Source organism: Hirsutella rhossiliensis, assembly GCF_020360975.1.
Source record: "Hirsutella rhossiliensis strain HR02 chromosome Unknown scaffold00002, whole genome shotgun sequence".
In the NCBI taxonomy this organism is placed as follows: domain Eukaryota; kingdom Fungi; phylum Ascomycota; class Sordariomycetes; order Hypocreales; family Ophiocordycipitaceae; genus Hirsutella; species Hirsutella rhossiliensis.
The window spans coordinates 125837-196903 of NW_025408668.1; the positions used below are offsets into that span (position 1 = coordinate 125837).

At 43.8% G+C, this 71067-nt stretch overlaps 9 protein-coding genes across 9 annotated transcripts; 5 read left to right on the forward strand and 4 right to left on the reverse strand.

The window, feature by feature from the left end:
• Window positions 1–16019: 16019 nt before the first annotated feature.
• On the reverse strand, window positions 16020–17972 carry HRG_01572 (amino acid permease domain-containing protein; the record flags this gene model as incomplete). Its single annotated transcript, XM_044860043.1, has 6 exons — window positions 16020–16460; window positions 16514–16863; window positions 16913–17293; window positions 17351–17547; window positions 17621–17691; window positions 17754–17972. 6 exons carry the CDS (start codon window positions 17970–17972, stop codon window positions 16020–16022), a joined length of 1659 nt encoding a protein of 552 aa, XP_044723676.1.
• A 583-nt stretch (window positions 17973–18555) lies between these two features.
• HRG_01573 (MFS transporter) lies at window positions 18556–19869 on the forward strand (the record flags this gene model as incomplete). Its single annotated transcript, XM_044860044.1, has 4 exons — window positions 18556–18741; window positions 18814–18918; window positions 18977–19204; window positions 19258–19869. The coding sequence occupies 4 exons, from the start codon at window positions 18556–18558 to the stop codon at window positions 19867–19869; spliced, it is 1131 nt and encodes a 376-aa protein (XP_044723677.1).
• A 1629-nt stretch (window positions 19870–21498) lies between these two features.
• On the reverse strand, window positions 21499–22287 carry HRG_01574 (enoyl-(Acyl carrier protein) reductase domain-containing protein; the record flags this gene model as incomplete). The annotated part of the gene is made up of 1 exon (XM_044860045.1): window positions 21499–22287. The coding sequence occupies one exon, from the start codon at window positions 22285–22287 to the stop codon at window positions 21499–21501; it is 789 nt and encodes a 262-aa protein (XP_044723678.1).
• A 2104-nt stretch (window positions 22288–24391) lies between these two features.
• Window positions 24392–24885, forward strand: HRG_01575 (6-O-methylguanine DNA methyltransferase, DNA binding domain-containing protein; the record flags this gene model as incomplete). The annotated part of the gene is made up of 2 exons (XM_044860046.1): window positions 24392–24506; window positions 24584–24885. 2 exons carry the CDS (start codon window positions 24392–24394, stop codon window positions 24883–24885), a joined length of 417 nt encoding a protein of 138 aa, XP_044723679.1.
• Window positions 24886–25683: 798 nt separating this feature from the next.
• On the reverse strand, window positions 25684–31112 carry HRG_01576 (kinesin motor domain-containing protein; the record flags this gene model as incomplete). Its single annotated transcript, XM_044860047.1, has 9 exons — window positions 25684–26256; window positions 26336–27621; window positions 27682–28295; window positions 28341–29785; window positions 29864–29974; window positions 30029–30343; window positions 30422–30501; window positions 30567–30890; window positions 30950–31112. 9 exons carry the CDS (start codon window positions 31110–31112, stop codon window positions 25684–25686), a joined length of 4911 nt encoding a protein of 1636 aa, XP_044723680.1.
• Window positions 31113–33672: 2560 nt separating this feature from the next.
• Window positions 33673–35649, forward strand: HRG_01577 (ERCC4 domain-containing protein; the record flags this gene model as incomplete). The annotated part of the gene is made up of 2 exons (XM_044860048.1): window positions 33673–34438; window positions 34517–35649. 2 exons carry the CDS (start codon window positions 33673–33675, stop codon window positions 35647–35649), a joined length of 1899 nt encoding a protein of 632 aa, XP_044723681.1.
• A 332-nt stretch (window positions 35650–35981) lies between these two features.
• On the reverse strand, window positions 35982–36803 carry HRG_01578 (histidine phosphatase superfamily (branch 1) domain-containing protein; the record flags this gene model as incomplete). The annotated part of the gene is made up of 1 exon (XM_044860049.1): window positions 35982–36803. One exon carries the CDS (start codon window positions 36801–36803, stop codon window positions 35982–35984), a length of 822 nt encoding a protein of 273 aa, XP_044723682.1.
• A 2940-nt stretch (window positions 36804–39743) lies between these two features.
• HRG_01579 (uncharacterized protein) lies at window positions 39744–40972 on the forward strand (the record flags this gene model as incomplete). Its single annotated transcript, XM_044860050.1, has 2 exons — window positions 39744–40018; window positions 40072–40972. 2 exons carry the CDS (start codon window positions 39744–39746, stop codon window positions 40970–40972), a joined length of 1176 nt encoding a protein of 391 aa, XP_044723683.1.
• A 27374-nt stretch (window positions 40973–68346) lies between these two features.
• On the forward strand, window positions 68347–69560 carry HRG_01580 (DDE superfamily endonuclease domain-containing protein; the record flags this gene model as incomplete). Its single annotated transcript, XM_044860051.1, has 4 exons — window positions 68347–68360; window positions 68513–68875; window positions 68940–69018; window positions 69066–69560. 4 exons carry the CDS (start codon window positions 68347–68349, stop codon window positions 69558–69560), a joined length of 951 nt encoding a protein of 316 aa, XP_044723684.1.
• Between the last annotated feature and the right edge of the window lie 1507 nt (window positions 69561–71067).

The window sequence follows — 71067 nt, forward strand, 5'->3', positions numbered from 1 at the left end:
CTCTTAAGCCCTAGTACTACTTTAGTAGGACTTTAACCGGTCTACGTTAGTTAAAGCGGACTATAGCGGCTAGGCACTTAAAGGAACGCTCTCTTAGGAGGTAGATAGGCGGAAGTAACCGATAGCGTTCTACTCCTATAAGCTAACCCTAGTAGAGCGGAATTACGCTATTTATAATAAGGAGATACTAGCGATTATTAGCTACCTTAAGTAATAGTAAGCGGAGCTCTAGAGCTATAAGAGCTTTAAGGTTCTTATAGACTATAAGAACCTTAAGTATTTTATAACTTACTAGTACCTCTTAGAGCGGTAAGCCTATTAGGTAAAGTATCTCTTATACTTTAACTTCTTAATTAAGTACTAGCTAAGGCGGGACTCCGTAGTCCTAGATACGCTTTCTTAGAAGGATTAGGACCGGCTAATAAGAGCGGATATTAAGGCCTAGGATCTATAGCTTATCTTATAAGAAGCGCTATTAACTTATATAGGAGCTTCCCTAGTAGAGGAAGGCGCGGCGCTAACGGATAAGCCTTCCCTTATACCTTTACCTTAGCCCGGCGAGGAGGGATAGACCGGCCTAGGGGCGCGTATAGCGCGGGTGTTCTAAGATAAGGTCCTTTAGCGCTTATAGGATAGGATATCGTCTCTAGACTATACCTACGAGAGCGTACGCCGCGCCGTTAAGTCCGGCGCTTAACGCCTTAATCTAAAGCTAAAGCTAAAAGTATAAGTAGCCGACTATTATATTAACCTATAGGGGCACCTACGTTAGCGGGGGAGACTATAGGTGCCGGGCGCGCTATATACTATAGAAGCTAAGGAGAAAGATAGACCGCTAAAGCTAAACGAACGGAACGAGCTCTAAGGGAAGCTAGTTTAGCTCGTCTATAACTCTAGTATCGTAGGCTACCTAGGTAGGCAGGGCATAGTAGTAGGCCTCGCGAGGGATTTCTACTAGCCCCTCCTATAGTACTACGTTCGCCGCTTCCTTTATAACTACGATATCTATAGCTATACTAAGATTTAAAGGGCGTAGCTTAAGGGGCTACTTAAGTAGCTTCTAGTACCTAACTAGTTTTATATATATATATAGATAGACTTTATAACGGACCTCCTACTTATAGAGGGCAGTAACCGCTATATATAAGTAATTAAGGACCGACTTAGTAAGTTTATAGTATTAAAGCTAATACTATTTATAGATATAGAGTCTTACGTAGAGCGCTTCTTATAGTACTAGGCCTACTTATATAGCTAGCTAGCCTTTATTATAAGCGATAAGGGATTAAATTAAACTAGCCGCTTTTAATAGTACCTATACTAGCTACTTTAGATTATATAGCTACTTAGCACGGTATATTACCTATAGACTAATAGAGGGCCTAAGAGGGTTAACTAAGAGGTATAGGCTTACCTATAGGCTATCGTAGCCCGTAACTAAGTAAACTAAGACTATTAGCTCCCCGCGGCCTAACTTACGTTAAATAGTAGACTATATACTTCTATTAAAATAGCCCCTTTCTTTATAATATATAGCTTTAAACTACCCTTATTAGTTCCTTTTACTATAGATATAGTAGCGGAGTAGTATAGTAATTTATTACTAAAGGGCTACGCTTCCGCGTTTATATAAAAGCTATAAGAGACTATAGATTATTACTAATCCGCGATAGCCGCCGCGGCGTAAGATTAAGAGCAGCACGCTAATAAGACTAAGGCCCTAGTAGATAGGTTTATAGTAGGAGATAAGGTATAGCTAGACCTCTATAACTATAGGTCGGCATAGCTAAAGAAAAAGCTTAACTAGCTATATATAAAGTTTATAGTATAGAGGGTTATTAGCCTATAGGTTATAGAGCTTAATAGTCTCTTAATAAGGGTCTATAATAAGATTAATATAGACCTCTTTTATAGAGCCTCCTTTAACCCGCTGCCTAGATAAGAAGTAGCGGACGCTTAACCGCTTATAATTAAGGTAAAGGGAGAGGATAAGTTTAAGGTTAAAGAGATATAAGCCGCGCGCTAGAAAAAGGTTAGTAGGGGGAAACGCTAGGAGGTCCTCGTTAAGTAGCGCGGGTATCTCGACCTTATATAAGAACCTATATATAAGTTTATAGGAACTATAGCCCTCGATAAGTTTAAAGCTTTATTCGGAATAGTAAATAAGAATAATAAACTAGCGGACTACTAATAGTAGCTTAGGCTAAGACTATAAAGTAAGTATAGCGGAGGGGGTAGTTATAATAATATAGGTAATATAAGTATAATAGTATAAGCGGAAATAAAAATAGCGTTTATTATAAAGCAGAGCCCTTAAACTACCTAGGCTTATTCTTTATTATTATTATTATTATTATCCTCGTTATTATTATCCTTATCGGCCTCCTCCTTCTTATTAGCGGCAGCGGCGGTCTTTAAGGCGCTAAGGTGGCCCTCTAAGCTTATAAGCTAGTTAGCGGCGGCGGCGGCTCTAGGGGTAGAGGGGCGGCGGCTAGCGGCGGCGGTAGGGGCAGCGGCGGTAGTAGAGGCGGGCACGGCTAAGGGGACCGCCGATAGGGCGATAAAGGCAGTATCCCTAGCGCCGGGTGCGTTAGAGGCGGAAATAGGGGAGTAGAGGAGTAGGACTTACTTAGGTATAAGGCCCTATCGCTTAAGAGCGCGGAGGTTACGGTAGGCGGCGGCGGCGGCGGTAAGGCGCTTCTTAGTAGCCCCCCGCGCTTACCTATACGAGCCGGCCTTCTAAGCCGACGCTATAGCGAGTAGGATAGGAGGCGCCGCCTTATAGGCGCGGCCGGCTCGCGCGCACTAGTAGTAGCTGCCGCCGCGGCGGCGCCTAGCTTAGTCGGAGTAGTCGAGCTCCTACGACGTATAACGTATATAAAGGGCCGAGCGAGCGGCGCCGGCCTATACTTAGCGCTTATACTATAAGAGGTTAGCGGATAACGTCTATTATACTTACTTAACTACGGACTTATAGGGGTAGCGGAGATAGAGGCGGGGGCCGAGGGGCCGGGCGTTATAGGTAGCGGCGGGGACGGCGTCGTTACCCTAAGGGGCGATATAAGAGCGAATAGCGTAGTAGAGGCGGCGGCGGCGGCGGTAGGAGCGGTGGTAGCGGCGCGGGTAGGAGCGGCGGTAGCGGCGGAGTCGTCGTTAGCCGCGGCTAGTATAGCGTCGACGAACGACTCTATATACTCCGAGAAAGAGGAGGTAGGAAAGGGAGAGGCGGATATATCTATCGCGGAAGTTAGTACGATAGAATACGGCCTCCTACTTTATAGGGCGCGGAACTTATTAATTAAAGTTATTATTATTATTAAGGCTATTATTACTACTACTACTATTACTATAAGTATATATTAATAAAGCGGCCTATATAGCTAGGAATAGACTAATGCCTTAAGTAAAGCGGAACTTACCTATTAATACTACTACTATAGTTAAAGAAAGGAGAGAAGGAAGGGAAGGGGGAAAGGGGGGATACCGCCTTATATACCCCTAGGTAGAGGATACTACCTAAGGTAGAGGGGACGGGTAACCTAAGGCTTACGTAGGTCCGGACTAGCCGCCGGCTACCTAGGGGCGTATATAATAGGTTACGCCCTTATTTAAACGGCTAGCCGGCGGACGAGTATAGAGCTAGGTCCCGGCTACTTAGGCTAACGGGCGCGGGGATAATAGGGCTAGTAGGGCCGGCCTTATTAACGGGAAAGGATAGGGAAGAGCCCGTAGTATAGGCCTAATTATATAAGAGCCGTTAATAGGGCAGCGCTGCGCCGCGCTTAAGGGAGGGCATTATATAAGAGTCTTTAACTATTATAAGTAATAGGCTTAGGCCGCGGCCTAAGCCGCGTAGTTATATATAAAGGGCCGGATCCTATAAGTATAAGGGCGGGCTAGCCGCGTATAGAAGAGCTCTATATAGCTTATTAATATTATCTTATAGACGGTACCTATATATACGCCTCTACCTACTCTATAATAGCGGGATAGTATATTAAGTACTACTACTAGCCTTCTTAGCCGAAACTTTAGTATAAAGTTATTGGATATAAGCTCTATCGCTTATTAGCTTTATCTCTTATTTAACTTCTTCTTTATTATAAAGTACCTTAGGTTATTATAGTCGGTTAATACTATAAAGGTAAGTATATTTTAGAGTTTTACTCCTTAAAAGTTTAAGTACTATATAATTATAAGTATCTCTTTATTATAGATTAAGTAGTTATACTCCCTTAAGTTTAGTCTCTTTAAAAAGAATCCTATTAAGTATTATATACTATCTAGCCCTACTTATATTAGCGCCCCCCTTATTATATATCTAAAATAGTCTACCTCTAAGTATATTTCTCTTTTTAGGTTATAGAGTTATAATACTAGGGCGTTATAAAAGGCGTTCTAGATAAACTTAAACGCTACTTAGTACTTATCTATTTACTTAAAGATCGCGCCTTTTTTATAAAGGCCGTCTAAGTATACTAATACCTTCATATAGAATAGTATAAAGGCTTAGTAGTAGTTTATAAAGCTAAGGAAGCTCTAGACTCCTTTTACGTTCTAGGGTACCTACTATATCTATATTACCTAGATCTTCTCTAAGTTATATTAAACCTTACCCCTTCCTATATAATAAAGCCTAGGTACTTAACCTCCTTAATTATAAAGTTATACTTCCTTAAGTTTAATATTAGGCCTGCCTTTTATAGCTTTTAAAGTACCCTTACTACCTTTTCTTAGTAGTCTTAAAGAGACCTTAATAAGTAAATTAAGACGTTATCTATATACGCTATAATAAACTTATATAGGTATTCCCTTAGTACCTTATTAATATATTATTAAAAGGTAGCTAGCGTCCTTATTAAGCTAAATAAGTATACCTACTACTTAAATAATCTAAACCTTATTTAAAAAGCTATCTTAAACTTATAGCCCTTAACTATCTAAATCTTATAGAACGCCGCTATAATATCGAGCTTTATAAACTACTTTACCTTTATAAGTATCTATAGTATCTTTATAATTAAGGGTAGCGTATACCTATCCCTTTTTATAACCGCGTTTAAGGCTTAGTAGTTATAGTAAAATTATAAGCGACTATCTAACTTTAAAGTAAAGAGTACTAAGGCTATAGCTAAGGAGCTACTTAAGCGGATTAAGTTTACCTTTATTAGCTTACTTAGGGTCTTCCTTAGTACTAAGAGTTCCTTCCTTAATATATTATAGAGGGGTCCTTATAATAGAGGGGGCTCTACCTTATCTTTATTTAGTATTAGGTTAATCTTATAGTTTACCCCTAGCTTATATAAGGGTATCTTTAAAGCCTTTTTTAGTATAAAGAGGTCTAGGTATATATCTAGCGCTTACTTTAGGATATAGTTTACTAAGTCTACCGCTATCTTTAGTTAAAGTGCTTTCTTTATATCCTTTATTATAATTACCTAGATATTAACTATCCTTTGCTTTCTTTTATTATCCCTTACCGCTCTCTCCCTTTAATATTCCGCTATAAATACTACTACGCTAACGATCTTTACCCCTTAGATTTATTCTACCCTCTTTATTACTTCCGATCCTTATAAGCCTATTTAAATCTTAGCCTTACTATACTAAATCTAATCCCTTACTATATTATATATTACTTAGTTCTTCTTTATTTATAGCCTTCCTAGGAATATATTATAGCTTAGCCTAAGGACTATATATATAAAGGTTTACTTTATATAGCCGTTAATATTTATCTTAAATACTATAATTCCTTTTATTTATAGGGCTAAAGTATCTTTAAAGAATAGCCTTAGTTATCTTCTCCTCCTATTAGCGAGAGGCATCTATAGCTTCTTTACTACCCTCTCGCTTACTATAGTATAGTAATTATAGCTGGCTTTTATAAGCGTATTAAGTCCCTTCTTTTTATTAATACTTACCCTTAGCGTTACTAAGCCTAGCGTAAGATAGTCCCTCGTTAACTTCTAAGCTTCTTACTATTTCTCTTTTACCCTTAGCGCCTAACTTTATACTAAGGTTCCCTTTTTTCTAAGTCGTTATTATCCTTAGTATCCCTCTCTTTTTTTATTACGCCCGCCCTCTAAGGTTCCTATCTCCTCTTTTTATAATAAAGCGCGATATATCCTTTAACTCTATAGTTAAAGTACGTTTAGTTCTCTAGCTAGCTTTACCCCTTCTTTTATCTATCTAAGGTATTAATATTAATTATTAAGGTATCCCTATCTTTATCTTTCCTTTCCTAGGGGTATATATCTATTAGTCTCCTTTAGTTTAAGGGGGGTTATCTTATTTACTAGACCTTCTTTAACTTAGCCGCTATTTACGCTACCTAATTAATATAGGCGGCGAAGCTTAATATAGGGAGGTCGACTATAGCTAACGCCTCGTAGAGCTAGATTCTTAAAGCCCCCTTTAAGAAGACGATCTAAACGTTATATAGCTAGGACCCGCCTCTAGCCTTAAAGAGTCTCTACTTAAACTTTAGGAGGAACGCTATAAACGTTTAACTTTCCCCTTATTTTATTATCTAAATCGCCGCCGCCGCGTATAACTAGATATCTATATTAAGGTAGATTAAGTTAAGGTACTTTAGGAATTCCTTTTTAAAATTATAGCCCTTCTCTGCCTTTATTCTATAGTATATAGCGACCGTTTATTATAGCCTAGCGTTTAAGTAGTTATAGATAAAGTAAAAGATTTCCCTTAAGCTTAAGAAGAATTCTTTATTAATCTTATACTTCTCCTATATATATTATGCCTATAAGGTATAGTGCCGTTATTATCTATTAAATTTTCCTAGGCTTAGAAGAGGCTTCCTATAGCTATTCTTCCTTTACTACCTCCCCCTTAGTTATAGGCGTCGCTGCCCCCCCCGTTGCCCCTAAGGGCGGTATTAAACTACCTACTCTACCCCTAGCCCCCTTTTATATACCCGTCTATATATAACGACTAGTATTATTCCTAAGGGATAAACCTATCGATAGGTTTATATTAGTAGATATAATAAGGCGTAGTCTAAGTAATAATAAGTATATTACGTTAGTAATAAGTTAGAGGTTATAGACTATAAACTATAACTAAGTAATTAGAATTAAAGATAGAATTATAATAAAGATCTATAATATATTAAAAGCTATTAAGCTATCTATTTAAAGGAGTATTCCGTTCCTTCCTTATATATCTTAAGAGCTTCCTTAGATTGCCGAGAGCACTAGGTAATCCCGTCGCCTAGGAGCGCTAGGGCGCTAGAGCAATCCTATAATCCTAGCTATAAAGCGTTAGAGCGCTAGAGTAACCTATCGCTTTAAACTTAATTAGCCCGTCGGTCCGTTTAATATTCCTTGCTCCCAATATTATATATCCTCGTAATATATACTAGTCCCCGCGGTTTACTAGACTATAGTTATAATAGGGTGCCTCCCCTCCTTTTAGTCTTACCCTTAAGACCTACTACCTTAGCCGCCGTATATAAATATACCCTTATTGCGTTATACGTAAGTATATTATTCCTTATTCCTTTATCCTTTTAAGATATACTACTAATAGTATATTTAGTTATATTTAAAAATCCCGTTCTTATAATTCTAATAAATCGCGTTAACGATCGGAGCTAGTATCCTAGACCGAGATCTATAGTATTAAAATTATACCTTACTCCTATTATTTTCGGTTAGGCCTAACTTATAAGGTTAGGGAGCGTTTTAATTAGTATTCTAAATATACCTTTATAGGCCGTTCTTATAATAGGTATAATATAGCGTCCGCTTATTTATTTTATCCCTTTCCTTCCTTATTATTCTTTTTCGCTAATATTCCTTCTTTTTCTAGTTCGTTATATTATAAATTAATAGTAAAAGATTAATTTAGACGAACGGAAAGTAAAAGAAGCGTTAAAAGAAGTAATAGCTCGCTTAGCTCGGATTAGGAAATAGAAGCGTTTCTTAAAGGACCGAGGTAGTAAGTTATTTTAGTAGGGTATATAAGCTATTAATAAAGAAGATAGTATAACGCGTTCTTCTTAAGATAAATCGGTTTATTTATTAAATAAGGAAACTATTACTATTAGCGAGGTTTAATCGTTTAATACCTTAGACGTATTAAACTAAGATATTATTCTTAGTAACCTTATATTTCTAAGTAAGGGTTCGCTTAGTAAAACTATTAAAGTAGAGAACTATAGTAGGTTAAGTACTTAAGTAGTTCCTAGGTATTTTCCTCTAGTCTATATCCCTTTTACTTAATAAGGTATTCTTATTACTAACTTTATTTTCTTATATCTAGTATTTATTTTACTTTATATTCTTAATCGTCGTTAACTTCGATTTTTTCCTATAGTTTAGCGTTTTATAGCGCTAGTTTTAATAATAAGATATAAAATATTAGGTATATCCGTATTATTATTAGTAGCGAAAGTTTATAGTTAACTTTTAAAATAGTTTTCTTAACTTTAAACGGTCTAAGTTTCTTAAAATCTAATTTATTACTTAGTTATTTTATTTTAATATTTCGTTTTATAAGGTAGACTATATCTCCCTCTTAAAAGATTAGTCCCTATAATCTTTTCCGATTATAGTAAGTAGATATTCGTTCTCTAATAAATTAAAGTTCTTATTATATTTCTTTATATAATTTTTATAGCTAATCTACTTATAATATCGCTTATTCTACTTATAATCCTTATCGAGTAACCTTAAATACTTCTAGGTTATATCTATAATTAGTATATACTAGTAAGAGCTTAGTTATTTTTATAACTAAGCTATTATAAGCTAGTTATACTATTAGTAGCTATTTAACTTAATCGTTTTATTTATAGCTAATATAGTATTATAAATATTATTTAAGCGTTTAATTAAGTTATTTTATTTATCTATTTATTTATAGGTAATAAGCTATACTAAGCTTATATTTCGTCCCTAATTATACTATAAGAGCTTACTAAAACTTAGCTATAAATATACTCCCTCTATTAAAGATAATCTTATTTAGTAGTCTATAATTACTAATAATTATTTATAAGAATATATATACTAGCTCTTTTATATTACTTACTTCTTTATACGGTAAAAAGTATCTATACTTTATTAATCTATTAGTAATAATAAATATACTATTATACTTAATATTAGTTATAGGTTCTTTTAATAGTAGTAGCTTTATAATATAGTTAAAAGCTATCGAATCCTATAGTTTCTCTAGTACTAGTAGCGGTTATAATTCTTTATATAGTTTATATCGTTTAGCTTTACTTTATATATAAAGTTTATATTCTTTAATAACTTATTATATTACTTCTTTAAGCTATAAGAAGTTATATTATTATTTAATCTATTTTATTATTCTTTAGATTCCCTAGTATCTATATATTAGATATTTATATATATCTTATATAACTTTATCTTATAATTCTAGTAGTATCTAGATTTTATTTTTATATATTAGAACTTCTAAATATTATATATTATATCCGTTTAGTACTTTATATTCTTTTATCTATTTTAAGATCTTTTAGTAAGTTAAGTTATTAGGTTATACTTTAAATATTATATTTAGCTATCGTTACTAGTAGTTCTTATTTTAGTTAATTTCTAAGAGCTATCCTTTTACTATAGGTGCCCTTATATCGTAGTTATTTCGTCGACTAAAGGTATTAGCTCGACTATTTTTTATTCCTTTTTTATAGATTATTTTATAGTTAAATTCTAATAAATATTTAGCTTATTAGATTTATTGTCTATTTAACTATTATATTATTATAAAGTATAAGATATTCTTATAATCTATATAGACCTTAACTTTATACTTACTTTTAAGAAGGTAGTATCGAAATTCTTTAAAAGCTTAAATAATTATAGGGAATTCTTTATCGTAGATAGGGTAATTAAGTTCTATAGTATATAGCTTCTTTAAGTAGAATATAATTAGTTATAGTCTTCCTTTATTATCCTTTTATCCGATTTATACTCTTAAAGTAAAGTTTAATATATCGGTTTTAAGTTTAATTTATTGTTTTAGATTAAAGGTAGTTAAGACTAGTTCTTATATAATTATAGTTTTAATATATTTAAAAGCTTCGTTAGCTTTATCGTCTTATATAAATTCTTTTTCTTTCTTTATTAAGTTATATAATAGTACTATAATCTTTTTAAAATCTTTAATAAATCGTTAGTAGTAATTTATAAATCCTAGGAAACTTTATATATCCTTAACGTTCTTTAGCGTTAGCTATTCTTTAACTAAGTTAATCTTATCTTATTATATTTATATCTCTCTTAGTAAGACTATATATCTAAGGAAGTTTACTTCTTATATATAGAACTTACTTTTCTTTAGTTTAACTAATAACTTTATATTTTAAAGTACGCGGAGTACCTTATAAATATATTCCTTATATTCTTCTAGGGTATTTAAGAAGATTAGGATATTATCTAGGTATACTACTATAAAGATATTTAAGTATTCGTATAGGATATTATTAATTATCTATTAAAAGGTAGCTAGTATATTTATAAGTCTAAATAGTATTACTAGATATTTAAATAGTCTAAATTTCGTTCTAAAGGCTATTATTTATTTATACCCCTTTTTTATACGTATTAAGTTATAAGCGCCTTTAAGGTTAAGGGCTATAAACTACTTTTTACTATATAGTTAATCTTATAGTTCTAATATAAGCGGTAATAGTATTTAGTCCTTTATTATAATATTATTTAAGCGTTTATAGTTAATAACTAATTATAGCTTACTAATTTTCTTTAAAATAAATATAACTAAATAGCTTACTTTAGATATTAATATTTATATATATCTTTTTCGTAGATTCTTATTAAAGTAGTTATATAGCGTTTATAGTTATTTTTTATTTAAGTTATAGATCTTATAGAACGTCGGCGTTATTCTATCCTTAAGATAAATTTTATAGTCCTATTAGCTATATTTAAGTAACCCTATCTTAAGTTCTTTCTTAAAGAGTTTATTATATTTCTAGTATTCTTAGGGGATATTCTTTATTCTATCTTATAGGCTTTATTCTTTTTTTAAGAGCTAGTTTCTCTTAACTTAAGCTCTTTATTAATTTATTTAAGGTCTTTCCTTAAAGTAGTAATAACTCTTTAGATCTTTATATTATATCCTTTATTTTATTTATATTAAATACTAGGTTATATAGCTATATTAGTTAGTATATAGGTCTTATTAGTCGATTTTATTATATCCGCCGGTTTAGTTACTATTTTTATTTATATTGCTAAAGCCTATAATAATTTACTTAAACGGTTATCACTTTCATCTTATTTAGTAGCTAAATTATTATAAAATTTTACTTTCTCTTAAATCTACTAGTCTTAGAAACTTATATCTTTATTCTAATATAGCTAGCTAGTTTTCTAGTTAATTAGTAGGTTACTCTCCTATAGCTATAGAAGTCTTAATATAAGGTCGTATTCTTTAATATCTATAATATTAAAGTTAACTTATTTATTATAGCCCTAGATATTAATATTAAGGTAATTAATCTCTATATTAATAATTCCGTTATTATAGTTAAAGGCCTCTCCTTTAATATTCGTAAGTTTATATAAATCTTTCTTATATCTCTATATAAGTCGGTAATAATTAATAACTTTAGGTAAAACGTAATTACCTATCGCGCTATAGTTTAAAAGTATATATACGTAATATCCTACGATTTAAATATTTAATACTATTTAGTCGCTATAGCTTACTATTACTATATATAAGGTCCTTAGATCTTATTATATCGTGCTAGTCTATAGCCCTTTTATAGATAGTATACCTTGTTTTTTACTTAGTCCTTATTTATTTTATTTAGGTATTCTTCTTTAATTTATTATTAATATTATTTCTTTATATTTTCGTTATATAGTATTATATCGGGGCTTAGGAGACTAATTTCTTATAGCTAATTAAAGATTTCTTATTTCTTAATACTATATCGTTTATATTATACTACTTTATAGTTAATTATATACTATACTTTATAATTCTATTTATTTTCGTACTAAAGGTTAAGTTTTTATTTAGCGTCTTTCTATTTTTTATATAGTACTTTTATATCGATTCTTCCTTAGTTAAATATAGCTTATAGCCTTTATATATATTACTAATAATCTTTTAATATACTATTATATTATTTATACTATACTTATACTTTTTTATATTTATAAACTCTATAGTTTAAGTATACGTATTTATTATAATCTTCTTTATTATATTTTATTTATTATATAAGTCTTTAAAAGATTAATAGTTTAGATACCTTAAAGCGAGTAGCGTTATACTATTCCTTTATTTTAGCGTATTTATAGATTTTATATATCTTTAAAAGATATCTCGTTAATAAACTATAATTATCGTAGTATTTAAGTAGCGTACTATAATTAGGTTCTAATAATATAACTTAGTCGTTTAAGTAGCGTTAATTAATTTTCTAGTAGTTTAGTTCTATATTTAAGTAAGGTTTCGAAAGTACTTATCCTTTAAACCTAACTAAGAAGGCGTTATATTATATCTTTATCTAAAAGTATATTATATAATCTAGGTAAACGTATAATATCTATAAGATATACTTATAGTACTTATAAGTAAGTAGTATTTATAAATTATCTTTAAATTCTCCTTATAGTTACTATTCTTATTATAGAGCTATAAGGGTATCGACTATAGTAATAGCTATAGTATAGTCTCCTTTATATAATACCGGTTAATATCGAATTAATATAGCTTATTAGTTTTCTATAAGAATTTAAGGTATTTATTAGGTTCTAATTTTAAGTATTTCTTTAAATTCTTTAAAGTATAAAGCGTGTTCTCTAATCGTAGTATTTTCCCTTAGTAGCAAGGGTAGTAGTATAAGTTCGTTCTTATCTTTTATTTCTCTAGGTATTTCTTATTCTTTAAAGCTTATATCGTCGATACTTCGTTATTCCTCTTTAAGTTATTATCTAAGTTTTATAAGTATAAGGGCTATATTTATATCTTCTTTATTATATTATTTATAGACTACCTATTATTATTATCGATTTTTATTTTATATATCCTCTTAGAATCGTTTACTATTCTTCTTAATCTAGTCTTAAGAGACTCCTTTAAGATAGGGGTATTTTAATTTTATAAACTTAACTTATTTTTATATTTTAGGATCCCTTTATTATATTATTATAAGGGTCTTCTTTAATAGCTTTAAGAACTATTTAATATTATTCTTATCGCTTAAGTATATTATATATTTATCGTTATAGTATATAGTCTAACTAAGGAGTTTATACTTTAGTTCCTATCTATTAATATCGTTTAAGTATTTCTTACCTTCTAAGGCTAGTACTTAGTAAGTTTTCTTCTCCTTATAAGGTTATCTATATTCTTTAAAGTAATATCTAAGTTTCCTATAGTTAAAATACTTTCTTTTACTTTTCTATATTATATCTAAATCTATCTTACTTAGGTTAGTTATATAGGTATAAGTAATAGGAGTTTCGCGCTTTTTTTTATAGTTAGCGCGTTAATTAAAGTTATTTTTATAAAAAGGGTTCTAGTTTCCTCTTCCTTATTTCTTTTCTTAGTATTACGTATACTACTTATCGTCGATTTATACTACTATAGTAATATAGTCTAAGAGGTTATTAGGTCGATTTTCCTTATAGAGCTCGTCCTTAACTTCTTCTTTAAGCCTATTATAGAATCGTAATATAAAAGGTTTATTATCCTAATTAAGCTTTAAGGTAACTTAATAGAACTTTATAGTATAATCTAATACTAAGATCCTTTATTAAAGTTCTTAAAGTTTCTATTTAGCTTCTTATTCCTCGTTAGTTATTCTAAATACCTTTATAATAGCTTCTTTAAATCCTTAGAAACTAATAAAGACTTTATCTATCTTATTATCTTATCGCGCTAGTTAGTTATTAAGAAAATCCCTTATAATAGGTCTAAACTAAGCGAGTACCGTTCTAGATAAATAATTTCCTATATAAAGTACCTTTTTAACTAGGTCTAAGAGTTTAATAAGGTAAAACCGATAGTAGGCCTTAAGTTAAGTAAGAAAGTCTCGAAGTATACTATAAGTACTATTAAATAGTCCTAGCTATTTTAGTTTAATTACTTTTCTAAGGTCCCTAACTTATTTATTACCTCTTTTATTCCTAAGTAACTATACCTTATATCGAAGGGTAATAATCTCGCGTATTATATCCTAAGGCGATATAGTAGCTCTAGAGTTAGTTAATCTAGCTTACTATATAAGTATATTAATAGTTACGATATTACTTAAAGTAACGTAGTATTATACTAAATAAGAGCTTTTAACGTATAACGACTAGTATTATTCTTAAGGGATAAACCTATCGAGGGGTTTATATTAATAGATATAATAGGGCGTAGTCTAAGTAATAATAAGTATATTATATTAGTAATAAGTTAAAGGTTATAGACTATAGACTATAACTAAGTAATTAGAATTAAAGATAGAATCGTAATAAAGATCTATATTAAAAGCTAAAGAGCTATCTATCTAAAGGAGTAAAAGTAGGTAGCTATATATACCTATAGAGACTATCCTTAGATTATAGTCCTAGCCGTAATCCCCTTTATAGCTTACTATAGCTTACTTATAAGCTATACTCCTAAGTAGTAATCTATCTATATAAGGCTTACTTAGCTTATATACGCTCTAGGTAAGCTAAGCCTAAGTAACTTCTCGTCCTAACTATTATTCCGAGCCGCCTTATTATATAAACGTAGCTGGCTCTCCTATAGCCCGCTAACCGTAGTCGTAATATATATCTATAGTTAGCTTTATATTACTTAATACCTATCTCTACCTCTCTTACCTATAGCGAGAGTATCGCTTACTCTATTATTAGCTAGGTATCTAGCCCTCCTATTACTGCTCCCTACTATCCTTAGGCCTATTCTCCCTCCTCTAGGTTATCGGGATATCTATATTATATCCTTTTAGTCTAATCTCTCTCTAGGCTTTATAGCCTTATCTAAAAAGAGCTTTATATATATTAAGGGCCGGTATATACTTCGTATAGTAGTATAGGGCTAAATAATTATTTATCTAAAGCTAAGGAGAAAGAAGGAAAACTCTATCTTAGTCGCGACGGTTATCTATCTTCCTTAGTCCCTAGCTCGACCTATATTCGGGTGCTATTCGGCCTAAGTTCGGGTCGAGCTCTGCCTATACGTAGGTCTACTTCGGCCCGACTTCGGTGCGGTCGCTATAGTATAACCTTAGCCTTCTACGGGCGTAGCCCGTAATAATTATATAAAAGCCGTTAATAAAGTAGCGCTACGCCGTACTAAAGGGAGGGTATTATATAAGAGTTTTTAACTATTATAGGTTATAGGCTTAGGCTATAGCTTAAGCTATATAGTTATATATAAAGGGCCGGATCCTATATATATATATATAGGCTAGCCGCGTATAAAAGAGCTCTATATAGCTTATTAATATTATCTTATAGACGGTACCTATATATATACCTCTACTTACTCTATAATAAAGAGCTCTTAAAGATATAAAGCTACTATAAAAAGGAAGCTATATATATAGGCCCCCCTTAGCTAAGGGGTCTAGTCTTATAGCCTATATAGCTGACCCCTATAAATAAGGGCTAGGGCTGCGCCTAGGGTTTACGTAGTAAATTAGCTGCGCACCCCTAGCGTCGGTCCTGCCCTCTGTTTGCAATAAATAGGCGGGACGGGCTGGCTTTTATGCTATTATATAAATAGCAATACTCTATTAATAACTTAAGACACACCTCCGTTAAGATGGCTCCAGTCTTTATAGAGAGGCCGGGCCCCAATAGACTGCTCTCTCTTTCTGAGCCATGGCACTCCGAGCAGAGTACTAAGCTCAAAAGCAAACTAGCAGCAATAAGGGTTCGAGCAAAGACGCCATGCATCCAGTATGTTCATCTCGGTATCATCTTTTTGACACTATGTGTAATCAGTAATCCCTTTGACACACCCCGTTTCCAGCCATCACTTTTTCAGCTTGACTTGTGTCCTTCCACCTTGACCACCGGGCCCTCGTAAACGTGCCTTGCCTGACAAAAGTACAGGACTGCCGACAGGCTCATCAACCCGAGGAACAGCACGCACGCCCAATTAAAGTTCTCCGCCGTAATGTTGTGGCTGTTTGGCCAGAAGCTCCAGAAGAATGACCAGCAAGAGTACAGCAGGGCCAGGATGTTAATGCCAAGGCCGTAGCGGCCGAGGCTCCAGCGAGAGTACGGGAGCTGCTCTCCGCGAATGCGCTTCAGAGTAATGCACCCGATGGTAATTACATACGTGGCCATGAGCGCCACCGTCGACAGGGAAAGCATGGCATTAAAGGCAACGTTGGAGCCAATGTTGATGAGGGCGAGCGCCATGGAGAAGACGCAGGTGAAGAGAACCGCGTTGACAGGAACGTGCCATGTGGGATGGACCTGGCCCACGAGTTAGAGCCGGCTGCCGTGCCCATCAACATGGGGCAACTCACCGCCCCAAGCCAGTTGGAAAAGGGGAGTCCGTTGTCTCGGGCAAAGGCAAAGGTCTGGCGCGACGTGGAGGCGAGGGAGCTGATTGTAATCATGATGAGCAGTGCCAGCACCACAATTGTGAGGCCCGTCGCTGCCCGGACAGAGCCAGTGGCATTTAGAAAGACGTAGATGAACGGATAGCCCGTGGGAGAGGCCAGGGCCTCGGCAACGTCTCCGATGCAGAACAGATAAGTGAGCAGAAGACCGAACGAAAAGGGCAGGTTGATGAGAAAGGACCAGATCATGCTCTTGGGAACAATGATGCTGGCGTCCTTGATCTCCTCGGACATGTGCGCAACCGAATCAGAGCCTGTGCCAAGAGTCAGCCACCACACGAGCCCTCAGTCAAGGGCGCATACCGAGAACGACAAACATGCTCGAGACCTGGCCCACCATGACGGTCAAGGCAATCGAGGGCCATCCCGCCCCGTTATCCGTAAACTGCGTAAATACGGCACTTGCCGACTGCTTCGGGGCGAGCACCAGTAACGTGATGATGACGGGGAAGAAGGCGAAGATGTGGATCGTCACAAAGATTCCCTCGGCTAGCGGGAGATGCTTGGCGGCAAAGACGTTGAAAAGCGAGATGCCAATGACTGAGGCAAAGACGAGTAGCGTTCCTTGCCACCTTTCGGGAGTATACGAGACGTCATTGAGCGTAATGAGACCCTGGATGATGTTGCCGATGAGGAACGCATCGAGCGCGACGATGCTCTGCCAGGATACAGCCGACAACCAGCCTGAGGCTCAGTCAGAAGTCAATCGAGAAATGAACTATCTATACGCATGCGACATACCGGAAAGGTAGCTTAGGATCTTTTGGTATTGAGGCGGTGCAAACTCCGAGACCCAGTGGTACTGCCCCCCCGCCGTAGGAGCCATTGAGGCCATGTCGGCCAGCGAGAGGACGATGAAGAATTGGCCCGTGTAGGACCAGCATAGTGACCAGAACAGGCCCGACAGGCCACCGGCGGTGAGGCCTTGTGTATTGGATCTGCGTCGTCATGGGTGTGGTGAGCAAGTGCGTGTTGATAGTCAAACGACAAAGAGGCATAGTGACCACTCACGCAAGTAAGATCTCCCAAGTCCCCATAACACACGTCGTGAAGCCAATCGTCGAGATGAGACGAAAGTTTCTCTGGGGTGCCGTCAGTCAAGAGCTGGCGCGGCAAATGTGAGTACTGGTAGGTAGATGCGCACTCGGAATTCTTGCTTCTTGCCCATGCGCTGCATGTCGCGCCGGTCGTTGGCCGTGTAGCCGTCGCGGAGGTCTTCAGCCAAGTCTCCCGAGCCGCGGGGCGAGAGCTCCCATGCCGGGCCCGTCTCGACCTCGCCCGTTGAGTCTTGGGCGAGCTTCTCCGGCCGGTTCCGGCCCATGCTGGTCATCTCAAGGCCGTCGAAAGCCTTGGGGGCCGCCATATCGACACGGAGGAGCAGCCAAGTTGGCGAGGGAGAGAGAGACGACGAGCGGATGGGGAGGGAAATACAGGGCGACGCAACCTTAAACCAAAGCAGCCGTTTGAAGATTGTCCAGCAGCGAAGAGAGGGGATATTGTAATGTACATTGGAAATAGGGCCTTGAGCAAACTCTATCTAGCATGCAAAATGAGGCCAAGAGCCTGGGCCGGAGCGGGGCCATGAGAAGGAGCCCGAGGGAAAACCGGGGCTTGCATACATGCAGCGGGACCCTTGGCCGGCGCGATGAAACGCTGGCCGTTTGGTCTGCTTTTCTCGGTGAAGCTTAAATCCTGTTGCCCCAGCCCGGAGCTGGTTGCCGCGTTGAGTGGAAACTGACGATGCAAGCTCAGGAGCGTTTCAACCTTGGGTCGTGTCGTCGTCACATTACAGTCCCGACAATGATATACCCCATAGCGGCCCGCCAATTTGTATGCTTCCTCTCGTTTTCCTGTCCCCCTTGATTTCCCACCGAGCCGGGTTTCCTTTGACAGCGTGCCCCGACCGTCCTGGAGAGCCGGCCAGCCCACAGTGCTCCTCTAACGCCATGTCCTTCACTCCCATCTCGGCCGGCAACATGGTGGTCACCACCAGCGACCATGGAGCATACATTGTCATTGCCGCCGTCCTGGGCGTCACATGGTCCGTCCTCGTCTTGGCTATCAGGCTATACATCAGGCTCCATCTCAACGGCCCCTTTGGACCAGACGACGCGGCGGCCTCTTTCGGAACCGTAAGTATGTGCAAGCAGGCGTTTGGGGACGACAGTCACGTTGACTGACCGCTCATGATCCATCTGTCTCAGGTCGCCGGCATCTGTCAAACGTCTTTGACACTGACTGCGGTACACTACGGCCTGGGCAAGCGGCAAGAGTTGCTGTCCCCTGACCAGCTCGACACGGCCATGAAGGTGCCTCCATCCCCACGCGCCACGGTGCAAGTGTCGTCGTGCTGAACGGGACCCTCAGTACAACTACACAGCCAACCTCGTCTACATCATCGCCATATGCAGCGCAAAGTGCTCCATGTCCCTGCTCATGGCGCGCCTCACCCGCTACACGCACTCGCGCATCGCCAGCCACGCCATCAGCTGCCTCGCCATTGCGTGGGCCATCACGGCCCTCTTCGTCCTGGGCTTCCAATGCCCCGGGCCCCGACCGTGGAACACGCAGGACCTCTCGCGTTGTCCGTCCTTTGTACGACTCCTCGTCCGCCGTGCTCGCGGGCAAGCATGCTGACTCGTCCGCAGTTCACTCGATGGGTCGCCATCGAAGCCTTTAGCGTCCTCATCGAGGTTCTCATCTCCAGCATGGCCGTCGTCCTGGTCTGGAACCTCTCCATGGCCACCAAGACAAAGGTCATGGTCGTCTGCGCTTTTTCCGCTCAGCTCCTCATCGTCATCCCGATTGCCTTTCGCCTTGACTTTCTCCGCGCCCGCGTATCCGGGAGCGACGCGACATTCGACACGACCAACGCGGCCATCAGCACCCAGGTCGTTGTGCACCTCTCCATCATGGCCGCCACATTCCCCTGCTTCAGGCAGTTCTTGCAGGCCTTTGACAGTGGCCTCGGCGCCACGACCAAGATCCCGACAGAGCTCGGGACTGGCAGCCAGTCCCACAGTGGATACGTGCTGCAATCTCTAAGCGGAACATGTGACGAGGGACGGTCCGTCAACAAGCAACATGCACCTACAAAGCTACGGCCGGATCCCACGGCCGAAATCACCAGCGAGGCGACGGCCGACGGCCAAGATCCCTCTCCTAGCGAGACGCGGAGGAGCACCGACAGCTTTGGCAGCGACAAGGCCATCATATGGAAGACACAAAAGTGGGAAATCCGATACGAGTCACGCGAGTAAAGGGAGCCGTGCTGGACCGGCGAGAAGATCATGTAGCATACATACTGGGCTCGGTATTTCTCTCCGGCACTCCAAAATAACATAATAATAGGCCTTGGCTGCATCTAGGCTATCCGTACTCGAGTACCTATCCTATGGCTCCATTGATGGCTGGTCACCAAGTCGGGCAGCAAAAAAACTTGGCGCCTCGGCCCCGTTCGACCTAATGCCATGCACATCTCTCCAACCAGTTCTGCTCAGAAGCGGCCTTTTGGCTACCAGTTCCCGGCCGATTCTCTTGCGGCAGAATCCCGTTGGCTCGACTGACACAGCACTAAGTGCAAGCCACCTTGTGAACCGTCGCAACTTTTTGGACAAAGTCTGGACATTCGCTGGGCTCCATAGTGGACCAAGGCAGGCAGTTCTTTGCATCTCGTGTGGAGCCTGGACTGGCAGTCTGGATACCGAGAAAAAGCAAATGGCCGCAGCCTAGGTGGACCTTGACGAGAGTATATTGCGCTGAGGAGCATATGTATGGTAGTTGTAGAAGTAGAAGTTGATTGCCACCCCCGTGCCCCCCTCACACTTCAACTACGATTGAGATATATATTTGTACACACGTCTCATTGCTTCATCTTGATCCAGAGTCACAAAAGCCAGTCCGCACATCGTCAGCAAATTTGCGTTTGCAGGGGCACATTAGCACTCGGGCAACGTACTGGCTCTCGCTTTCCGAGGCTGGCGCTCTTATGGGAGGCATTTCCATGCATACAGTACATAAGTGAGAATCTATCGGCACGGCCGACCCGTTCAAATTAAAGTTTGTCTTTAGAGTTTCTGTCTCCGTGTAAGATGCGAGTCGATCTGTTGCACTCAACCGGCTTACCGGCTTTCCTTAACCCGTTGTAGTCTCTCGGCTGACTCTCGGCGAACATTGTCCCGTAGCCGGAGCACGTCTTGACTCAAACTGCCCGGTGCTGTTCTATACCGAGTTACGCGGGTTCCGCCCTCCCGATCCTTCTTCCCGTGTTTAGTAGCAGCAAGGCCCGGTGGTCCCACCGACTGATTAACTGAATCCCCAACACACCATCCTTGCATCCTGACGCTGTTGGTCAAGAGGGGCAAGGGGAGGGCGGGATATGCTGCACCAAGCAGAGAACGATATTACGTTTCGCTTTGCATGCTTTCAAGGAAGAGGTGGCCAATGCGAGTACGTCGTATGTACATACAGGCCGGATATTAGACAACTCTACAGATAACAGGGAGGTAAGTTAGAGCAAGGCACAGAGAGGGGCGTTTTTACGGAGTAGTAAGAACGAGGATCCCCTGTAAGCCGTCATGCGTGATTTGCAGGAGCTAGTTCTGATTCCGCCTAGCTGGGTGGATGATCCTTTATCTGTCGGCCACACAATTCCTGGGTTCATCCCTATTGTCCCCGTTTCAGGCGGGCCTGCGCGGCGACGCGGCCAAGGAACTCTGCTCAGGAGTAAAGACAGCACTATGAGGTATTTTGCAAAATTATCCGAGGCGACTCTTGAATCTTCCTGCAGTGTGGATAGATGCTGCAAACAAAAACAAGCGGCTCCCTCGAAAAAAAGGGCGAAAATCGTCGGGGAAGAGAAGGGGGGGGGTCCAATCGGGGAGCCATCATCAGGTATCGCCGACCCAGCCTCCGTCAACTACATAGCTGCCACCCGTGATTGCGCTGGCATCGTCTGAGGCGAGGAACAGCATCAACCTCGCCACCTCGACGGGCATCAGGACCCGCTTGAGCGCCTGCGCAGCCAAGCACTGGGCCCTGTACTCGTCGGTCAGCACCGTGTCGATCTGCCTCTGCGTGGCAATGGCGCCGGGCATGATGCTATTGACCCGGACGCCGCGTTGGCCAAACTCCCTGGCATGCGTGCGGGTGAGACCCACGACGGCGGCCTTGGCCGTGGTGTAGATGGGCAGGCCCGTCGCGGGAATCCGCCAAGTGATGGAGCCCATGTTGATGATGGAGCCTGCGCCCCGGCTCTGCATTGACGGTGCAATCGCCTGAGTCAGGAAGACTTGGTGCCTCAGGTTGACGTTGATGTCGGCCTCGAACGACTCGGGCGTCACTTGAGACGTTGGTACCCGCGACTCGGACCCGGCCGCCCCGGCGTTGTTGATGAGCACGTCGACGCGTCCAAATAGCTCCAGCGTGCTTTGGGCGCACTGCCTGAGCTGGTCGATGTTGGTTACGTCGCAGTACATAAAGGTCGGCTGCGTGGCGCCGTCGACGCGGGTCATCTTGTCGCACAGCTGTCCGGCCGGGCCGGCGGCGTAGTCGAGGAAGACGACGCTGGAGCCCTGTCTGCAGAAGAGCTCCACGGCTGAGGCGCCGATGCCCTCGGCGCCACCCGAGATCAAGACTGTCTTGCCACGGAGGCTTGGGTAGATGGCCGACTGATCCATGCCGGCCACGGGTAGACTCTGCCCGGGCCCTGTTTCTAGCTGCTGGTCAGGGGACATGGACCCTGTCATTCGTCCAGGGCCTTGATATGGTAAAAATAGAGGATGCCTTGAGTCTCAAGGTTGACGCTGCTCGTCTTCCCGTACACGTATCAGGAGATCGGCATTTAGTCACAAGAAAAACAGACAGCGAGGAGCAGGCCAAAAGGCGTAGATCCCAACCATCTTCCAAGGAACCGGGCCCATTCCAAGATCGATGCCCCCGCTCCCCCTCAATCCCGATTATCCGTGCCGGTGCAAAGAAACCTGGTACGCCGAACACGCAGCCATTCATCCGTCGCATGTGACGTGCCGCGCCCACTGACTAAAAGAGGGGGGAGAGCAGGTGACGGAGGGACAACTAGTTGACAACCAGTCGTAAGCAGTCAGTGAGAGTGAAAGAATGAAGGAGCCAAAGTCGGAAAATTCAGGGAGCTGCTTGCTCGTGCAGGGTGTTTCCTGGTGGCTGCCCAGCAACCGTCTGCCAGCCGAAAGGCCATTCATTGATGCCTCAGGCCGCCCCGCTCCGCTGCAACATCACAGGCGTCTCCACGATGGCCTCGAGGATTGTATTAGCTGCAGCACTGGTTCTCCACCAGTGCAAAGACGACCATTTCTCGGCACAACTAGCTTTAGTGTGTCCTCGTAGAAGTTTAGCTACTGATGCAGTGCCGTCTAAGTTCCTCAATCAAAATAATGCCCTGCCCACGTAGCGCTGGACATAGAACAGTCCCCTGACTCCCCTCCTGTAATTGTCTTCTTGCACAGCAACACCAGCTCCCCTGGCTGGAAGCTGGCCGTGGCTCTCAGTTCATGGCGAGCCTCTCAGGCCATTGCCTTTAAAGTAGCCTCTCCCTACTGGATCTCCTGGTCTTCCGACAACATCGCTATTCGAAGAATCACCAGATCTACATGCTGCGCTCCTAATGGGCATACACAAGATCACGTCGAAAGTGCGGCCATCTTGAACAGTCACGTCCAATAACCCTAACACTATCTGCAATGGTGCAAGCGGTTCCATGCTACGGAGTATAGAGAATCTAGGTAGGTAGGCGAGTATTCCACACATCTCAGCAATCGGTTGCTCATGGATCTCACGGTGGAAGGCATATGTTGCACCTAATCCCTACCTCTGGCTCTAGCACGCTTCACCACAGTCCAAGAGATGTGGTTCGTCACCTCGACCAGCAAGTCATAGCCATGGAGTAAAACTCTCACGGAGAACTGCTTGTCTTACGTCTAAATAACCGAGGGCGAGAGAGGGGGCTAGGGAAAGAGAGAAAGCTTGTACAGAGCCATGATGCTGAGTACGTGGACAAGCCGACCTCCCCAATGTAGTCGATGATGCTATTCACGACGCTGGCCAGTTGGAGAGCGACAGAAGTGCAACCCAGTCTAATACTAGCCTGTTCTTCGGCTCCGAGCGGATGAGCTTCCTGTGGCCGTGATGGCTGGGAACATTGACGGTCAAGCTGACAGCCAGGCTCCAGCAGCCATCCGTAAAAGATGGGAAAGGTGCCGGCGTCGGGGGGCCGCGTACGTTAAACTCCCCCGCTTGCATCTTCTCTTGAATGACTCTTCGGCTTTCAAATCTAGAGACCAAGGTCGTGCGAGACTTGAGCTCTTTCAAACCTGTGCAAGGAAGCGAGCCGGGGTTGCATAAAAGGCTACATGCGACCTGCTGCAAATGGCCGGGAAAGCATTGTTCAAGGGCCGGAAATCTTACTTTCCTCGGTATCGCATTTTTTGCTGTCTACGGCACGCCATTTCACCACCTTGGGGCATTGTTCTAAATGACAGTCGCGTACGGCAGGTCGCGGAGGCCGTCTTTCCGCCGATCGGGCGCCGGCCAAGGCGGAGGTGGTGATCCAGAGCACTCGGCACTTACCCTGAACCACGTGCACACGCCGTGATTGACGATTCCGTCCACGCCTTGTTCAATCTTGCCCCTCCTTATTGTCTCCCATTCTCTCCCAAGACGACTTGGCCACTCAGCTCGCCTTCGTCCCTGTGGCCTAGACACCCAATACCGCGGTATTCAGTCTGCGAACCGTCGCTCGCGCACGCCATGCCCCGCTCCGACGAGGCCGAGGCCTTTTTCCACGCCGTCTACGCGGCCGTGCAGGAGATTCCCTACGGAAAGGTGTCGTCTTACGGACACATTGCCATGCTCGTCGGTACCCGTAAGCCCCCTTCCTCGGACAGGGGATTCACAAACAAACAGGGGAAGAAGGAGAGAGAATCTAACACCGAGTCAAAGCCCGGCGCCCTCGTCAGGTCGGCCTCTGCATGAAGCATCTCCCCTCGGACCCGGCCGTCCGCTTCAACAGCCAAAACGTACCTTGGCAGCGCGTCATCAACTCCAAGGGCATCATCTCCCCGAGGTCCCAACCGTCGGGCGCTCAGAACCAGGCCGCCGCCCTGCGCGAAGAGGGCGTCGACGTCGCCACGAGTGCCCTGGGAGAGCTCATCGTCGACCTAGCCCGCCACGGCTGGTTCCCCAGGCTTTTGCCGTCCGAAGCCCAAGATGACCAAGACGAGCAAGGTCCTGACGAGAATTAAACGCAATCTACGACCAAACAAGTGTCGTCTCGACACATGTACGGATACAAAATGCCACAATGACTGGAACGCGAATGCCCGCTGCACGCTCTCAACTCATACTTCATACACTATATACAGCCTACACACGCCTCGCCCTACCGTCTCGCGCACAGCTCCATCACGACGCAGCCGGGCCCGACCAACAAGCCTCGCCATTCAAGTCGAGGCCAAGCAATCTTCCGCCCCATCAGGCTCGCCAGTCGCTGGCGCTTTGTGCCGTCCGCAGGGTCTCACGACACTCGTTCCACGCCAAATAACAAAACGCACGCACGCACCCAAGACTGCCCTTTCAAGTCTGCTAAGAAGCAAATAGAGTTCCGGTTCCTGTCAAGCAGTCCTCTCCAGGTGGCCCGGCCTTGTCGCGGAGGGTGCATATAAAGTGGTATTGTCCAGTTTGAGGGAGAAAAGGCTCAAGTAATGAAACCATCATCCCGCGGATCCTTGACGCCCAGACGCCCAGACTCCCAGCGGGCGCTTTGAATATCAACTTCGTCAGGGCTTTGGTTTACAGACCTCGACCCGAATTCGAAACATGCTTTCGGCCGTGGCAACATGCAGGCAACCACCCCCCTTCCACCGAACGTCCCAAGCAACAGGGCACAAACAAGCCATTCAAACACCCAAGGCCGTCTTCGAATGCGAGGCGCCATTGCGCCGTGAACCTCGCGTCGCACCCTCCAGCCCAGCTGACGTACATCGCGAGTTGGTTCCCCGAGGGCTCCGCCATGTCTTCTAGATGCCGCTCATCCTCCCCCTCTAGAAGCAGTTGAGACTGCCTTTCTTCTTCTTCCCCTTGTTGATGGCATTCATTCTTTCCTCCAGCTGCTTGCGCGCTGCCTCCGCCGCCTGTCGCTTCTTGCGCTCCTCTTCCACCGCGTGCAAGCTCCAGCGGTTGTCCTGCGGCGCCTCCATGGGTCGCTCCTTCAACTCCTTGACTTCGCCCTCGAGCTCGTGAGCGCGCTTCTTCCAGGCGTCGCAGTCGGCCTTGGATCTTTTCGACTGTCTCTCCAAGTCCGTCAGGGCTTCTTCCAACGTCTGCGTCAGCTGCCGTTCTGCGTAGAGATGCTTCTCGATCGTCCGAATGCGCGCCTCTTGATCTTCGGTGATTTGAGCAATGCTGATGCCCTCCTTGCTGGGAGTCCGACCCGATGTCGGCGACGTGGGGACGCCGCTGGTCGGGGAACCGCTCCTGGCGGCGCTGGGCAGCGGTGGTAGAGGGATGGCTGGCGGCGGCGAGGGCAGAGCGGCGTGAGACGCGCTCTTGCGGATTGTCGAGTTGGAGTTTGATCGGTTGACGTCTCCAGACCCAATGGCCTCGTGGTACTTTGCCTGTACATGGGTGTCAGCTTTATTCGCACCACCTCTCGTGGTCTTGGAGAAAGCTGGGTTCACGGGGCCTTCGACTCACCTGGAGAGAATTGTACTCGTCTCGGACAGAGTCCAATTCCGCCTGAAGTTTTGCACGCGCTGCCGTCACCTCCTCTAGCTGCACGTTGCGTTCCGTCTGAAGTGTGCTCAGGCGATTGTTGGTGATTTGCACCTCATCGAAGTTGTTTTGCAGCTGTTCCTCGAGCTCCTCGACCAGGCGGCTGTTCTTCTTATTCTTGAACTCAAGGTCGGACATTCTACCCTTGACAGCAGACAACTGATCTGCAATGGACGAGGCTGCGCCAGAGTCCTCTTCGGCAAGCATGTCGCTCAGAACCGTCTTGGCCGTCTCGAGGTCGCGCACAGTACTCTCGTTGGCATGCGTCAGTCGTGCCACTCGCTCTTGAACCTCGCCGGCTTTGCGCTGCTCGTCAGCGTCGGCCTTATGGGCTGCAACAAGAAGCTCGATCTGGTCCGTCAACGTGTCGACACTGACTCCAAGTCCCAGAGCGACAGCAACCTTTGTGGCGATTTGCATGAGCTCCTCCCTGGCCCCGGAGAGTTCAGACTCCAGTTTATGGACAGATTCGGCGTGCTCCGACATGAGGACTTCCACTTGCTCCTCGTACCCCTTTTGCTCGCGAGACTGGAGCTCGGCCAGTTCCTTGGCGTGGCCGGACTTGAGCTGCTCCAAGGCCTCGTGGTGAGCTCTTGTCGCTTCGCCATGGGAGGCAACTTTGGCTTCGAGTTCAGCCACTAGCTCCCGATACCGGGAAGCCTCCTTGGCGGCTTCACTGTGAGCCTTCGTCATCTCCTCCACCTCGCCCCGGGCAGTTGCGTGGGAGCTTTCGAGCTCGGTAACCTTGGTTGCATTGCTGCTCATGACGGCCTTGTACTCGTCGATTTCGGTGCGCAGGAAGTTGACCAGGTTGCGATGTTTCTGTTCGGCTTCCTTCGCCGCCTCGCTGCCGTCCACGCTGGCCCTGGCCTGCGAATCGACGAGATTGGCGTTCAACGTCACAACCTGCGCCTCGAGCTGTTGTACGGTATGGCGGAGTTCCATCTCCGTCGCCTGCATCAAGTTGAGAATCGTCCTGTGCTTGTTCTCCCAGCCTGTCAGTTCGGACTGAAGCTTGCCAATCTTGCCCTCGTATTTCAGCCCGGATTCCTCGTCAGCTCGAGCAGACGCCTTGTCTCTTTTCTTGCTTGTCGAAGCTTCCTCCAAAGAACCGCGCAGCTTCTCCAGCTCCGCGGCAAGCTCCTTTTCTCGAGCGGCATGTGCTTCCCGCATCTCGTGCAGCTGCATTTCGTTCTTCTCTAGCTTCTCTCGCAGAGTTGCAACAATGGACATGTCCATTGGGGTGGCTTTCAGGCTGGAGCGCTCACGTGTGAGCCCCGAAATGATGGTCATCTTAGTCTCCATCTCCTTCTTAGCCGACGCGACGTTTGCCTCGAGCTCCTGGATTCGTTCGCTGCGCGAGTGAAGCTCGTGAATCGCGGCGTTGAGATTCAGCTCAAAGTTTTGCATGACTTCGGGCTGACCCTCGAAGTTTTCCGTCGCAATGTTGCGCAGAGACGCAAAGGATCGGTGAGCGCGGTCGATGATCATGACGTTTTGGCTCGACTTGCGGCGGATGACGGGCGTCGACTGCCTCGGCGAAGTTGCCTCAACGGCCCTGGCCTTGGATACCTCCGTCTTGAGCTCTTCGACCATGTCCAGGGTCTCGTTGTGCTGCGACTCGAGCTGAGCGTACTTGGTCGCCAGCTCCTTCTCTGCCGCCTCCTTCTCCCCAGCCAATGACCGCAGCCGTTGAAGCTCTGCCTTGAGCGCGTCGTCTTGTGGCTGCTGCGTCAAATCTTCGGTTGATACCGCAGGCTTGGCCGTGGCCGTGTCGTCCTCCGACGTCGCATCCGTATCGGCTGAGGCGGAGGACTCTACGGCCGAGGACAGTTCCGAAGACAGGGACCGCGAGGCCGAGGATCGGGGTCCATCCGGCCCGCTAAGAGATTTTTGAGGGGAGGCCAGTGACCCGGCCTGGACATGCGCTTCGGAGCCGGCCGAAAGGACCGAATCTCGAACGCGGGGAGGGTGGCGAGCCTCGTCCGCGGCGTCCTGCTGAAGATCTGCAAGGCTCCGCATCGCCTCCTCGTACTTGGCATGCAGCTCATGAAGGTCATTCATGGTCGTCTCGTGCTCGACCCGAAGGCCGATGAGCTCCTGAGTAACGCTCTCCAGCTTGTCCGCGACCAACCTCGACTGGGCGGGGCTCTGCGCGGCATCGTCGCCATCGACTTGGCCGCCAGGGGCGGCTCTGTCGTTGGCCAGACTATCCCCGTCGGTGGCCTCCCCAATGGTCAAGCTGGACTTGGCCTCGGCGCCATCGCCTCCGCGTTCATCGTCCTCGGGAATCGGGCTACCCACTTGACCCTGGTGGCTGCCGTGCGACTGATCTTGCAGGGGGGGGTCGACCTGTCGAGTAGCGAGCGAGAAACCGTCTGTGCTGCCTAGCTTTGGCTTTCCTGCGCCGTCGACATGGTCAAGCTCATGAAGAAGCGCATCGAGCTTCCCCAGGCTTCGTTGGCGCTCAATCACTTGCTCCAGTCGATCGATTTCGCGTTGCATGAGCTCTGCATCCTGGTCTGCCTCGGCCAAGCGCTCCTCCAGGGTGGAAATGTAGTCCTCACATGAGGCCTCGCTTTCGCGTACTCGGGCAATCTCTTTCCGGAGCTCCATGATGATTGTCGCGTTCTTCTCCTCCCCACTGGTGTGCCCGTCCAGCTTGGCCTCGAGGTCGTGAAGGTAGTTTTCGGTGCTTGCCTCGCGGTCCATGAGTTTCTGCAGGCGAGACTGGAGCTGATTGTTGATGGTCTCGACATAGGCGCATTTTGTCTCCTTCTCGAGTAGACTCGTCTCCGTGTTTGAAAGCGTGGCACGCGTGTTGGACAGGGATTGCTCCAGAGACTGAATCGTCTTTTCGTACTCCAGAACAACCTGCTCCACGGCTTGAGCAAAGTAATTGGAGCGGTTGAGACGGTCCGTGGCACTGTCGCCGTGGAAATCTCCAGATTTGCCGCCAGTCTCTTCCGACTCGTGTTCCCTGGCCTTAGCCATTTCCGTGATGAGCATGGCGTGGCGCTGGCTCAGGGCATTATAGTTTTCTTGCACGTCAAGGAGTTGGTTCTGCAGCTCGACCTCGCGCTCATTCTGTCGGTCCGATCGGTCGTTCGTGGCTCCAGATACGCGGCGAGGACTGCTGCCGCCGCCAACAGAGGCGCTTCGTATTTGTTCGCGGAGAAAGGAGACCTCGGCTCGCAGTCGATCGATGACGGCCTGCTTGTCGCCTTCTTCTACTTGCTGGATGCGTGGCTTGGACTGGATTGCGCGGGCCCGTTGCGCATACTGGACCGTGTTGAGCGTCTCGCTCAAGTGAAACTCGGCGGGGGTGACACAGGCAATCATGTAGGTGATGGCGTTGCCTCCGAGAGAATCCTGGAGAAGTCGGGTGAGCTTGGAGTCACGATACGAGACATGCGACCCAGGCTGCCGTGACGAAAGCTGGCTGATGACCTTGCCCAACGAGGCCAGGCCGGCGTTGATGGATATTCCCTCCTTGGCACGCTCGCCCTGGGCACCGGTGTTTTTGAGCCGCTCGCTGCCCGCCAGGTCGACAAAGTGCAGCTTGCTGTCCGTGGTCACAGACACGTCCTGGCCCGTCATTGTTTCCCAGGGCACCGAGAAGCGCTTCTCGGCGCTGTTTGACGTATGAAGCTGGCTCCTGCGCTGGACCAGGTTGAGGGAGAAGACGGCGTGGGAGCGAGATGACTTGGCGTTGATCGCGGTGGCGTCAGTCTGCCGGATGGTGGAACCGAAATTGAGGGCGTTCATCAAGTCGTCTACCGAGTCGATGTCGACCTGGTGCAGGCCGGTGAGGATAATGTTTCCCTTGGCGTCCTCACGTATCGCGACATTACCACGCTCGTAAGCCACCGAGGTATCGGGAACGAGGAGGTCGCGCAGCTGCTCGTTATAGATTTCGACGTAGGTAGCCTTTAAGGACCAATTGCGGTCGCCCAGCATATTCTGATGGCCGTATCCACGTGGCGCGCGGAGCTGAGACATGGAAACTGATGCTCTGTTAGGGTTTGTTCCGCTGCGAGACATGTTGAGCTTGTCGAAGAGGGCAGCGGCGGCTCGAGGGATGACGCCTGCGAGTGTTAGCGCCCGAGCAAGGGAGCATGCCCCCGGAGGGGACAGGCAAAGGGGTGCATACCCATCATTTCGGCATCCTGCTGCTCGCTGGGCCCCGACGTGCCCATGGTATACGACTTGCCGGCGCCCGACTGGCCATAGGCGAGGAGAGAGACATTGTAGCCCTGGGTGAAGGCACTGACAGAGTCGGCGAGGTAGTCCCAGATACCATTCTGCATGACATCGGGGCTGAAAACGCGGTCGAAGACGAAGAGCTTTCGACCCTGGGGAGACTCGATGGACAGGCTCGTGTTGGACATGGTCTGGACCATGGAGCGTTGGAATCGCTGGGGGATCAGGTCGTAGCCGGGGTCGGAGGGGTTGAGGGGCGGGCGTATGCGGACAGCTGGACGGAGCAAGCAGTTAGTCGAGCGTTGAGGAGAGAGGGCAAATGGTGGCGCGTACCAACTTTGACAGCGGTGCGACTGTCGTCGTCTGAAGCGCGACTGCCGCTGCCGGGCTTGCTGCTGATGCTCATCCTGCTGGGACACCTGGGCGGAGGTCTGGCGATGGCGCTCAGGGGCCGTTGAGGCAGGTGTATTGGGGAGGCCGGCGGCGAGTGAGCCATGGCCGAAAGATGAGGCGGCCAAGGCCAAGGCGGGTGAGGTTGTCGAGGCGAAGGGGGTTGGGACGCCCAAATTGCGAGCCGCCTCGGAGGCCGGGAAAGCCTGATGGCACGACGGAGATTATGCTGGCGAGATTGGGTAGCAGGCGAGTAGGCGATGGGGGCTTGGGGATGCTGCGTCGTGCCGCTACGGTGGCGCCTGGGTTTGGTCAAAAATGTCTCGCGCACTTGCCCGGCGGGAGAAAAGAATCTTTGTTCCAAGGGCGACAAGGGTGAGCGAGGCTGGAGATGAGCAGGCGAGTAATCAAACAAGAGGCGCCTAGCCCAGGGTCCCGGTCACCGTCTGGCAAGCCTGCGCCTGCGGCCAACAAGGACAAGTCGGCGCGGCCACCAAATGAAGAGGCCTAGGCAATGGAATCCTCATGGAAGAAGATGGCCAAGAAGAAGAAAAAGGAATGGGGGTGTGCGTGGACGAAAGATAATGGGCGGCGAGGGGGACGTAGGGAAAGGGGGAGGAAATGAAGGCGGGCACGGATTGGACTCTGATGGTTCCTGTCGTGGCGTGTAGTCATCAAAGGTCTAGCAGGGCTTTCCAGTGCACCCCAGCGGCTACTTAGGTGGGCATGGTGGGCAAGGAGCTCCCACAGCGGCCTACTAATACTGGCTGCCAGCTATCCGTACAGCAGCCCCCTTTGCCCCTCTCCCGAAAGCAACGAAGAAAAAAGCAACGAAGGGAGAAAGCTGCAAACAAAAAAGGAAGAGGAAAGGGAAAAAAGAAAGGCAGACGCCCGTAAGTGCCCGCAGCTGAAGGGGCGAGCGAGGACGGAGAAGAGCGGGCGCTGGCAAGCAAGTCACAGAGGAGCAGAATAAGAAAGAGAGACGGTTGACCCATCCAACACCGAAGATGCAGATTAAGACACCAAGACACCTCGCCCAAGATGTATTACACGCATGTTTTGAATGAATGCAAGCGACCGGCTCCCCTACACCCTCACTTGGCAGAATGAAGACGCACTCGCGCCGGGACTGGCGAGCCGGGTCAGCGCCATGGTGATGGAGCGCTAGGGCCTCGTCAGGCTAAATCCACGTCCCGCGCGGGAAGCCAGGTGGCCCTGCTGTCACCAAGTTTTGAGGAGGGTGGGTATCATTCATCATCACTCGGGAGTGGTGGTGCAGATGCATGCACCGACCTTGATCAATCAACATGCAAAAGGGGCAACTGCCAACTCTTTCCTGCATGTCCAATGCCTGTCAAGCGTGTGTGCAGTCTGTTGCCCAGGAAATTGTCGTCATCTGCTTCTTTGGCCTCTGGATATAGGGTACAGTGCCCTGTCAACTGTTCAGCTTGTGCCCGCTGCTTGGCCCATTGCTTACCTACCTTAGGCCTTAGGTATGTACTTAGGTAGGTAGGTACTGTACCAACTAAGTTAGTGGTAAAAGGACTCACCAGGGTGGGTATGTCAATGTGTACAGTATGCACCAGGTAGGTAAACAACAGCACCCTTGCCGTAATGCGTTCGTGGCGCGCTGATGAGCAAGCAGCATCTGCCAATCAACAGGACAAGCCTGCGAGGTGTTCATGGCCGTGGCGTTGGCTTGGACCCCCCCCCGGGAGTGGGAGCCAGCTGAGCTGTGCCTCTCACAGTGTGTCTCGCCAGCCAATGACGACACGCTGCCTGCCTTCTGTACATACTGGTACTGCGTACCGTTACGTCCGCTCGGTACGGAGCCCGAGCCAAGTTGCTCTGGGCATCGCGTGGCAGCCACCTGTCTCACCGGAAAGAAGCGTGGGGAAGACGGGCCTCGCAAGCCACTCCAGCAAAGGAGCCGGATTGCCCGTTGACGGATCCTTAGAGCACGAGGGCAGGGAACCCCTGGCCTACGAGTGCGATACACTCCGGTAAGAAGAGACCTTTCAAGAAGCAAAATCTGAATCAAAAGCTGCTGGCACTCCCTGCTGACTGTGCATGCCTGGTGGGCTAGAACTGTAGTAACCTTGTCCTTCATCCTCGCCCTGTGACCTGCGATACGTCGCGGTAGCCATCCCATGTGCCGCCCTCTGGCCGCCCCTCCCTGCGTCGATCTAACGCGGCCGTCTCAAGTGGTCGAAATGCTTGCCACCCATGTCACCCCTAGTCCAGGCCACCTCCGCCCAGCAGACTGCAAAGTGGCTTCATCTTCATCTTGTCACGCACACACAAACCTCTCTGCCCCCGGTCGCCTTCCACGAAGTGGTGGGCATCAGTCTTTCCGGCGCGTCCACTTGCTACTTCGGCATAGACAATGCAAACCTTGTTTGTCTCCAGAATCAAGGTGCATGGTGCAGTTCCGGGTTCCTCGAGCCGCTAGCTTAGGTAAGCCAGCGATTCCTGGTTCCCGGAACTCGCCCCCAAGCGAGTGCCCCATCTCACGTGATTCCTGCATTCGCTCGTCCGACACCAAGTATTCGTAGACGCGCCTCGTCTGAAGCTCGCGTCGTCACCACCGACCGAAGTGACTTGCCGACGACCCCATCAGCACAACACAGCCTGCTCGCAAGGGGCAGCTCCGTCACCGAGTTCCCATGTCGCTCAATGTCATCGACCTTGTCTCCTCCAGCCCGTCTCCTCTCTCGCACCACCTCAAGCGTGCAGCCGAGGCAAGCAACTCGAGCCATCATGCAGAGCCAACGGCCCAGGCACTTCTCAGCGCCGACTCCGACCTGCTCTCTCTTTCCGACCAAGACTTTGACGAACTTCTCTTCGACTTGGGCGAGTCCTGCAGAAAACGACGGAGAACGAGCCCCGCGTCGCGGCCCGTGACTGTGGCCCCGAGTCTCGCATCTCGACCACCGCTGGTGCTTAGTCGCAATGCCCCGCTTCGCCCAAGGGCCCCTGACCCCATTGAGGTCTCCAGCTCGATGGAGCTGGCGTCGCCCAAGGACCGACCGCACGCTGCTTCCGAGGACATGGTTGCTGCGCCCTCCAGAGTCGCAGCAGCGTACGTTGACTCCGACCCTTTTGCCAGCTCGCCCGATCCGGCCCGTCACAAAAACAGTCGCATGGGACCGCCTGTCCGACGCGCCGTGTCTCTCGACCCCTTCGTCGGCTCCAGCTCCCCGATGGGCGTCATCAGCTTGTCACCCAGGCGTTTCCCAGCCCGGAAACAGGTCTCGTCCATCGCCGACTCGTCTCCCGCCGCGCAGTGTCTGTCCGAACTCGACCATGACCAGCGTCATCGTGCGGCATCAACGTCCTCCCGACTTGCGAGAAGAAGCAAACAGCCTGATGTAATCAGCATCGACTCAAGCTCATCAGACGGTACCAACGACAGCGACTTCCCCGACATCCGTGACATGGACATCCCCCGCCACCCCTTCAGGCCCCGCTCCCCTCTCCGCCGATCTCGAAGCGACATTACTAGCGCAGCCATTCGCTCGAACCGCGATCCCTCCCGGCTCGACGGTAAGCACACTGCCGACCAGAAACAGAAGCGCGCGACCGAAAGCGCGGCCGGAAAGGAGCGAAAGCGTTACGAGCGGGAGCAAGCCAAGGAAGCCAGGGCTAGAGAAAAGGAACACGCTGCTGCGTTGGCCGAAGCAAACAAGCTCCGCACGGATAAGAAGGTGTCCACCCCCGAAATGATTGTCAATCTTGCCTCAAGCCTTGGCTTTGAGCACACGGAGCAAGTGCAGACACTCCTCTCGGAGCTGGGGGTCGACCACGTGACGTGGGAGAGTCCGGTCCACGGCATCGTCAAGTGGCGACGAAAAGTCACATGTCACTTCGACCTCGACTTGGGTCGCTGGGAACCCATTCCCCCGCACATCCAAGAGGAAAAGCATGTCCTGGCGATTTTCACCGCCGAGGAATTTGTCGGCTCAGTCTTAAACAATGAATTAGAGGCCCATGCTCGCAAGGTCAGGGAGCACTTTTCCGGTCATCAAGTCATCTATATCCTACAGGGCATCACACCGTGGATGCGCAAGAACCGCAAAGTTCGCAACCGCCAATTCGCCTCTGGCGTTCGCGTAAATCAAGCGCCCAAACCGATCCAAGGCCGTCAACGGCGACGCGATGCGACCGAGTACATCCCGGAGGACCAGGTTGAGGACGCCATGCTTCGTCTGCAGATGGGGCATGGTGTTTTTATCCATCATACCGCGACCTCAATAGAGACGGCTAAGTGGGTGGTTACGTTCACGCAGTACATCTCGACAATACCATACAGGAAGCAAAAGGACCACGCAACGTCATCGGTTGGCTTCTGCATGGAAAGCGGGCAGGTCAGGACAGGCGATGGGCCCAAGGATACATATGTCAGAATGCTCCAAGAGATTGTGAGGATCACGGCCCCGATCGCCTACGGTGTGGCCAACGAGTTTGCCAGCTTGAGCCAGCTGGTGCGGGGTCTAGAGAACGGCGGTCCCGAGAGGCTCGAAAGTGTCAAAAAGAGCGCAAACAAGGACGGTCAGCTTTCGGACCGTGTCATCGGGCAGGCCGTCAGCCGCAGGTTGTACAAGGTCTTCACCGGATGTGATGAACTGAGCACAGATATTTGACGATAAAGGCGTCTGTCCGGTGATGGTAGGGGTGAATGACGGCATGGTTGAACCGAACTATTGGAGAACGAACTCAACAAGAATTGATATCTGTGACAAATTGTGGTGTCAAGTTGATCACTGGGTGCCACGCAAGTTAGCATCCACGTTTTGAACAGAGTACAAAACAGTTGATAAGGGACAACGGGGAGATGTCAGATAGCGGTTGAACATTATTTCCACATGATAGTTCGGAACAGGTCTGTGAAAAGTGTTTTCTCATCACATTGAGATGTAGAGCTAGAAGCAGAGGGTCCAGACTCACCATGTCTGTCGAAAGCCCCGATGGCCATTCAGCTGCCATTGGTTCGAGGCTTCGGCTCCGAAGAAAAAAAGCGTTCAATCGTTCGCTGGCTATCGTCAAAGGGTGCACTACCGATGCCGCCGCGCGTCTTCTTCAGGTTGTCGAGGTGCGACACGCAGTTGACGCGCTCGATGCGCAGGTGCCACAAGGTAAGACGCACGTCACAATGCGACGAGGCAGACCCAGAGGGTGCTGACGGCCTCTTGGACATGTAGACCTCGAGATAGCCTGTATTTGACCAGGAGAGGAACTCAGAGTTAGGGCTGTCCGCGGCCAAGCCGTTGCGCTCGGGCCCCGGTGGGAAGGCCGTGTTGGTAGAGAGATTTTCACACAGAAGCGATGCGAGGGCACGGAGAAGGATGCCGTGAGCCACGACTGCGCACTTTGTGTCGGTCTTGGTCCCGGCCTCGTCGTGTAACAGCGGCAACATGTGCTCGTCCCAAAAGCGACATACGCGCTCCCTTACGCACTGCGCCGTCTCGGCGTCAGGACAATTGGGTTTCCCGTGCCGAAAACTGACGCCTTCCAAGCTCCCAAAATCCTTTTCTCGTAGCTCCGGGACAAGGGTGACGGTCAGGCCGGTAGCCCCGTGCACCTGGTTCTGTGCATCGCAAACAGCCCCTGCCGTCTTGGCCGCCCGCTGAAGCGGAGACGACAAGATGTGCGTGATAGCACAGGATTGCGCGAGGCTAGAGGCCAGACGACGGGTCTGGAGAGCTCCATGGGCTGTCAGGCCAGAGTCGCGAGAGCCGGCGTAGACGCCGGCGGCGTTGTCCACGCTCTCGCCGTGGCGAATGAGAAAGAGACGCATTGTGCGTGTCAGATAGGTAAGGAAGGATAGGGACAATGGGCAAAGGTGTTTCACGGAGGACGCGGTGGTGGCAGAGCAGCCACCGTCGCTGCGCGCATCCTGAATCGGGCAGAGGACAAAGAAGGAAATTCTTGTGCTTGGAGCAAAAAGTCTGCCGAAATTGCCCTTGGCTTTGTAGCTGCTTGGTGAGCTGCCTAAATGCATATTGCATAAGGCGGTGCAAGGACTGACCGAGGTGTAGCTCCGGTACTCGGCCCGTAACTACAGTACCTCGGTCCGTGTCCGCCGAAGGATAACGCCCGGGTTCTTATGCGCCGCGAATGATGGCCAACTTTGTCGTCGCCCTGTCCCCTGTCTACGCTTGCTCAGTCGCTCTCGGGGAATTCTTTCTAGATGGTGTCATTCCTGGGCTTCCACAAGGAAGCTCTCACTTACTGTCACCTGCTTTGAGGGTCCTGGCGTCCCGGCGCTCTGTTCAATGCCCTTCGAGAAATTCAGAATAATCCCACGTTGGGCAGCCAGCATGAGGTGATTTCATCTCCAAGTACTGATGGCGCTCGTGTCGTTGTCTACTATAGATGGCCCAACGATGCACGCATGTTGGTAGGCAAACCCGTTGCAATAAAGACTTCCAGAGCTCTACTACAAACTCAGACAGTTTGCAGCAGATTGCCTCTCCTCTTACTACGACTACTGGCCAAGCTCCCCACAAGGCCATTCCCGTCGCCGAAATAACAACCTTAATTTCATGTACACTTATCGACCGTTCGTGCTGAACATTGATGACCTCACCGGGAAGGTCCTCCAAAGTTACTAAACGTGAATAATTGGGCATTTGACGGTAACATATCGCCAGCCTCATGACGAACATCGATGGGAGGATTAGGCATATGCTCCGGGCGCCATCACCTCGGCGTCATGTTTGGACCCACACTCACCAGCAGTTGGACGCCCCAAAGCGTCCTATCGTATCGGCCGGTGGGAACGTAAGGGGCAACTAGTGATTGTGGCTCATGTGGTGGCAGGACTCGCTTCACTTTCCCCGGGAGCCATTTGTGGTGCTGTATCTGGGCTTGCGTAATGCACTCCACACGCAAGCCAAGATTGAGGCGCGAACGCCTCGGTTCTTCGGTATAATTCCAAGCCGGACTCCAGGCGCGTACTAGTAATGCGGGCCACGCGAGATGGCCACTAGTCCAATAAGTGCAGATGCACGTCGGCCGCCGATATTATGCCGTGTAGCTTCTCCCCCTCTCGACAGGTGCCAAGTCGTCTTCGCGGTTGACGTGTAATGAATTGCTTCAAAGTGTGATTACTCTACTAGCTGGTCGTTGCTCACACCAAAGAGCATCGGCGCGGTCAAGACAAGTCAAAGGCTCAAGGATCAGCGTACCAAAGTCCTGCCCGTCATGAGAGCCGAAAAGAAAGGAAACCAGGAAGCTTCTAGGTGTGTTTCTATTTGGATCCTGTTACGGACACGAGTAAGGGAATACCGTGCATGCGTCTGATTACGTATGTGCATTCAATCCAACTTCTACTTAGGGTGTTGCTCGCGCCCGCCGGCGCGGAGGCGCAGCCAAGGGTGCGAACAGGCACGATAGGGGGGTTCAAACGATGTATGTATGTATGACTTGTCTGTCTTGTTGCTAGCTAGGGGAAAGGGCTTTTGGGCGCCCCTTGTGTCTTTGCCTTTATAGCTACCCTTTCCCTAATTGGTTGTAAGCCCCTGGGCTCTATAGCTAGCTAGGACTGCTAATAGGGGCCTAGGCCCTTATTAGCCTCGCCATGGCCCTAGAGGCTGCATGCGAGTAATGAAAAAAAAAATTAAAAAAATTAGGTGCCCAAGAGGCCACGGTGACTTACACACTTAGGGGGCCGGGGCCCCTCGCACTAATATGGGTCTGCTGTGATCTCTTACGATTCCACTCGGAGCCCGCTTGGAGTGCTTGACAGTTGACACGTGACTGGGCCTCGAGCGTAGACTGTGTAGACCGCGGCCCTATTCTTACGGTCATCCCAACTTGCTGAGAAATACAGCGACTAATTCGTGCCTGAACCCAGCTCGAGCGATTCGAGTATCATATGCGTACCTACTACCTAGGCGATGCAGCACTGCACTCGAGAGGGCGTACTTTGTGCGTTGGCGTCCATCCCCTTTCAATGTTCTCAGTCTACGCCCTGCGTCAAACAATGGCAAGCGCTTCTGATCTGCTCGCATAAGTCTTTGACAAGGCAGTCTGTTGATGGAGTTTCCATAATGAGGGCCTAGGAACAGCCGTGGTATTCTCATACATGCTCTTGTTCCTTTTTTGGTACTGCATAGTCGTTCACTCATTTGTTTCAGCCCTCTTGACAGATACGACGAGTAAAAGGCCCTGGTGGTTTTGGCATGAGCCTCACACATCGGCATCCTGGCGTGGTGTTGGTATCTGATCTCCAGTTTACGTCTGGCTGACTGACTGCTACCTGTCCATGTAATCTCATGATGGGATGAATGAGAGCACCCGAGGCCGAGACTGACACATGCACAGACAAGGAGTGGGCGCAGAGCACACAGGCCGGCCCCGGTGGGATAAGCCCGCCTTTACGGTGCACACCGAGCTCGGGAGTAAGGGGTCGCAGGCCGGGTTGAACATCTGCCGGCTTATTAAGGTTGATTTCAGGCCACGGTTCATGCAGACCAAATGGATACACACTTGGCAAGGTGTCGTCATGCGCAGCATCGGGTGCCCACTGCTTACACGGCGCTCATCCCGTGTTGCCCATGTCGCATAGGAACTGCGCCTAACATATAAGCCGTGACCAGCTCCTCTCTTGGACACATCACCAGAGTCATCACTCAACCGTCATTCACTCATCCATCCACTCTCTCACCCCATCTCCCTCACTCACTCATTCACACATTCATTTCTAACAATATTGCCTGACCTTTCCGCCGTCATGTTGACCACTAAGGTGTTGCTGCTGGCGCTCATGTCGGCTACGTCCGGATCAGCTGCGGCTACTCAAGACCGCAGGGCGCCACAAGTCGAAGCTGGAGCGCCAATTGAATCGTCGACTAGTGCGTCAGAGCAAGAGACGGCAGGCGGAGACGTTGCGACATGCGGCGGCAGCAGCACTTACTCACAGAAAAAAGGCGACTTCAACATCACAGCTTTCCAACTGTACCCGGAGCAGGCCGATCACGATCCCAGGACATGCCGCACATACTTTAGGTTAGCCCCTCATCTCTACAGCCGACGACAGACATGGCTAACACATCTCGAAGCGTGTTGTACAACGCCTCGGTTGCAGTGTGGGACTCAAAAACACAGAGCCTTCTCGAACCCATCACCGTCGAAAACATGACTGGCAACAAGGCCCTCCACGCCAGTGGTGTTCAGGTCAACCCGCAAGACGACACGCTGGCCTTCATGCTCAACGCAGGTGCTGCCTTTGACACCCAGGGCCAAAACGTCACTGGCGATAACAATCTTGTTGTCTGGGACTTGAAAGCAAATAAAATGAAGTTCACAATTAACCTTTCGGACCATGCGGACAAGGACCACAGAGGTTTTCAAGATATGGAACATGATAAAGATGGAAACATCTTCGTCATGTCTACATTCGGGGGCAGTCTGTTCCGCGTCAACGCCAATGGTACAGCGGTTGAGAAGTGGTGGCTTAGCGACAAGAACTCTTCCACGGCCGGTCTTACTGGACTAGCCAGGCTCGGCGAAGACAGCCTTATTGCCGCCGACCAGAGTGAGGGGCAACTCTTTCGCTACAGCATGAACGAGGATGGCAAAGATAAGCGAACGCCGGTCGAGCTTAAGCCCACAGCAAACCTGACCTCGTCAATGGACGGCGTCTACTTCCCTCCCAAGCACAATCAAACGTGCCTCCTCGTGTCAGATAACGAGAAGGGAACGCTCGTTCTTCACTCAGATGACAAATGGAAAATCGCCCAGCTCCGCGGTATCATTCCTAACAAATTCAGCAGCCAGCAGGGATTCACTGTCGCCACGGTCCAGATCGTTCACCGGATATTTGCCGTTATTGAGTGGTTCCTGGATGGTGGCGAGGATGATCAGAACAACGCCCTTCCCGGAAACAGGACTGAGTTCCCCATGGTTGACATTACCGACGACGTTGACAAACTCTGTCAAGGCAAAAAGCCAGAGGCTTAACTTGTTTTTGGAGTACAGCTAGGAGTCTCACATACCAAAGACCATCTGCGTACAGAATATTGTCAAGAAAGCGTTTCATGCACAAGTGCAAATTTCACACAGGCGAAAATGACGTCCGCCCCGATACTGGGTGCGGTTTTGTGACCGGCTGCATCTCGATTGGTGGCCGTCCAGCGCGCCGGTTCCTGCGAGCGTGAAATCCAAGGAATCCGCGAACCTATTGGCTCCCCAGGACCACGATAGTTTTACTTAGGAGGGCGGCTCGGCTTCATATGGCACACTTTATACGCACTTATATATGACCTTGTCTTATTGCTCGGCATCTCATAGAATGCGTGAAATGCGCCGGATTGCACATGCGGCATACGTCCCTTTAGAGGCCCGAAGGCTGCAACGAGATATCTATCAGAGGTCTTGGCCACTTATAGGCAGTAGCCGACCTGTATATTTGATTGCCATCCAATCTAGCAACAGTAGAAATCCTTTGATCTTGACTACTCATATAGCTGTACTGTTAAGGAGAGTGGGCATAAGAGGCCACAGTCATGCCCAGTGGACCCAATAGTCATGCACAAGGAAGCCTGCCTAACCAACATAACTCCCCTAGCCCAAGGACATTATATAGGCCTGACTTAGGTATAGGAATATCTCAATGCCCTCTTTTAGCTAGCTATATATAGTTACTATACCTATATAAGCCCCTCCCTTATCCTAATAGATAGACGATAATATATATTACTAAATTTACCTTTCTATACCCCTATTTCTTTTACTATACTTTTAAGCCCTTGCTTAAGAGTTATAAGCCGGGCCTATATAGCTAGATTATCTTTTGCCCGCTAATATTACCTTTAAAGCTATTTATAAGCTATTAACGCTATTATAACGCTTAAATCGTAGTATTAAGGTAAGGAACCTAGCTATACTAAGGGGTACTACTAGAAATATACGAATTATACGAATTATATATCCTTTAAAGAAAGATATTACTTATTAAGCTAGAACCCTTAATTTTCCTAAGATAACGTTAAAGGAAGTAAGAGGGGATAATTATATTATAAGACTAAGGGAAAGCCTTAATTAGACCTTATAAATTAAGGGGATAAAATTATAAGCCTAGACTTATAAGATTTAGGAATATACTAACCTAAACGGTATAAAGTAGCTTAAATAGCCCTAATAGCTAGACTAAGAGTGATTTATTATTAATCTTAGAGGAAGACCTTCTTAATAAGAAGATAAAACTAAGGATATATTCTTTATAAGGCGAATAGGCTATAATAAATAGTACTAAGATATTAAGGACTCCTTTTATAACCTTAAGAGAAGGTTCTAGCTATAATTCGATCGCTATAAGGTCTAATAAAAAGCCCTAATTATACTTAAAGAATTAATTAAGAAAATAATTAGTAAAGGGCTTTAAGGGGCAACCTTAATATATAATAGCTTAAGAGAGAAAATTAAGGAATTAAAAAGGTAAGCCCTACCCTTAGGGGTAAAGGAGAAAAAGCTAATTTATAAGAGATATATAACCTCTATTAATAAAAGAGGCATATAAAACTAAAAAGCGTAGGTAGAATAGCTCGATTAAATTATTATAGATTTATAAGACCTTAAGGTTAATATACTTAATAATATAAAAATTAGATAGGATTTTCTTATAGCGGTAGATAAGTAAGACCTATATTAGTCTATAATAATAAGGGCTCTTAACCTTTATAATAAAATATATAGTAAAGATTAACTTCCTTTAAGGAACTTAGTCGCTAACTTTAAATAAGAATATACTTATAAAAAGAAGTTATAACTACTTATAAAAAGGGGAAGCGCTAGTAAAATCTCTAGGAAAATAGATACCTAAGCTAAATATATTAGCTATAAGTAGTATATTAATAGCTTAATAAACTAATAGAAAGATTACTACTTACTATAGGTAATATATAATAAGAAGCCCCTATTAAGCTAGAGATATAGTAATTTAGCTAAATAGAATATCGAAAAACGGCTAAAGGACTATTTAAACGAGAAAATAAAATACTTAGCCTAGACCCTTAATTTATACCTTAAAGGAAGAGAACTAATAGATACTATTATTAGTAATAATAAGCTAGGAAAGACTATTAATACGGTTACTTTATCTAAGGTAAATATAGCTACTAAGGGAACGCTATTACTTACTAATAAATTAATCTATAACTTAAGGGCTAATATTAACCTTTTTAATAACCTAGGATAGTTTTAAGAAGGAACCTTTAAGTAGGATTTTAATAATAAAGTCTAGGTTAAAGACTAAGCTTTTAAGGTATAAGGAATAAGAATAGTAGTTATCCCTATAATTAATAGTAAAAAGATAACTTTACTAGATACTTACTTTATCTTAGAAATACTAATAAGTATCTTCTTAGCTATAACGACCGGTATTATTCCTAAGGGATAAACCTATTAAGGGGTTTATATTAGTAGATATAATAGGGCGTGGTCTAAGCAATAATATATATATTACGTTAGTAATAAGTTAGAGGTTATAGACCGTCGACTATAACTAAGTAATTAGAATTAAAGATAGAATTATAATAAAGATCTATATTAAAAGCTAGAGAGCTATCTATTTAAAGGAGTAAAAGTAGGTAGCTATATATACCTATAGAGGCTATCCTTAGATTATAGTCCTAGCCGTAATCCCCTTTATAGCTTACTATAGCTTACTTATAAGCTATACTCTTAAGTAGTAACCTATCTATATAAGGCTTACTTAGCTTATATACGCTCTAGGTAAGCTAAGCTTAAGTAACTTCTTATCCTAACTATTATTCTAAGCTACATTATTATATAAACGTAGCTAGCTCTCTTATAGCCCGCTAACTAGCTATAATATAATATCTCCCTTCCTTTTAGTCTTATTTATAAGACCTACTACTACCTTAGCCGCTATATATAAATATACCCTTATCGCGTATATATATATTCCCCGTTCGTCCTTTCTATCCCTTAGGATATACTACTAATAGTATATCTAGTCGCGTATTAAAGGATCGTTCTTATAAGACCCTTAAGCGTATTTATTTAGCTAAGTCTATTAATCGTCTTAGTTTTAATATTATATTATATTCTTTTTATTTATCGCGCGGCTTCTACTATAAAATACTAGAGAAATCTTCTAAGTATACTAAATATATATAGTAGGGTCGTTCCTACGATACGTTAAGTATAGCGATTAGCTCCTATAGGTAACTTTATTATCCTACTTATTATTTATAGCTAATATGTTTCTTAGTATCCTAAATAAATCTAGAGTCCGATCGATTAAATAAAGAAGAAGAAATTACTAAGGAGCGAATATTAAAAGCTTAAGCTAACCTAAATAAAGCCTTAGCTCGTTTAGCGCGGCTTCGCTATTAAAAGCGCTAGCTAAAAACAAAGGGTACTAAGATAGTCCGTTAGGGCCTTTATTCCTTAGATAACCTTAACGAGGCTAAGCGCTAAGAATCTAAAGCGGTAGTCGATATTTAGTCTATAGGTAGATTTAATATAATTAATTAAAATGCTATTAGTTTATTAGGTAATTTTAAGATACCTAAGGTAGATTTTACTAGTAGAACTATTAAAGTAAAGAACTATAGTAAGTTAAGTACTTAAGTAGTTCTTAGGTATTTTCTTTTAGTTTATATCCCTTTTACTTAAAAAGGTATTCCTATTACTAACCTTATTTTCTTATATTTAGTATTTATTTAGCTTTATATTCTTAATTATTATTAAATTTAATTTTATCCTATAGTTTAGCGTTTTATAGTACTAGTTCTAATAATAAGATATAAAATATTATATATATCTATATTATTAATAGTAGCGAAAGTTTATAGTTAACTTTTAAAATAGCTTTCTTAACTTTAAACGGTCTAAGTTTCTTAAAATCTAATTTATTACTTAGTCGTTTTATTTTAATATTTCGTTATATAAGGTAGACTATATCTCCCTCTTAAAAGATTAGTCCCTATAATCTTTTCCGATTATAATAAGTAGATATTCGTTCTCTAATAAATTAAAGTTCTTATTATATTTCTTTATATAATTTTTATAGCTAATTTACTTATAGTATCGCTCGTTCTACTTATAGTCCTTATTAAGTAACCTTAAATACTTCTAGGTTATATCTATAATTAGTATATACTAGTAAGAGCTTAGTTATTTCTATAACTAAGCTATTATAAGCTAGTTACGCTATTAGTAGCTATTTAACTTAATCGTTTTATTCGTAGCTAATATAGTATTATAAATATTATTTAAGTATTTAGTTAAGTCGTTTTATTTATCCATTTATTTATAAGTAATAAGCTATACTAAGCTTATATTTCGTCCTTAATTATACTATAAGAGCTTACTAAAACTTAGCTATAAATATATTTCCTTTATTAAAGATAATCTTATTCGGTAGTTTATAACTACTAATAATAGTTCGTAGGAATATATATACTAGCTCTTCTATATTACTTACTTCTTTATATAGTAAGAAGTACCTATACTTTATTAGTCTATTAGTAATAACGAATATACTATTATACTTAACGTTAGTTATAGGTTCTTTTAATAGTAATTATCGCGAAGCGTGGCCTGATTTTATAGTTCTCGGAGATATCCCTTAGCACGAGGGACCTAGGAAGCTAAAAAACAGGTTTTAAGGAAGGAGCTAAAAGGAGGTGCAGAGAGGAGGGTAGGGGTAAGAGGGGAAGCAGAAGTAGCGATAGCTTCCTATAGAGGTAGCGAGAGATAAGACGGATATGCCGGCAACGGCTAGAAAGGAGGGGAAAAAACTAGTAAAAAGCTCGGTAGTCGAAAGGATATTAGTAGCTTCTTTAAGTAGGATCTTCTTTATTAATTAAGATGCTAGATAGGTATAAAGAGGGGCGTTAGATAGAGGAAAGAAGGATAATTAAGGAAATATAATAATTACTCCCTTGCCGTAATTGCTGCTCCCGTAAGAATTAAATCTCTCTACCTTGCCTATCCGACCCCTTACTTCTAATTTTACCTTTATATATTTTTATGCACTTCTCGTATCTCTCTACGCGAGAGTTATAAGCCCGGGAGGAATAGTATTCCTATACCTTCCGGCTACTATAAAAGGCACCCTTCTTATATCCCTCGTAGCTCCCTTTTACCCCTCTTACTAGAAAAGCCGATTTTTAACTAACTTTTCTGCCCCCTTTCTCCGTAACGATATCGAAAAACGACTCCTCTACTATCCCTATAGTCCGTAGGACGATTCTTATAGAGCCCTAAGATTAGGATAAGTAGGTAAAGGAGCTACGGGCTCGTATAGATAGAACTATCTATAATTTGGTCTTCTCTAATAAGCAGGACCCTCTCGAGCCCCCTCTTCGTCCTAGGGCAACGGACTTTATAGAGGGAGCTACCCTCTTCTCCGAGCTAACCTCTATATAATAGAGAGCTTTTTCTACTGCCTTAGGTAACTACGAGAGTTACCGTAAGGAATACCTTTACGAGATAAAGCTACTAACTGCTATACGCACGGCGATAACGGAATCCGTTAGTACCGTAAAGCTAATCTCTCTTCGAGAGGAAGAGACTCCTAGGCAGTAGCTTTTAAAGCTCGAGACCTTAATAGCTCCCTCGAGAGGTTATATAACTAACTATATTAGGAAGACCTATACGGCCTACCTAAGAGCTTTTTCTACTAGGAACCTACTAGCTTCTTCGTAGCTAGCTAAGTAGGAAGAAATCCTCGAGGAAGCTAACTAATACTTCCTTATAGAAGCTCTTTCCGGCTAGTGGCTATAGGATATATCTCTGCTAATAAAGCCTATTAGTAACGGTTACTTAACTATCTTTCGAGAAGCTAGCCGGGAACTAGATAAAGAGGCTGCTAGAGTATAATAGCAAGCAGTCTTATTCCTTTATAGCTAGCACTCGACCTAGACGGCTCGACCTGCTGCCCCTGCAGCTGCTGCAGCCCCTATTGCTGCGGTTCCCGCTGCTGCTGCTGCGGCTGTTACCCCTCCGGCTCTACCTCCCTCGAGAGCCTTAACACCGTCTTTAACGGCTGCCCCGGTCCCGGGCCCGGCTTCGTATCTTACTCCGGGCCCGGCTTTGCATCTTGCTCCGGGCCCGGCCCCGGCCCCGTTAGTTAGACCGGCCCGACTAGTCCCCTAATAGACCTTTTAGTCCGTTAGTCGAAAAATCAAGGAACTAGTCGAAATCGAACCTCTTCGTTAAAATTAGCAATAAGGGGTAAAAAGGGGGGGTTTTTAAGTAGACCTTCTAGATCGGGACAAGGATTCCTCGAAGAAATAACGTACGAGGAGGAATCGACCTACCTACTAAGCATATAAAAAGCCCTATCGGCTAGAAGACTATTAGTAGGTCTTCGAGGAAAACCGACCTAAAGGAATTAACCCTTTAAAGAGGCTACGAGAAATAGTATAATAGTCTCTTAAGGAGGACCCCTCGTTATAGAAGAAGATAGACGAGATTCGGGTTGCTAAGAAATAGCAACTAACGCCGCTGCCCTTATTCGAGCTATAAATTTAAGGAAAAATCGTTAGTATAGTAAATCCAGCATTCGTCTTCCCTATAGATTAGCAAAACCAACCGTTAGAGCCCTTTAATTATCCCCTAAGAAAATCAGCTATCCTTAACTCTAGTGCTTCCCTCGATATTTATAATATACTCTTACGATTCCGGTCCTTTAAGAAGGCATAGAGGGAATATCTTATTGCCGGGGAATTAACCGTATAGATAGAGGGATACGGAAGGGTGAATTTTACGATAAAATTACCTAATAGGTCTTTACGAATTCTTCGACGAAAAAGGGTAGCTTTTTGCCCTCGATTTTTAATAAGCCTAATTTCCTTCCGCCTTCTTTAAGAGGAAGGAATCTTCTAGGGTACGACGTCTAAACCTATAAGGCTAGTCTAGAAGAATTAGACTATTAGGCTTATCGAGGAGAAATTCGGTTAATTTATTCTCGAATTCCGACCTATCCTTAGGAAGGAATCTCTCGAGAAGTTAGCTTTCCCTACTAAGAGGAATAGGTCTACTATAAAGGACCCTCTTCTAGCAGCCTAAGGAGACGGCATTCTTTAGCACGCACGACTTAGTTACCCGGGCCCCCTAGCTTTATATAAGCTAGGTTAATAATAGGGCGTACGAATAAGGGGACTAAAGACCGTTGAATGCGAATAATGCGGCTAAGGAAAGACTAAGAGACGAATTTCTAGACGAACGCCTTTATAGCCGGACCAGCCGTATAAGGAAATTTAGGTCGACTAGACCAACGTCTCTAGGGATTAGGAAAGCTTCGTTAGGGTAATGTTTTTTATAGACGCTTTTTTAGGGATAGTTTTCCCCTATTTCTTACGGACCTACCTAAGTAAGTATAACTAGTCTACCCTCCGGGACTTTATTAACTAGATAAAATCCTACTTTAGCTACGAGGTAAAAAAGATATAGTCTAACGGAGAGCTATTTACGAAGGATATCTTAAATTAGCTTCGAAAAAGGGGCATTTTACCCCTCCTATTAGCACTAAATACCTAGGCCTAGAACGGAGGGGCAAAAAGATTAGGGGGTGCTATAATAGAAAGGGCCCGTATAATAAGACTTACTATAAGGCTTCTATACGACCTTTAGAGGGAAGTCGTTAAGACTGCCTATTACCTTCGGAACTAGACCCTAAGGGACCCTAGGGGACTAAGGGACTATAGGGACCTAGAGACCCTTTTTAAGACCTAAGGAATAGACTAGAAATCCCCCCTCGAGCTCTTTATAAAGAAGAGGGCCTCGCTAGCCTACCTTCGTGCCTATAGCTATAAGGCATACGTAATAACTACCGATATATAGCTAAAAAGAAAGAAGAAAAGAAAGCTTAATCTAAGAGCCTTTATTAGTTACCTCGTTAGTTATAATTCTATGAATATCTTCCGGATCTAGATTCCTCTTCTATAGAAGGTTATTTTAACTAAGGATATAATTTTCGACGAATCTAGCTTCTTCGATAGAAAGAGGGATTAATAACCCCTCTTACTCTCTTAACGTTAGCTAATTTAGAAGATTTAAATCCCCCCTTCCTAATAGTCTTAAGAAGAGGTCCTAGATAAAGAAACGGAAGAAGAAACCGACGTCGAAGTAGTTAAGGATAACGCCGACTTCGAAGAGGAAGCTGCTAGATTAGATGATCTAGACGAAGAAGGAGACTATAGGAAAGCGGTAGAGCTAGAATACGCCTACCTACCTACGCCTCCTCCTACGTAAGAAGAAGATCTAGAAGCAGTTTTTTTAGTTAGTCTTCCTATCTCGACCCTTAAGGGGGTAGGAAAGGCACCTCTCTCGAAGGATTACCCGGCTGCCTTTTTATCCTTACTTCGAGAAGCAAAGGAAGGTATAGGGCCCGATATAAAAGAAGACTAACCTCTCCCTTATTTCGATCGTTTTTCCGACTTCTACCTAACGCTAATAGAAGACGGTTCCTATAGAGCGTTTATAGCAGGCCGGCTTTTTAAGCCTCTATTAGCAAGGAAGGTATATAAAAGAGACCTCCCGGACCTACTAGTAAACTAGAAGTAGCTAGAAAAACACCCCTTTAGAGACTAGTTTTTCTAGGCCTAGAAAGACCACCTAGCCTTATACGAGGAGATAGGGTCTTTTAAAGAGGTCCTTAAGGAAAAGGTAAGAGGAAAATAGGTCCTTAGCTATAAGTAGGTCTTTATCTATAAGACTAATAAACACGGCTTCCTTTAAAAGTATAAAGCCCGGCTAGTTATCTATAGGAACTAGTAGGAAAAAGGGGATCTACCTACTAAGGCAACTACCTTAGTAGGGATGTCTTTTCGGACCCTTATAGCTATAGCAGCAGAATTCGATCTCGAACTTAATTAGATAGATATAGTTAACGCCTTTATTAACTGCCTACTTAAGGAAGAAGAAGTTATCTATATACGCCTTCTACTAAGCTTCTAATAGCTAGGAAAGGTTCTATAGCTTAGGAAAGCTCTATATAGATTATAAAGATCACCCCTTCTTTAGCAATAGCATTTAATAGGTTCCCTTAAAGCCCTAGGCTTTAAGAAAGTCCCTTAGGAACCGTGTATAATATAGAAGGGTAAAATCACGGTCTTTTTCTACGTCGACGATATTATCTAGGCGTACCTAAAAGAGGAAGAAGTTACTACTAGGGAGGCTATATAAGGCCTATAATAAAGGTATAAGATAACTAGGCTAGGGGAGCTAAAGTAGTTCCTAGGGATACGAATCCTTTAGAATAGGTCCTAATAAACTATCTAGCTTACCTAGGACGCCTATATCGATAAGGTCGCTTATAAATTCCTCCTTAATTCCCTCGATAAGAAGCTTCCCTCTACGCCTATATTAGATAAAGAGCTTTTACCTAATCCGTCGTTTTAAGCTAGGGAGCAAGAGAAACACTAATATTAATAGAAGGTAGGCTCCCTGCTTTTTTTAGCTATTTCTACTAGACCGGATATCTCTTTTACGGTCTCCTAGCTAGCTAGGCATAACTAGAATCCTAGCCCTAGGCATTAAGAAGTAGTAGATAGACCTATCCTTTATCTCTATTTAACGAGATTATATAGTCTGCGCCTAGGAGGGTAGGAAAGGAAGAAATTAGCTACCGAAATCTTCCTTTATTCGAGCGATTCGTCCTTTACGGATAATTCCTTAGATAGAAAGAGCTTATAAGGGTATATTATATCCCTTTTTAGAGGAACTATTACTTAGAGAGCTTCGAAGTAAGCTACCGTTACGACTTCTAGTATAGAGGTAGAGCTACTAGCTCTCTTAGAAGCGTTAAAAGAAGCGATTTTCCTTAGCCGGCTACTAATATCTCTACGACTATAAATTCCGACCCTATTAGCTATAGAATACGATAATATATAGACTATATAAATTCTTACGGAAAACAGTAAGTTATTAACCTAGCTATAGTATATCGATATTTACTAGTATTAGTTACGCTAAGAGGTCTAAAGGGGACTTATTTCCGTCTATTAGGTTCTAACAGTATTAATAAAAGCCGACGGTCTTACGAAGCCCCTACTAAAGTAGAAGCTAGCTGTCTTTTTATAGTAAATAAGGCTAGAAGACGTTTAAGAGAAGCTATCCTTAAAGGCCCGCCTTAAGAGTCTATAAGAGGAGCTAATAGCCCGTACGAGAAGGTAACGTCTATAGCTAAAGAAAAGGAAGAGGTTTTTCCCTTTAGAGGGCCCCCTATTTTAATTAGGGTTTTCCCTTCTAAGAAGGCCCCCTTTCTTATAGGAATTTCCTTTTTAGGCCCCTTTTCCTAAGTAGGTCTAAAGAGCCTAGGGACCTAAAAGGCCCCTGCTTTCTCGAGTAAAGGGAGAAGTATAGAGCTAAGAACCTCCTCATACGCTTACTAGCCCGAAGCCGTATTAGCTATGCCCTTAAGGGGTAGGCTATAGCTAAGGGGGTGTGTCGCGAAGCGTAGCCTAATTTCGTAGTTCTTAGAGATATCCCTTAGCACGAGGGACCTAGGAAGCTAAAAAACAGGTTTTAAGGAAGGAGCTAAAAGGAGGTATAGAGAGGAGGGTAGGGGTAAGAGGGGAAGTAAAAGTAGCGATAGCTTCCTATAGAGGTAGCGAGAGATAAGACGGATATGCCGGCAATAGCTAGAAAGGAAGGGAAAAAACTAGTAAAAAGCTCGGTAGTCGAAAGGATATTAGTAGCTTCTTTAAGTAGGATCTTCTTTATTAATTAAGATACTAGATAGGTATAAAGAGGGGCGTTAGATAAAGGAAAGAAGGATAATTAAGGAAATATAATAATTACTCCCCTACTATAATTGCTGCTCCTATAAGAATTAAATCTCTCTGCCCTACCTATCTAACCCCTTACTTTTAATTTTACCTTTATATATTTTTATATACTTCTTATATCTCTCTATATAAGAGTAATACCTTTATAATATAATTAAAAGCTATTAAATCCTATAGTTTCTTTAGTACTAGTAGCGGTTATAATTCTCTATATAGTTTATATCGCTTAGCTTTACTTTATATATAAAGTTTATATACTTTAATAACTTATTATATTACTTTTTTAAGCTATAAGAAGTTATATTATTATTTAATCCGCTTTATTAATCTTTAGATTCCTTAGTATCTATATATTAGATATTTATATATATCTTATATAACTTTATCTTATAATTCTAGCAGTATTTAGATTTTATTTTTATATATTAAAACTTTTAAATATTTTATATTATATCCGTTATATAACGAATAATAAGTAAAACTTCTCGCGAAACCGATATACGCTTATAGCGGGTGCGCATCGCGACTAAAACACTAACTAATACTAGGAATTAATTTAGCAGTATTAATTACCCTTAGTAACGATACTACGCTAAGGCCGAGGGGTAGGTAGACGTAGTGGCGGCCCTTAACGCACCGGGCTCGATTAGAGCGCGTGGCGCGAAGAGACGCTACCCGAATTTATACACCCCGATAGAGCGAGTTAATAAACCCGAAGCAGCGATGCGATACCGGCCCAGGCGCCGAGCGACCCCGTAGAAAAAGCAGCATACGACGAACTCGCGGGCTTTATCCTAAGCGCATAGTTCGGCAGGGTATAGGCAGTAGTCGAACGGCTCTCTAGGGCGAAGAGCCGCGCCGGCAGCGCGTCGTCGGCGGTGCTCCGCGCGAACGAGAGCTTTAAGACGATAATCCGGGATATAATTAAGGAGGCAGTTAAGGAAGAACTCCGCCTAGGCATCGCTTTAGGCCTAGGGGGCCCTAAGCGAACCTAGGCCGCGGTCGTAGCCGAGACTAAGGGACCGACCTAATACGAAGCTATAGTAAAATAGGTCCTACCGCGCTATAAACGCGAGATTATCGTGGTCCCTACTAGGGCACCGCCCGAAATCCTAAGCCGCGAACCGAAGGATATAGTAAAGGCGGTAAACACGGCCCTAAAAGCCACGAGCGCTATAGCGGCGAGGCGCCTCTAAAGCGGAGATATCGCGGTTATATTTAATACCGCGGCGAGAGCCTATTAAAGGGACTAAGGCTAGGTTAAGGCCGTGTTCGGACCGGAGGCTACGATCTCCCGCCGCGCGTATACGGTAGTCGCAAAGAACGTCCCCTTAGAGGTAGCGATAGTAGATAGGGAGCGATTGCTCTATAAGATTATAGAGGCGAATAAAGTCGAGGTCCTCTAGGCCTAGGCGCTACGCCCCCGATCTAAGATATCGACGGCGACGACTATACTTATTAGGGTCGGTAGCCTAGAAGAGGCTAATAGGCTCTACGACCTAGGCCTAGTCCTCGAAGTATAGATCTTCCGATATAAACCTTACGACGAGTCGGTCTAACTATAGAGGTGCTATAACTACTATAGATATAGCTATATCGCTAGGCGATATATATCGATATAACTCTATGGCCGATATAGGAGCACGGTATATAACGGAGGCAAGGATAAATATAGGGCTAAGAAGGGCGAAATCCCCTATAACTATATCTTATACTAAGGGGACTACCTATCGTAGACCCGGACCTACCCCGTAGCGAATAAAGCCTAGGAAAAGGCGAGGGAAAACTACCTACGTTAACCCTAACGGTTCGCGAATACCTAGACGTACGCCGAGTAATAGGTGCTCCCTACCGTCGAAACCTAGGGCGTTCCTAAATCGACTATAGTCCGGAAGCAGGGACTAGGTAGACCGCGCTAGGATAAGAGGTCGAGCTCGAGACACCCGCTAGCTAGCAGGGCTAGGGAGGCCGAACTAAGTACGAACGATATTTATAGGTATAGTAGATAGAGAAGCGCTAGGAGATAGAGCGCCTCCCTCCCTATATAGACGACCCCTTTTACCCTAACCTTACCTATATATAACTAAAAGTACTATTCTAGAATATATAGAAGAGATATAAGCTAGCTCGGTTAGCGCTTTACTACTAGGCCGGCTTCGACCTAATAGTACTATAGGAAGTAGAAGCTATACCGGGAGGCGGCCCCCCCCCCCTTAGAGCGGCGCCTTATAGCCTAGTCTATAGGGAGGGGAGGTACGCGCTATATATATATAAAAGGCTCGGGCCGGGGACTTAGTCGCCCCGGTCTAGACTAGACTAAAGCGAGGTAATTTTCGGGGATAGCACTAAACTACGGGCGATTTACTTACTACTAGGGGCCGCGAGGGTAGGAGCGCTACGCGACCTAAGCGTAATCGAACCGGAGCACCCTATAGTAATAGTAAGGGACTTTAATATCTATTACCCGCTCTAGGACGGATACGATAGAACCTTAGATAGCGCGATATAACTTATATAGGAGGCGATAAGGCTACGACTTAAACTCGCTACCCTAAGAGGGGAGTATATAAGATTCTTCTATAGCTAAAGGGATAGTACTATCGACCTAGCTTAGGCAATGCCGGAGACCGGAACACGGTATACCGGGCCCGACCTAGACCTAACCGGGTTAGACTATATCCCTTAAACTATTATACTATAGGTCGATACCTAGGCCTAGGCACCTAAACCGGCCCTAAGGTAGAAAGAAGCGGAAGTAAAGCTAGTCGAAGCCGAGACCACGTCCTAGCTAGGACTATACTAGCTAATACTCTAGACGCCTAAGGATATCGATAAGGACCTAGACTACGTCTTCGCTACTCTAGCGTAGATCGCGATAGCTATAGTTCCGCGCTAAGGGCGAGCATTACCTAAGGGCAACGTATAGTTTACCCCGGAGGTAGGGAGGGCGACGAGGGAGGCTAAGAGGGCGAGGAGGAAGTATAGGCGGAAAAGGAATAAGGCGAACTAGGAAGACCTATATAAGGCGTCTATAGCTTAAAAGCGGACCGTTTATAAGGCGAGGAGGGCCTACTAGCGCGAGTTCCTAGAGGAATTTAGCGCCGATAATACTAAGCTCTAGAATATAGAGAGGTAGGTAAGACTCCGTAGTAGGCTACTACCGGAACCGACCTATATCCTACCTATAATAACCGGTGTTATTCTTAAGGGATAAACCTATCGAGGGGTTTATATTAGCAGATATAATAGGGCGTAGTCTAAGCAATAATATATACGTTACGTTAGTAATAAGTCGGAGGTTATAGACCGTAGACTATAACTAGGTAATTAAGTAATCGGAATTAGAGATAAGATTATAATAGAGATCGTAATAATTATATTAAAAGCTATCGAGCTATCTATCTAAAGGAGTGTTCCGTTCCTTCCTTATATATCTCGAGAGCTTCCCTAGATCGCCGAGAGCACTAGGTGATCCCGTCGCCTAGGAGCGCTAGGGCGCTAGGGCGATCCTACGATCCTAGCCGTAGAGCGTTAGAGCGCTAGAGTAACCCGTCGCTCTAAACTTAATTAGCCCGTCGGTCTATCTAATATTCCTTGCTCCTTACGTTACGTGTCCTCGTAATATATGCTAGTCCCGCGGTTCGCTAGACCGTAGTCGTAATAGGATGCCTCCCCTCCTTTTAGTCTTGCCCTTAAGACCTGCTGCCTTAGCCGCCGTGTATAAATATACCCTTATCGCGTCGTGCGTAAGTATGCTGTTCCTTATTCCTTTATCCTTTCGGGATATGCTGCTAATAGTATGTCTAGTCGTGTTTAAAAATCCCGTTCTTATAATTCCGATAAATCGCGTTAACGATTAGAGCTAGCATCCTAGACCGAGATCTACGGTATTAAAATTATGCCTTGCTCCTATTGTTTTCGGTTAGGCCTAACTTATAAGGTCGGCGAGCGTTCTAATCGGTGTTCCGAATATGCCTCTATAGGCCGTTCTTATAATAGGTGCAATATAGCGTCCGCCCGTTCGTTTTATCCTTTCCTTCCCTATTATTCCTTTTCGCTAATATTCCTTCTTTTTCTAGTTCGTCGTATTATAAATTAATAGCAAAAGATTAATTCGGACGAACGGAAAGTAGAAGAAGCGTTAGAGGAAGCGATAGCTCGCCTAGCTTAGATTAGGAAATAGAAGCGTTTCCTAAAGGACCGAGGTAGTAAGTTGTTTTAGCGGGGTATATAAGCTATTAATAAAGAAGATAGTATAACGCGTTCTTCTCGAGACGAATTAGTTCGTTTATTAAATAAGGAAACTATTGCTATTAGCGAGGTTTAATCGTTTAGTGCCTTAGACGTATTAGACTAGGATGCTATTCTTAGTAACCTTATATTTCCGAGTAAGGGTTCGCTTAGTAGAACTATCGAAGTAGAGAACCGTAGTAGGTTAAGTGCTTAAGTGGTTCCTAGGTATTTTCCTCTAGTCCGTATCCCTTTTACTTAATAAGGTATTCTTATTGCTAACCTTGTTTTCTTATGTCTAGTATTTATTCTGCTTTATATTCTTAATTGTCGTCGACTTCGATTTTTTCCTATAGTTTAGCGTTTCGTAGCGCTAGTTCTAATAATATGATATAAAATATCGGGTATATCCGTATTATTATTAGTAGCGAAAGTTCGTAGTTAACTTTTAAAATAGTTTTCTTAACCTTAAACGGTCTAAGTTTCTTAAAATCTAATTTATTGCTTAGTCGTTTTATTTTAATGTTTCGTCGTACGAGGTAGACTATATCTCCCTCTCGAAAGATTAGTCCCTATAATCTTTTCCGATTATAGTAAGTAGACATTCGTTCTCTAACGAATTAAAGTTCTTATTATATTTCTTTATATAATTTTTATAGCTAATCTGCTTATAGTATCGCTCGTTCCGCTTATAGTCCTTATTAAGTGACCTTAAATGCTTCTAGGTTATATCTATAATTAGCATATGCTAGTAAGAGCTTAGTTATTTCCGTGACTAAGCTATTATAAGCTAGTTACGCTATTAGTAGCTATTTAACCTAATCGTTTTATTCGTAGCTAATATAGCATCGTAAATATTATTTAAGCGTTTAGTTAAGTCGTTCTATTTATCTATCTATTTATAGGTAATAAGCTATACTAAGCTTATGTTTCGTTCCTAATTATACTATAAGAGCTTGCTAAAATTTAGCTATAAACGTGCTTCCTTTATTAGAGACAATCTTATTCGGTAGTCCGTAATTACTAATAATTGTTTATAGGAATATATATACTAGCTCTTCCGTATTGCTTACTTCTTTATATAGTAAAAAGTACCTATACTTCGTTAGTCTATTAGTAATAATAAATATACTATCGTACTTAACGTTAGTTATAGGTTCTTTTAATAGTAGTAGCTTTATAATATAGTCGAAAGCTATCGAATCCTATAGTTTTTCTAGTATTAGTAGCGGTTGCAATTCTCTATATAGTTTATATCGTTTAGCCTTACTTCGTGCGTAAAGTTTATATTCTTTAATAACTTATCGTACTACTTCTTTAAGCTATAGGAAGTTATATTATCGTTTAATCCGTTTTATTATTCTTCGGATTCCTTAGTATCTATATATTAGATATTCGTATATATCTTATATAACTTTGTCTCGTAATTCTAGTAGTATCTAGATTTTGTTTTTATATATTAGAACTTCTAAATATTCTATATCGTATCCGTTTAGTACTTTATATTCTTTTATCTATTTTAGGATCTTCTAGTAAGTCGAGTCGTTAGGTTATACTTTAAATATTATATTTAGCTGTCGTTGCTAGTAGTTCCCGTTTTCGTTGATTTCTAGGAGCTGTCCTTCCGCTATAGGTGCTCCTATATCGTAGTTACTTCGTCGACTAAGGGCATTAGCTCGACCGTTTTCTATTCCTTTTCTATAGATTATTTCGTAGTCGAATTCTAATAAGTATTCGGCCTATCGGATCTATTATCCGTTTAACTATTGCGTTATTATAAAATATAAGATATTCTTATAGTTTATATAGACCTTAACTTTATATTTACTTCTAAGAAGGTAGTATCGAAATTCCTTAAAAGCTTAAATAATTACGAGGAATTCTTTATCGTAGATAGGGTAATTAAGTTCTACGCTATATAGCTTTTTCGAGTAAAATACAATTAGTCGTAGTCTTCCTTCCTTATCTTTTTATCCGATTTATACTCCTAGAGTAAAGTCTAATATATCGGTTTCGAGTTCGATTTATCGTTTTAGATCGAAGGTAGTTAAGACTAGTTCTTACGTAATCGTAGTCTTAATATATTTAAAAGCTTCGTTAGCTTTATCGTCCTATATAAATTCTTTTTCCTTCTTCGTTAAGTCATATAGTAGTACTATAATCTTTCTAAAATCTTTAATAAATCGTCGGTAGTAATTTATAAATCCTAGGAAACTTTATACGTCCTTAACGTTCTTTAGCGTTAGCTATTCTTTAACTAAGTTAATCTTATCTTATTATATCCGTATCTCTCTTAGTAAGATCGTATATCCGAGGAAGTCTACTTCCTATATATAGAACTTACTTTTCTTTAGTTTAACTAGTAACTTCGCATTCTAAAGTACGCGGAGTACCTTATAGACGTGTTCCTTATATTCTTCTAGGGTGTCCGAGAAGATTAGGATATTATCTAGGTATACTACTATAAAGATATCTAAGTATTCGCATAGGATATTGTTAATTATCTATTAGAAGGTAGCTAGTGCATTTATAAGTCTAAATAGCATTACTAGATATTTAAATAGTCCGAATTTCGTTCTAAAGGCTATTATCTATTCGCGTCCCTTTTTTATACGTATTAAGTTATAGGCGCCTTTAAGGTCGAGGGCTATAAACTATTTTTTGCTATATAGTCGATCTTATAGTTCCGATATAAGCAGTAATAGTATTCGGTCCTTTATTATAATATTATTTAGGCGTCTATAGTCGATAACTAGTCGTAGCTTGCCGTTTTTCTTTAAAATAAATATAACTAGATAGCTTACTTCGGATATTAATATTCGTATATATCCTTTTCGTAGATTCTCGTTAAGGTAGTCGCGTAGCGTTTATAGTTGCTTTTCGTTTAGGTTATAGATTTTATAAAACGTCGGCGTTATTCTATCCTTAAGATAAATTTCGTGGTCCTATTAGCTATATTTAGGTAACCCTATCTCGAGTTCTTCCTTAAAGAGTTTATTGTATTTTCGGTATTCCTAGGGGATATTCTTTATTCTATCTTATAGGCTTTATTCTTTCTTTTAAGAGCTGGTTTCTCTTAACTCGAGCTCTTTATTAATTTATCTAAGGTCTTTCCTTAGAGTAGTAATAACTCTTCGGATCTTTATATTATATCCTTTGTTCTATTTATATCGGATGCTAGGTTATATAGCCGTGTTAGTTAGTACGTAGGTCTTATTAGTCGATTTTATTATATCCGACGGTTCGGTTGCTGTTTTTATTTATATCGCTAAAGCCCGTAATAATTTACTTAAATGGTTATCCCTTTTATCCTATTTAGTAGCTAAATTATCGTAAAATTTTACTTTCTCCTAAATCTACTAGTCCTAGAAACTTACGTCTTCGTTCTAACATAGCTAGCTAGTTTTCTAGTTAATTAGTAGGTTGCTCTCCTATAGCTATAGAAGCCCTAATATAAGGTTATGTTCTCTAATATCTATAATATCGAAGTTAACTTATTCGTCGTAGCCCTAGATATTAATATCGAGGTGATTAATCTCTATATTAATAATTCCGTTATTATAGTTAAAGGCCTCTCCTTCGATATTCGTAAGTTTATATAGATCTATCTTATATCTCTATATAAGTCGGTAACGATTAACGACTCTAGGTAAAACGTAATTGCCTATCGCGCCGTAGTCTAAAAGTATACGTACGTAATATCCCGCGATTTAGATATCTAATACTATTTAGTCGCTATAGCTTGCCGTTGCTATATATAGGGTCCTTAGATCTTATTATATCGTGCTAGTCTATAGCCCTTTTATAGATAGCGTACCTCGTTTTTTACCTAGTCCTTATTCGTTTTATTTAGGTATTCTTCTTCGATTTATTATTAATATCGTTTCTTTACGTTTTTATTACGTAGTATTATATTAGAGCTTAAGAGACTGATTTCTTATAGCTAATCGAAGATTTCTTATTTCTCGACGCTATATCGTTTATATTATACTGCTTCGCAGTTAATTGCGTACTATACTTCGCAATTCTATTCGTTTTCGTACTAAAGGTTAAGTTTTCGTTCTATGTCTTTTTGTTTTTTACGTAGTGTTTCCGTGTTAATTCTTCCTTAGTCGAATACGGCTTATAGCCTTCGTACGTATTGCTAATAATCTTTTAGTATACCGTTATATCGTTTATACTATGCTTATACTTTTTCGTATTTATAAACTCTATAGTTCGGGTATATATATTTATTATAATCTTCTTCGTCGCATTTAACTCGTTACGTAAGTCTTTAGAAGATTAAGGGTTTAGATATCTTAGAGCGAGTAGCGTTATACTATTCTTCTATTTTAGCGTGTTTATAGATTTCGTATATCTCCGAAAGATATCTCGTTAATAAACCGTAATTATCGCGGTATTTAAGTAGCGTGCCGTAATCGGGTTCTAATAATATAACTTAGTCGTTCGGGTAGCGTTAATCGATTTTCTAGTAGTCTAGTTCTATACTTAAGTAGGGTTTCGAAAGTACTTATCCCTCGAACCTAACCGGGAAGGCGTCGTGTCGTGCCTTTATCTAGAAGTATATTATATAATCTAGGTAAACGTATAATATCTATAAAATATACTTATAGTGCTTATAAGTAAGTAGTATTTATAGATCGTCTCTAAATTCTCCTCGTAGTTACTATTCTCGTTATAGAGCTATAAAGGTATCGACTACGGCGATAGCTATAGCGTAGTCTCCTCTACGTAGTGCCGGTTAATATCGAATTAGTATAGCTTATTAGTTTTCCGTGAGAATTTAAGGTGTTTATTAGGTTCTAATTTTAAGCATTTCTTTAAATTCTTCGAAGTATAGAGCGTGTTCTCTAATCGTAGCATTCTCCCTTAGTAGCGAGGGTAGTAGTATAAGTTCGTTCTCGTCTTCCGTTTCTCTAGGTATTTCTTATTCTTTAGAGCTTATATCGTCGACACTTCGTTGTCCCTCTTTAGGTTATTATCTAAGTTTCGTAAGTATAAGGGCTACGTCTATATCTTCTTTATTATATTGTTTATAGACTGCCTATCGTTATTATCGATTTTTATTTCGTATGTCTTCCTAGAATCGTTTACCGTTCTTCTTAATCTAGTCTTAGGAGACTCCTTTAAGATAGGGGTGTTCCGGTTCTGCGAATTTAACTTATTTCTATATTTTAGGATCCCTTCGTTATATTATTATAAGGGTTTTCTTTAGTAGCTTTAGGAACTATCCGGTACCGTTTTTATCGCTTAAGTATACCGTATATTCGTCGTCGTAGTATATAGTCTAACTAAGGAGTTTATACTTTAGTTCTTATCTATTAGTAGCGTTTAGGTGTTTCTTACCTTCTAGGGCTAGTGCCTAGTAGGTTTTCTTCTCCTTACGAGGTTGTCTATATTCTTTAGAGTAATATCTAAGTTTCCCGTAGTTAAAATACTTTCCTTTGCTTTTCTATATTATATCTAGATCTATCTTACCTAGGTTAGTTATATAGGCGTAGGTAATAGGAGTTTCGCGCTTCTTTTTATAGTTAGCGCGTCGGTTAAAGTTATTCCTATAGGAAGGGTTCTAGTTTCCTCTTCCTTATTTCTTTTCTTAGCGTCGCGCGTACTATCTATCGTCGATTCGTACTACTATAGTAATATAGTCCGAGAGGTTATTAGGTCGATTTTCCTTATAAAGCTCGTCCTTAACTTCTTCTTTAAGCCCGTCGTAGAATCGTGATATAAGAGGTTCGTCGTCCTAATTAAGCTTTAAGGTAACTTATCGGAACTTAGTAGTATAATCCGATACTAAGATCCTTTATCGGAGTTCTCGAAGTTTCTATTTAGCTTCTCGTTCCTCGTCGGTTGTTCTAAATACCTTCGTAATAGCTTCCTTAAATCCTTAGAAACTAGCAAAGACTTCGTCTATCTCGTTATCTTATCGCGCTAGTTAGTTATCGAGAAAGTCCCTTATAATAGGTCTAAACTAAGCGAGTGCCGTTCTAGATAAACAATTTCCTATATAGAGTACCTTTTCGACTAGGTCTAAGAGTTTAGTAGGATAAAACTAGTAGTAGGCCTTAAGTTAGGTAAGAAAGTCTTAAAGCGTGCCGTAAGTACCGTCGAATAGTCCTAGCTGTTTTAGTTTAACTGCTTCTCCGAGGTCCCTAACTTATCCGTTGCCTCCTCCGTTCCTAAGTAACTATACCTTATATCGAAGGGCGATAATTTCGCGTATTATATCCTAAGGCGATATAGTAGCTCTAGAGTTAGTTAATCTAGTTTGCTATATAGGTATATTAATAGTTACGATATTACTTAGAGTAACGCGGTATTGCACTAAATAAGAGCTTTTAACGTATAACGACCGGTGTTATTCCTAAGGGATAAACCTATCGAGGGGTTTATATTAGTAGATATAATAGGGCGTGGTCTAAGCAATAATATATACGTTACGTTAGTAATAAGTCGGAGGTCGTAGACCGTAGACTATAACTAGGTAATTAAGTAATTAGAATTAGAGATAAGATCGTAATAGAGATCGTAATAATTATATTAAAAGCTATCGAGCTATCTATCTAAAGGAGTGTTCCGTTCCTTCCTTATATATCTCGAGAGCTTCCCTAGATCGCCGAGAGCACTAGGTGATCCCGTCGCCTAGGAGCGCTAGGGCGCTAGGGCGATCCTACGATCCTAGCCGTAGAGCGTTAGAGCGCTAGAGTAACCCGTTGCTCTAAACTTAATTGGCCCGTCGGTCCGTCTAATGTTCCTTGCTCCCTACGTTACGTGTCCTCGTGACATATGCTGGTCCCACGGTTCGCTAGACCGTAGTCGTAACACTACCGCTAGTTAAGGAAGGCGAGGACTAACTAACGGAAACCTTTAAAGGGAAGGCCTAGCTACTAGCCGCTAAGTTCTTCCTATCGGAGGCCGGCACGACCTAAGGGCTACCCCGGCTTACGGCCGAGGCGACCCTTATAGTTAACTAATAGATCCGGCTAGCCGATATCGTAGGGGCGCTAAGTAAGATAGTAAGTTAGAAAGCGGCGGGTCTAAATAGCGTCCCCTTAGGGTTTATTAAGAAGTGCGGCCTAGCCCTAGTCTAGCGACTAGCTACGATCTTTAACGCCTATACCTAACTCTTATATTTCCTAGGTTAGTTCCGTAGCGCGAATATAGTAGTTATTTAGAAGCTAGGTAAGAGGCCGGACGCCTACCGTACGGTAGGGGGTTAGAGACTAATCTCCCTCCTACCTATAGTAGGAAAAGTACTTAAGTAGATACTAGCCTAGAGGATCGCGGGAGTAGCGGAGGCGAACGGCATCCTACTAGACGGATAAATAGGGAATAGGAGGGAACGCTCTATAGAGGCGGCGATCCTACTAGTAACGGAACTAGTACGCGCGACGTAGGCCCGGAGGGGCATTATATTATTCCTATAGCTAGACATTAAGGGCGCATTTAACATAGTTAACTATAATAAGCTTATAAGGGAACTAGAGCTTAGGGGATACCCTAGGTAGCTTACGAGCCTAATACTAAGCTTCGTAAGCGATAGGAGATCGACCCTTTACTTCGATAAGAGGACCTTAGAGCTAACTTAAGTGCTAACGGGAGTCCCCTAGGGCTCCCCCCTATCCCCGATCCTATTTCTATACTATATAACCCCCTTATATAAAAGGCTTAGCACGATATATAGTATTTATACCGTTAGCTTCGCCGACGATATAAATATAGTTAGTATCGGACCTGATAAGGCTACTACGGTAGCACGCCTAGAGGAAGCTTAGAGGGTATACGCGGAATAGGCGACCGAGTTCGCGGTTACTTTCGAACTATTAAAGAGCGAATTACTATACTTTATACGAAGGAGATAAGCGATAACGACGCTAGTCCGCCTTAGGGCTAATATAGTAACCCCGGTCTAAGAGGCCCGCCTACTAAGGGTTTAGGTATACTAGAAACTACGCTAAAAGGCGCACCTAAAATAACTCCGAGCGAAGTTAAAGCGCTAGACTATAGCCCTAACCGGGCTTACGGCGTCTACGTAGGGCTATACCCTACTACGCGCTAGGGAAGTCTATAGTAAGGTAATCCGGTCCCTAATCTCCTACGCTATAGTTATATTCTATAAGATAACGCCCGCGGGGGGGAAACTACGCGGAATCGCGCGGGACCTTACCCGGGACTAGTTAGCTTGCCTTTAGGTAGTAATAGGTGCCTACCGCGCGACCTTAGTCTACTAAGTCGAAGCGGAGGCGTAGGTGCCCTTAATCGACCTCTACCTAAACTAAAGAATAACGGATACCCTCTAGAGGCTAAAAGACTTAGGGCTCTTAGGCTAAATCCGACGCGCGTCTAACGCGGTCGCGGGCATACTTAAAAGGAGGCGACGCTAGGGAGAGGGTAGACCCCCGGCGGCACTACCTCTAGGCAGACCCCCCCTCGCGGAGGAGATAAGGGGGGTCTAGAGCTAGATAGGAACGGACGACCTCCTAGATAAAGCTAAGTCGCTTAAAAGGCTAAACGAGGAATAGGCCGCCCGATAAAACGCTAGGGAAGACGTAATTTAATAATACTAGACTACCCTCTACCCTACCGACTTCCCGCCTCGGTTCGATAAGGCGATAACGCTAGACCGTTACGAGGGCCTCCCTAAGTATATTAGCACGGCAATTACCTAGATACGTATAGGAAAGATCGGGCTTAATAACTTCCTCTTCGACCGATAGGTCCCCGGCGTAGTTTCGCTAATATATACCTACGGATAAAGATAGGACACTATCTACTATACGATAATCGACTATCTACTAACGGTAGAGGTAAGGGAGTCCCTCTTAATACGGGCCCGGGACGTAGGTAATATAAGAGCGGGCCTTTAAGGGAAAAGGACTATAGCGCCGCTAGCGCAATAGTTCCTCCGCTTAGGCAGGCTCCGCTAGTTCGACCTAGCTTAGAGGCTATATATAGATATACCGGATAATAGAACCGGGGTCGCGTTAGGGATAGAGCGGCCCTAACTAGGACCACCCTAGCTAACTACCTCCCCTACTAGGGCGACCTAGAAAGGGAGAGGACTTACGATTATAGGACTATAGCTTCGACTAAACCGGACCTAGACTAGGCGTAAACCTCGCCGATTAAACTATAGACTAAATAGAACTAATATAACCTAACCGAACCGACCTTAATAGCTATAGAATAAGACCTACTACCGAAAGACTATAACCGAATAAGACCTAACCTAGAACCGAACTAAGACGGAGCTAATAACTAGCCCCCCCTAAACCACGACCCTAGCCTAGCTCGTCGGCAGCAACGTCCGCCTCGTTATCGCGGCGGGAACAACGAGACCCCCTTAAGGTAGCACGCGGAGTATAGGAGGGAGTAACCTAAGGCTTACGAGGAGTACGGGGACTACTACCGCTACGAGAACCCTAACGATAACCGAACGGACTTAACCCTAAACCCAAACTAGAGCTAGCTTAGACGGCTAGCTTACGAGATAGAGTAACGACTAGGGTCTATACTAAGGTAGGACCTATACCGGCGGCGGTATAGAGGCGTTCGCTACGGCCTATACTATAACTATAGATCTAATCGAGGTTAAGACTAGTAATAATCTCGGCTAGGACCGAACCGCGACGGCTATAAAGACGCTACTAGACGAAGTCGGGAGCGTTAGTAGGATCGGTAGGCGACGTAAAATAGGGACGCTTTAGGGCGGGCTCGGCGCTAGGAGAACTACCGGGCTATAGCTCGGCGTCGGAGGGAGACGCGGTTAGCTCCTAAGCCGGCTCCGCGACGGCCGTAGGCATAGATACCTTAACCTTAGCCTTAGATAGGGCCTTAGACGCGGCTGCCGCCTTGCCCTTACCTTTACCCTTCCCCTTATCGACGGGGATTAGGGCTAGAATAGGCCTAGTAAGACTAGTAAGATTAAAGCCGCTATCCTCTACGTCGGGGCTATTGCTAGCAATAGGATAGAAATAGTCGGCGAGATCGTTAACCGCTATAAGAGTCTTCTAGGCGACTAAGAGCGACTTAGGCCCGACCTAGGCTAAGGTCTTAATAGCGTCGCTAAACTTACCTAAGTACTTCTTTAGGGACTCGTATATATAGCGGGTATTATCTACGAAATAGGTAAAAGCCGACGCGAGCGTTTCTATATTCTTAGCGACCGTAGCTAGACCGGGGGCAGACTCGCCCGACGCGCCCTTACCCTTAGCGGTAGGGGCCTTCTAACTAGCGCGAATACGAGTTTCTAGAGTAGCACGATAAAGGCGCTCCTATACCGAACCCTTAATAAGGGAAGGGCTATTAACCTCGGACTATGCCTAGTAAAGGGCACTAGCGGCCTCCTCGCCGTCGGAGGTAATCTAGAACTCGGATTAGCACCGAACTCGGATAGCACTATAGCGGGAAGGGGTTACTTACTCGGTAATAAGACTAGTTAGAGTCGGCGTAAGCGATATACGCTTTAGCCTTTATAGCTATTAAAGTTAGTAAAAATACTAAAGGTAGGACCGACCTAGGATAAAGCCGGGATTAATATATATAAGACTAGTTCTAATAGCCGGCGAAGGACTTATAGGTAAGCTTACTAGTAAGACGCCCGATATATATAAAATATAAGATAGAGCGCTCCGATCCCGCTACTATAGCGACTTTCTTACGAGGAGGGGGTTTTAGAGGAGGCGAGCTACTACTACCTAAGTCGGCTTCCTAGTTAGACATTAAGACGCGACGACGAGCGAACTAGATACGGTATTAAGGAGACCCGGAGTTATAGAAACGAGGCGGGCGAGGTAGTAGTTAGGCCTACGAAAGAGATAGATAATAAAGGGATAGGAGGAGGCACGTATAGAACCGGGGGGGGAGGGCAGGTATATATAGGCGCGAGCCGGGCGCGTAATTAGTAACTACGAGATAGAGGGTAAATATAGCCGCCGCGCCTTAATCGGAAGTCGCGTGGCCGGACGGGAACCGATTTACGATTAGCGGAGCCGGCCGACCGAATTTCGATTAGCCGGCCCTACCTAGGAGCGACCTATACTAGCGCCCGGCCCGGCAACCGGACATTACCTGCCCTACTAACCAACGGACTAATAAGCCGACGTAACCGCGGCTACGCGGCTATAACGCGGGAGCTAGGGTAAATAGAGGCGCCCGCGAGTTCGGCCCCCGGAGAGAGACTACTGCCTATAACCCTAGGCCCGGGCTAGCGAGCCCGGGCCGCGGCCGCTCGGGATAGTAGCGGCCACGGCCCGAGAGGGCCCGCGCCGAGACGCGATTACGCGGGAGGAGCCCGCGGTAGCCGGCGTAAATTTCCTATATACTACTACTACGACCTCGTTCGAGGCGGACCCGCACTAAAAGAGGGGAGGGTTTTCCCCTAGGCACTTTAGTTTTTCCCTCTTATTTAATATTAAAGTTCTAGATACCTCTAGCTAGGTCCCTAGCGTAATCTTAATAATAATAATATATTATATCCGTTTAATACTTTATATTCTTTTATCTATTTTAAGATCTTTTAATATATTAAGTTATTAAGTTATACTTTAAATATTATATTTAGCTATTATTACTAGTTATTCTTATTTTCTTTAATTTCTAAGAGCTATCCTTTTACTATAAGTGCTCTTATATCGTAGTTACTTTATCGACTAAGGGTATTAGCTTAACTATTTTCTATTCTTTTTCTATAGATTATTTTATAGTTAAATTCTAATAAATATTCGGCCTATTAAATCTATTATCTATTAAACTATTATATAGTTATAAAGTATAAGATATTTTTATAATCTATATAAACCTTAACTTTATACTTACTTTTAAGAAGGTAGTATTAAAATTCCTTAAAAGCTTAAATAATTATAAGGAATTCTTTATTATAGATAAGGTAATTAAGTTCTATACTATTTAGTTTTTTCGAGTAGAATATAATTAGTCGTAGTCTTCCTTTATTATCCTTTTATCCGATTTATACTCTTAGAGTAAAGTCTAATATATTAGTTTTAAGTTCGATTTATTATTTTAGATTAAAGGTAGTTAAGACTAGTTCTTATATAATTATAGTCTTAATATATTTAAAAGCTTTATTAGCTTTATCGTCTTATATAAATTCTTTTTCCTTCTTTATTAAGTTATATAGTAGTACTATAATCTTTCTAAAATCTTTAATAAATTATTAGTAGTAATTTATAAATCCTAGGAAACTTTATATATCTTTAACGTTCTTTAGTATTAGCTATTCTTTAACTAAGTTAATTTTATCTTATTATATTTATATCTCTCTTAGTAAGATCGTATATTTAAGGAAGTCTACTTCCTAAGTCCCTGCACATAGAAATGGGCACCCCCCTGTTTTGGGCACCCAAGATGGGTGCCCAACCTAAACGGCTGCGTCAACTTCAACAGCAAATTTCACCGCGGAAACGCATCCAATCTGCTAAAAAATTGACGCATGTGTCTTCAAGCCACTACTGATGAAATATACAGAGTCTGACATTCACAGCGCCCTTGAGGCAATCGCCAATGGCGGATCCGCCAAGAAGGCTGCTCGCGATTGGGGCGTCCTGAGGGCAACTTTACAATCGCATGCATGGTCACGAATGCAGAAAGGATGCATTTTCTGCTCTTCAGAGGCTTTCTCAGACACAGAAAAGCAACTTACCGAATGGATTCTCATTCAGGACGCCTTGGGCCTTCCTCCCACTCACTCGCAGATCAGGCAGTTCGCGCAGCATGCTCGCCGTCAAAGGAGACCACACACCGCTCGGAAAACACTGGATGCAAGCATTTTTAAGACGAAATCCTGCAGTTCGGACCCAGAAGTGCCATCACAGAGACTCTGCGTGTCAACGGCGCTTCTACCGAGGTAATTCGGCCTTGGTTCAACAATTTCTTCCTTCCGAGATTCTGGCTATTAAGCCGGAGAACAGGTACAACATGGATGAAGCAGGCATCATGGAAGGACTTGGGGAGAATGGCCTGGTCGTTGGCAGTGCTGAAAAACGATCTGTACAAAAGAAGACGCCTGGTTCTCGGTCTGGACGTCGTTCATCGAGTGCGTGTCCGCTGCCGGCACCTTCCTCCCTCCACCCGTCATTTTCAAGGGCAAATCGGTCCAGCAACAGTGGTTCCCAGAAGATCTCAGTACTTTTAGTGACTGGCAATTCACTGCGACAAAGAACGGCTGGACTTCGGACCAAACTGCGGTGGAGTGGCTCGAAAAGGTGTTCATTCCAAGAACCCAGCCACCCGACCCTTCGGAGCGAAGACTGCTAGTATTGGACGGCCACGGAAGTCACGAGACGGTTGACTTCATGTATCTATGCTACCAGCATCAGATTCACCTTCTTTTCTTACCTCCCCATACCTCTCATGTGCTGCAACCGCTCGATTTGTCTGTCTTCTCCGCTCTTAAGCACTACTACCGCAAACAGGTCGGATTTCTCAGCCTCCTGACCGATTCAAGCCCAGTCGGCAAGCAAAACTTTCTTTCCTGCTACCAGAAAGCACGCGAGCAAGCGCTCACTGTGTCAAACATCAAGGGTGGCTGAAAGCGACGGGTTTGTGGCCGGTGTCGATGGCGAAGCCACTTTTGAGCCCTCTTCTGCTGGAGAACAGCAACAGACGCAAAAGAACGCGAAAAATGTGGCCAATGCATTCAATAGCCACTTACCCACCAGTGACTGGCAATCAGACACATCCCAGATTGCGTGGTCGACCCCGAGGCGCTCGCAAGATCTGAAGGTTCAGGTAGTTCAATTCAACCAGCTAGACGACGACGTGCCCACGAAGAGATTGCTGTTCAGGAAGATCACAAAGGGTTTGACGAGAAGGATGGCCTTTTAGCAAAAGCTCAATTGCAGATTCAGGCACTGGAAACACAATTGGCGGCCGTCAAGCCGAAAAAGGAAGAGGGTGGTCACGAGCCCGAATTCGAGGTTCGCCAATATTGAGGCAATACGACGGGCGCAGGAGGAGGTGAACGCAGCTGAGAATGAAGAATCTGATGAAACCGAAGCTGAGGTTTCAGAAATAGGTGACGATTGTATCGTAGTGCACGGTGGTGGGCAGTGAGAAGGGATTGAATTAATGGTGTTGAAAATGGTCGTGATTTTTTTGGGGTGCCCAAAACAGGGGGGTGCCCATTTCTATGTGCAGGGACTTATATATAGAACTTACTTTTCTTTAGTTTAACTAGTAACTTTATATTTTAAAGTACGCGGAGTACTTAATAAATATATTCCTTATATTCTTCTAAGGTATTTAAAAAGATTAAGATATTATCTAGGTATACTACTATAAAGATATCTAAGTATTCGTATTAGATATTATTAATTATCTATTAAAAGGTAGCTAGTATATTTATAAGTCTAAATAGTATTACTAGATATTTAAATAATCTAAATTTCGTTTTAAAAGCTATTATCTACTTATATCCCTTTTTTATACGTATTAAGTTATAAGCGCCTTTAAGGTTAAGGGCTATAAACTATTTTTTACTATATAGTTAATCTTATAGTTTTAATATAAGCGGTAATAGTATTTAGTCCTTTATTATAATATCGTTTAAGCGTCTATAGTTAATAACTAGTTATAGCTTACTATTTCTCTTTAAAATAAATATAACTAAGTAGCTTACTTTAGATATTAACGTTTATATATATCCCTTTTATAGATTCTTATTAAGGGAGTTATATAGCGTTTATACTTATTTTTTATTTAAGTTATAAATCTTATAGAACGTTAGCGTTATTTTATCCCTAAGATAAATTTTATAGTCCTATTAGCTATATTTCAGTAACCCTATCTTAAGTTCTTCCTTAAAGAGTTTATTATATTTCTAGTATTCTTAAGGGATATTCTTTATTTTATTTTATAGGCTTTAATTTTTCTCTTAAGAGCTAGTTCCTTTTAACTTAAGCTCTTTATTAATTTATTTAAGGTCTTTCCTTAAAGTAGTAATAACTCTTTAGATCTTTATATTATATCCTTTATTTTATTTATATTAAATACTAGGTTATATAGCTATATTAGTTAGTACGTAGGTCTTATTAATCG